The sequence below is a fragment of the Phoxinus phoxinus genome (assembly GCF_949152265.1).
Source record: "Phoxinus phoxinus genome assembly, chromosome: 19".
NCBI classification, from domain to species: Eukaryota; Metazoa; Chordata; class Actinopteri; order Cypriniformes; family Leuciscidae; genus Phoxinus; species Phoxinus phoxinus.
In genome coordinates this window covers 14,936,322-15,008,410 of record NC_136894.1, presented here as the reverse complement: position 1 = coordinate 15,008,410, position 72,089 = coordinate 14,936,322, and the positions used below count along the sequence as shown (strand labels likewise).

At 39.5% G+C, this 72,089-nt stretch overlaps 1 protein-coding gene across 1 annotated transcript; it reads right to left on the bottom strand.

Annotated features, from left to right (window-relative positions):
* Window positions 1–16,776: 16,776 nt before the first annotated feature.
* zfpm2b (zinc finger protein, FOG family member 2b) lies at window positions 16,777–69,300 on the bottom strand. The gene is made up of 8 exons (XM_079591029.1): window positions 68,980–69,300; window positions 54,701–54,856; window positions 52,221–52,322; window positions 42,477–42,601; window positions 37,548–37,644; window positions 21,416–21,622; window positions 20,535–20,759; window positions 16,777–20,231 (listed from the first exon to the last, which is right to left on the bottom strand). Exons 1-8 carry the CDS (start codon window positions 69,017–69,019, stop codon window positions 17,905–17,907), a joined length of 3,279 nt encoding a protein of 1,092 aa, XP_079447155.1. The 5' UTR covers window positions 69,020–69,300; the 3' UTR covers window positions 16,777–17,904.
* Between the last annotated feature and the right edge of the window lie 2,789 nt (window positions 69,301–72,089).

The window sequence follows — 72,089 nt, the reverse complement described above, 5'->3', positions numbered from 1 at the left end:
CAAGGACCAGATGCCACTGATGAGTCCTGCTGACATTCACATGAGTCTCTGTACATGATCATGGTAAAGTGAAAAATCAAACAACATGGAAATGACAGGTATGTACTATGTTTCAGGAATGGCACAAAGGAGTGTGACTGTTCAAGTCTCTGTCTTTAGATCAGTGTGTTCAATGTGCTTTTTTGTCCTTTGTTGTGTATCTTTGGATTAAGTTGTGTTCTAAATAAATCCAAACAATCAAAAAGCCATTCTTTTTTAAATTCACTCCTCATTCTTTGTGCAAGGTTCCTCATAATGATAGGGCCTGATAGCACCTGATAGGGCCATTAGGGGAGGGTCTTTGTCTTTCTCAGGTGTGAAATACATCAATATTCATGATGATTCAATATTCAGCGAAATATTGGGAGCGAAAGAAACCGAAAATTCTCGGGACAGCAAATTTTTTATCTTAACCGTTCTATTTCACCAGAAACGATCTGAAAACAGGGCTTTAAGTGTAAAATACCGAACTTGTCCTTTAAGGAAAAACAGTTCTGGGAACACTATTGAGACCAAGTGTCACAAACACACACAGGAAAAGGTAGATCCAATAGCAGTAATTTATTATGGGGAATCCGTACTCACATCAGTCCAGGCAAAGGTCAAAATCCAATAAGGCAATCCGACGGTACAAAGCAACAAACAGGAACTCGACAAACAACAAGTGTGGTGACATATAGCAAGGATTCCGTGACAAACACTAGAACAGACAAGGTACTTATACACAGACACTAACAAGGAACAGCTGGGAACAATGAAGACAGGGAACAGCTGTGTGAAATTAACATTGATGGGTAACAGACAAAGGATTATGGGAAATGTAGTATAATGTGGATGACACCGTGGGGAAGAGGACCTCTAGTGGACACCAGGAATACCCAAACCAGACACTGTGACATAACCCCCCCTCTACGGAGCGGCTACCAGACGCTCCAAGACCCAAAAAAACAAAACAAAACAAGAGTCCAGGCGGGAGGTGGAATGGTGGAGGATCAGGGGGAGGGATGGAGGGCCAGGACCATGAAGGGGAACATGAACAGGGGATGACAACTTAACTGGCGGCCGGAGCGAAGCAGACAGTCCATCAGGCGGCCAGGGCGGAGACGACAGTCCATCTGGCGGCCAGGGCAGAGACGACCCCTCGGGCGGCCACGGCGGAGACCTTCCCTCAGGTGGCCAGGGCGGATCCGGCTGTGCAGGCGGCCGGAACGGGGCAGGTCCTTCGGGCGGCCATGGCGGAGACGACCAGGGCGAAGACGACCACTCGGGCGACAACGGCACAGGAACAGAACCCGGCTCAGGAACAGCAACAGCCACCACCGGCTCAGGAACAGCAACAGACACCACCGGCTCAGGAACTGGAGCAGACACCACCAGCTCAGGAACTGGAGCAGACACCACCGGCTCAGGAACTGGAACAGACACCACCGGCTCAGGCTCAGGAACTGGAACAGACACCACCGGCTCAGGCTCAGGAACAGACACAGGCTCAGGAACTGGAGCAGACACCACCGGCTCAGGAACTGGAGCAGACACCACCGGCTCAGGAACTGGAGCAGACACCACCGGCTCAGGAACTGGAACAGACCCCACCGGCTCAGGAACTGGAACAGACACCACCGGCTCAGGCTCAGGCTCAGGAACAGACACAGGCTCAGGAACGGCAGACGTGACGTGAAGCTCAGGCTCGGCAGACGTGACGTGAAGCTCAGGCTCGGCAGACGTGTCGTGAAGCTCAGGCTTGGCAGACGTGTCGTGAAGCTCAGGCTCGGCAGACGTGTCATGAAGCTCAGGCTCGGCAGACGTGACGTAAAGCTCAGGCTCGGCAGACGTGACGTGAAACTCAGGCTCGGCAGACGTGACGTGAAGCTCAGGCTCGGCAGACGTGACGTGAAGCTCAGGCTCGGCAGACGTGACGTGAAGCTCAGGCTCGGCAGACGTGACGTGGACAGTCTCTGGAACGGCAGACGTGCTGTGCCTCCTCCACGCATGCAGTACCGCCACCGCATAAAAGAGGAAGACCGCTCTCTTGGCCGTGGCAGGACTGACGGGAACTGCCTCTGGCACAGGAACCGTCTCTGCATCGGCAGACGTGAAGTGGACAGTCTCTGGAACGGCAGACGTGACGTGGACAGTCTCTGGAACGGCAGACGTGATGTGCCTCCTCCACGCATGCAGTACCGCCAACGCATAAAAGAGGAAGTCCCCTCAAAAAATTATCTTCTCTCCCGCTCAGTGGCTGGGGAAGAGACATTGAGAGACATACCGCTGGATCTTGTGGTGACGGAGTCCTTCTGTCACGAACACACACAGGAAAAGGTAGATCTAATAGCAGTAATTTATTATGGGGAATCCGTACTCACATCAGTCCAGGCAAAGGTCAAAATCCAATAAGGCAATCCGACGGTACAAAGCAACAAACAGGAACTCGACAAACAACAAGTGTGGTGACATATAGCAAGGATTCCGTGACAAACACTAGAACAGACAAGGTACTTATACACAGACACTAACAAGGAACAGCTGGGAACAATGAAGACAGGGAACAGCTGTGTGAAATTAACATTGATGGGTAACAGACAAAGGATTATGGGAAATGTAGTATAATGTGGATGACACCGTGGGGAAGAGGACCTCTAGTGGACACCAGGAATACCCAAACCAGACACTGTGACACCAAGTTGCATAGAGCATTGTTTATTTATTGTATTACATCCCAGTCTACAACGGGTCTGTCACCTGCAGAAATGATGATGGGGAGGAAATTGCGATGCACCCTAGACAAAATGCATCCTGACTTCACCAGCAAAATTTAATATAAACAACAAGTTCTACCAGAAAGACTCGGGAGAATAGATACTCGACAATTATGCATTTATTAACAGCCCAGCAAGCACATATGCAATAAAGTTTTTTGTTCCGAGGGTACAGATTCAGCATTTCCTGCCTGAAGATGGCGGGGGTGCAGCCGACCCCCTGTGCGGTATTGGAGGGGACCATCCTGGTGGTGCTGGAGAGGTTGAAGGGGAAATCCTATGGTGATAGGGAGGATAGACGGAGGAACCCATCTTGTTGGTGGAGGGAAGAAATCATCTTGGTGGTGGTGGGGAGGATGGAGGTGAATGAAGCGTCAGCATCTGCGAACTCAGACAAAATATAGTAAGCGCCCAAGTAGTATGACGTCATGTTGATCAATTATCCAGTCGACAACTAAAAGAGATGCTGACTAAAGACTTTCAAGCTGCCATGGGTGTTCAACCTTATGATACTGATGTTGTGTCAATGGATGCTGATATTAAAGTGCCAGAATTACTCAGTACTTCGACAACACTTGAACAAATTCCAACTGTATAACTGGGAGCCTGATAGTTAGAAATCTGGATGTCAAAGAAAACAATTGCCAGATTCACCCAGTGCTCAAAGAATGCCTTAATCGGCTCAAACTGCATTTATAAAGTAGCCTGAGAGTGCACCCTCTGGATGTCTACAACGTTCAGTAAGAGAGAGGAAACCACCAGCATATCTCAAGACTGTCGGAGTTGGGCCGTACTCAGAATAAAATGAAGACCCGCTTCGATAAAAAGAGCGTTTATCGAAGTTTTCAAGAAGGTGATTTGGTGCTTGTCTTTCTTCCTCTTCCAGGGTCGCCATTACAGGCAAAGTTTTTTGGTTCCTACTATCAAGCATAAATTAAGTGACACTGATTATGACACCAATATGTAGCTCAGAGTATGCCAAAAACCACTGATTCCATCTCTGTTGCTATGGCAGCTGTATACTGTCCTGAGGAGGACGGGCTTAGAATGCGAGAAGTAAGTAAAAAGTTCCCTGCTCTTTTTTTCTGATATGCCTAGTCAAACCACAGTGTTAAAGCATGATATTGATGCTTGCACTACAGCATTTCAAAATTTATCTTGATGCTTGTAATGTCTCCATCCTGGTGACATACTACTGACCATAATCCCCTGGTCTTTCTGTTTTGAATGTCAAATTGAGTTAAATGGGGAAGAAATGTTGTATGTTAATGGTGGTATTGGGTTTGTCCAGTAGGGGGCGGTGGCACATTGTGTTTGTGGGCTGTGTTACAGGCAGATAAGAACTTGTGTGTGAGTGTGTATTAACTGGCTACCGAGATGAGTCCTAATAAATCATCCAGAAGTTATTTTTTTTGTATCTAAGATACAACAATTATTTTATTTTTTCCCTTTGCATTCCGCTGTAAAGTATGAAAAAGGACGACATATAGAGCACATTTGTGGTCTTTTCTCCCGATTTAATTTACTATATATCCAATTAATAATTCACTGGAATGCATGAAGAATCTCTCGTTTTTTTTTTCTCCTCAAATCCTCCCGTATCTTTCTAGGTTTGTTTTCACAGATACAAGTTTATTATAGAAATCACTTTGAAATAGTATCACGCAGTGCTGAAGTCAATGAAAATGTTTTAAGGCAACGTATGTTAATACAGATATACAGCTATTACTACAGTGATATTTAAGCCATCTGTTATTACTGTGGAAAGAATTGCGCTTTTGGGGTTATTCATGGTCTATCGAAAGTACTTTGTTGATGCTTTTTCACCTTTAAAGTCCTAATTTATTATACACAGTTTAAATAAAAACAAACTTATTATTGCGTTCATAAAGTGAGCCATCCAGTGATTCCTTCAGCTCAAGGTGGTCAAAACTGCATCTAAAATTATTGGAGTTCCACTTGAACCGCTTCAAAACATTTAGAAGGGTTCTAACATTTAGAACATACTCCCATCTTCCATCAGGGAGATGTTTGCAGAGTATCCCAACGCACACATCACGTTTTAGGGATAGTTTTTACCCTCAGGTAATAAGACTATTGAATGATAGTACAACAGGTTGAGGTTTGAGCTTAGTTACTATGCTTGGATGCTTTAATGTTATTTGTATTTTTTATTATTGACGTGCTGAGAGAGTGCCAAGACACACTGTATTTCAATGCTGTGGTACTCTGTACTAATATGCATATGATAATACACTGTAAAAAAAAGTTAACCTCTCCAAGTCAAAATATTCTAGTGACAAGGTCAAGGTCAAGGTAAACTTTATTATCCACAAGGGAAATTCATGTAGTCACCATTTCACGCTCCATTGTTAGCCTGCTGCATACCAATAAAAACATAAATACAAAAAGTAGGGATGGCCCGATACCGATACCAGTATCGGGTATCGGCCCGATACTGAGCTCATGTACTTGTACTCCTACTCATAAAAACGCCCCGATACCAACAACCGATACCAGGCAGCGTGTGTACAGTGTTTGTGTCCAGACAAAGAAGCACTGACAACAGAAAGTATAATGGGGATAAAAAAGAAGGCTGTCTATGAAGTAAATGTATCATATTAGTGAAATATTAAACAAAATATAGTAACGCCTATATAGCTGTGATGCGCGAGCTGATAAGAGAAAAACGCGCAGTGGATTGAGCGCGCCGCGGCACCGAAGCGCGAGCTGGTCGAGCGCATCAGACGTCAGTGGAAAGTTTGTAGTTCAGTCGGATGTCAATGGCAAAGAAAGTAAAACGAGGCATGTAGCTTATTATTAACAATAACTGACCAGAGAGAGAGAGAGAGAGAGAGAGAGAGAGAGAGAGCGCGCGCACTTCTGTTGAATGCTCTGGATTGCTGATCGTTCACTCGGCACGTATTGTTAACCTTTCCTGCTTCTGTCTCCTAACCGTGGTTGGGAGAGACAGGGGAGATCCGTCTTCTCCAGGGCCGGAAGTTTTCCTCCCGGGGTTAATTCCCTAAACTTCACGCTGTTTAGTCTGATGGTAGCATACAAAAACAAAGAGGCCGTCTTGCCGAAGAGTTTGGGTGTCTTTATTTTCCTGGCTGCACTGAAATACACTGCACATAGCTAACTACCTGCACTGGTCACCGTATCATTCCCACACCACTCTCATCCGCTGTTTCGCGGGCGTCATACAGGGGGGAGGGGCGCATCTCGGACACGCGCACTCACTCACTCTCATTCACACACACTGAGCTGTCCTAAACTAAACACACTGGAGGCACATCCCACAACACTACCCCCACCATGGACTGGCAATTAACACTAATTCCATTCCATCTAAATATACTTAGCACACACTCTCTATATCTGTAGGCCTAAAATGTGAAGAGATAACTGTGTCCCAAATAGTATGTAAATCCAAATAGGTAGGTTATACTAATTTAACAAGTGCCTAAACAGTGCTAAAAGTTCTAAAGCTCATTCAACAGTGAACACAGGAGTGAAAAATTAATAGAAAGGAAATAGTCTCAAATAAAACATAAGAGTACATCACCTTTTAAATCCTATTCTTCGGTGACCAGAGGTAATACTGTCTGACTATTCCGGTAATAATCAAAACATACATTGGATGCAATAAAGTGCAAGCATGTAAAAGCATTGAAAGCTCTTCGGGGTTTTTTTTGTTTTGTTTTTTTACGTGAAAAGGGTGCTTTTTGTAGAAAAAGCATAGAACAAACTAGACTAGAGTCCAAAAACGTAAACTGTAAAGTCTCTAGTGCAAACATAAACTGTCATAGGTGACTCACTCAGTGACCCAGTCCCCATAACGGCAAGGTCCTCGGCGCTGACGTTGGGGCCGAGGTTCGCGCGGAGCCTGGTGGTCTGGCTCTCTTACCGCACCCCCACCATGGTCAAGTATCACATGGGAAGGAGTGGATGGAAGAGACCCGATCATGTGAGAATTAGTAGCAGGTGGAGTGGACGGCCAGGAGTCACTGGGACTATCACTCGAGGCAATAGAGTAGAGGCTGTGCAAGCCGAGATCCTCCCGGTCTGCTGGGTGCCCGTCCACAGCGGGTGGCAGGATCTCAGAAGGCGTCCAGTTCTGGGATTGGTCCAGGACCCAGGTGTTATCCAGGGGCTCACGGCTGCGGTAGCATTTGAGTTGATCATGGTGGACGACTTTGACCTTAGCTCTGGGGCCCTTTTGGATCCGGTAGACTAGATCATCTAAATGTCCCATAACAAAGTAAGGTCCTTCGTAGGAGGGGAGGAACTTTTTTACTTTGTTTTTGACATGACGTGTTCCTTTGATGAGATACCACACCGCATCACCGACTTTGTACTGTGTGTGGCAAGCGTTTTTGTCGTATTGTCTTTTTGCACGTGTGACTGACTCACCGAGGGCTTCTCGGGTGATGTCGTGAGCCAGTTCCAACCGCTCACGCATTTGTTGCACATATTAGGGAGCTGAAGGTGCATGGTCAGAGTCTGGGGGCAAACCAGCCACAAGGTTCACTGGCTCACTTATTTCGCGGCCGAACATCATGAAGTTGGGGGTGAAACCAGTAGCGCTGTGCTTGGTTGCTCTGTAGGCCATAACTGCATATGGGATCATCAGGTCCCAATCCCAGTGACAGTGTTCTGCAGTGGAGGCCAGGATCCGTTGGAGTGTGGCGTTGAAACGTTCAACTTGGCCGTCGGACTGCGGTCTGAATGCTGTAGTGTGGGTTTTGTCGATGCCAAACAAACGGCACATTTCTTGGAATACCTCTGATTCAAAATTGCGTCCTTGATCGCTGTGCAGAGAGTGAGGCATTCCAAAGCGGCACACCCATTCAGTTGCAACAACGTTTGCCACTGTCACAGCCTTTTCGTCAGGTATTGCGAATACTTCAGTCCATTTTGTGAAATACTCCTGTATTACGAGTATATAACTGTTTTTTCGTTCTGTCTCATTGAGTGGGCCCATAATGTCCAGTGCAATGCGCTCCATGGGGGCTCCAACTCTGACAGTTCCCATGGGCGCTTGTGGAGTCTTGTGGGGTCTGGCTCTGCATGCGCAGTTTGTACAAGTCCGGCACCAGAGAGCCACATCTTCTCTCATGTGGTACCAGTAGTATCTGGTTTGAAGTCTGGCCACAGTCCTTTCAATACCAAAATGTCCACCTACTGGCCCTTCATGCATTTGGCGCATAACATTGGGTTGCATTTTGCGTGGGAGAACAATTTGAGGATAGAACTGTGTGTCGTCTAAACAGTAAAAACGGCGGACCAGTACTCCATCTCTGAAGTAAAGTCTTCTCCATTGACTCCAGTACGTTTTGGTGGCTGGGCTGCATGGGGAGACTGTGACCCACGGGGGCCGCTCGCTGCTGACCTCTAACCAAGCTCTGATTGGTGCAATGTCTGTATCAGCAGCTTGAGCCTGGCGCAACTCCTCCATACTCCAGCCAGCAAACAGTCTGGTCTCGTTTGTGTTTGTAACATTAATAATCGCTGTTTGTTTTAAAGTGTCTGTGTTGGTAACATTGACAGCGCTTACCCCCACCGGACTCAGCAATAGGGAGCTGGTGTCAGAGTCCAAATCACACTGAATTGCTTGGTGACTTGTGGTTCTCGGTGGCGAGGAAGGGTCCTGCAGATTACAAGGACAAGACTGGCGGCAGGGCCTGCGGGAGAGACTGTCAGCATTTGTGTGTAAGCGACCTGGGCGATGGATGATTTCGAACTCATACTCCGCTAGCTTCTCAAGCCACCGGGCTAACTGACCTTCCGGCTCTTTCATTCGCGTGAGCCAGCGCAGGCTGCTGTGATCGGTTCGTACCTTGAAAGGCCTCCCAAGTAGGTACTGCCGAAAATGAGATGTGAAATCGACAATGGCTAGCAGCTCCCGTCTCGTAGTGCAATAATTCTGTTCAGCTTTGGCTAGTTTGCGGCTGCCGTATGCCAACACACGTTCGGTGCCACCCTGCATTTGCGACAGGACAGCGCTGATACCTGTGTCGCTGGCATCGGTGTCCAGGATCATTTCACCATGGTCCAGTGGATAGCCTAAGACAGGGGCTGTGGTGAGGCAGTGCTTGAGCGTGTCGAAGGCGGCTTGGTGTTCAGCGTGCCACTGGAAGTGTGCATTCTTCTTCGTCAGGTTATGCAACGGTTCGGCAATGGGGGCAAAGTCTTTCACAAACCTGCGATAGTAGGAGGCGAGGCCAATGAAACGTCTGACCTCTTGGACTGATGTGGGAGTGGGCCAGGCTTGAACTTTGTTGACTTTATTGGGGTCAGTGGCCACACCGTGCTCAGACACAATATGACCTAGATAGGTAACTTGGCGGCGGAACAGGCAGCATTTGGCAGGTTTCAGTTTGAGATTTGCTTGTTTAAGTCTCTGGAACACTTGGCTCAGTCGCTGCAACATCTCAGGCACATCCTTGGCCAGCACGATGATGTCGTCCAGGTAGACGAGGCAGGTCTCCCACTGCATGCCGGCAAGGACGCGGTCCATAAGGCGTTGAAACGTAGCCGGCGCGTTACATAAGCCAAACGGCATAACATTCCATTCAAATAGTCCGTTACGGGTGCAAAAGGCGGCTGCACGGCGGGCTCTTGGTGTTAGCTCAACTTGCCAATAACCTAACGCAAGATCCAAAGTGCTGAACCATTTGGCGGTGGCAAGAGTGTCCAGCGTGTCTTGGATGCGGGGTAGCGGGTACGCGTCGGTGATGGTGTGGCTGTTGAGTGCCCTATAGTCTACACAAAGGCGATAAGTCCCATCCTTTTTACGCACCATAACAATCGGTGAGGCCCAACTACTGTGGCTGCGTGTGGCGATGCCGCTCTGGAGGCCGTCACTGATCTACCGTTCTGCGCTTTGCTGCTTTTCCCCAGCCATACGACGAGGAGGCTGCTTCACTGGAGGTCCCGGCCGGGTCATGATGTCATGCCGCACAAGACTGGTCCGGCCCAGATCACCAGGTCCCCTGGAAAAGACACTTTCATAGGCGCACAACAGGTTAAATAGTTCAAGTTGTTCACTGTCATTAAAGTCAGTGGAACTCTGGGCATAGAGCTCCTGGAGGTGCTCTGGAACTGCAGGGGGGCTGGCTGGAAAGTCTGCCGCTGTGGGGACACTGGATGAAGACAGAGCTTCAGCTGGCTGGAGGAGGCCTGCAATGGCACCTTCTTTAATAGTCACAGCCTTGTTGCCAGGGTTAAAGAGGCGTAATGGAACGATGTTGGTGGGCTGTGCGTTGACTAGGGCTCTGGCAATGAGTATTTTGTGTTTTTCAACGAAGCCTTTTGTGGGGCTAAGCACCATGTCTCCCTGAGCTTCTCTGCAAACGTGCACGTTGCCCTTGACTAGGTACTCTTGTCCCGCTTCAACCACAACAGTTCTGGCTACTCTTACAGCGTGTGACTTTGGAACAGCCTCTGGGTGAAAGTAGGGCACTTCCTCCCCAAACAGAATTATGCGGTGCTTACCGAAATCAAGGCGGGCCTCAGCTTGGGTGAGGAAAGGATGGCCAAGCAGCACCTCATTGCCCTCTATGTCCGCTACAAGGAAGTCCACTTCAACTTGATGGTTGTTGATACAGACCGGTACCTTGGCCTCACCAAGCACTGGCACGTCTCCCGGTCCCACCCCGAGCAAAGTCTCTACGATGGATGACTGAAGCGGTGGTCTCACGTCTTGGTGAATGGCGTTGTATTGGTGAAGGGGCAGCACGCTCCTCCGCGCTCCACTGTCCAGGACCGCACATACCTCCAGCTCAGATATGCGCATGCGAATGTTCATTTCACGATTCTGGCTTTTAAGGTGGAACACATTGGTCAGCGGGCTTTCTTTGGCGGCGCTTGAAAAGAAAGTCTTTGTATTTATTTGAAGGGACGAGCACTGGCTCTGTTTGTGACCCCAACCATTACAGTTATAGCAGCGAATATCACCCTTTTTAAAGTTCTTGTGCTGCTTAAATGTTTTTGCAGATGCGCGTGGAACAAAGTGATTGGGTGCTGGGCTAACTGTAGAGGTCGTGGTAGTCACAGTCTCATTTTTGTCTTTTTCTCTGACAACAGCAGCCTTCCAACAGTCTTTGAACTAGCTCTGCATCACCCAGGCCGTTTGTGAAAACTTCCAAAGCTATAGCGTCTTGCTCAGCCTCTGACCAATCACCATAAGCTATAGCTACTTTTCCATAAATGTCATCCCTGAACACATGAAGCGCCTCACCATGTTTACGCACTCTTTGCCTCAGCTCTACTGCTACAGCCGCTGCATGATCTGAAGAAGGGCCATAAGCAGTTTCGAGTTCCTCCAGCAGGCGGCGGTAGTCCCATTTGGATGAACGAGGGTTTCTGTGGACGATGGCGCCTGCAGCTCCGGTGAGGCAGAATTTCAGCTGAATGACCATTGTTTTGACTGACCAGTGATTTGCCTCCGCGCAGCTCTCAAACCTGTGCAGAAACTCCCTCCATGGTGTGCTGCCATCGTACTGGCCGGGACGTAGAGTGGGGACTCTCTCTTTGGAGTTATAGTCCTCATCACTGTCCGACAGAGGAGGCTGACGGGGCACAGAGCGGCTCTTACGTGTTGGAGATGAGGGACAGGGCTGGCGCAATGGGAAATGTCCATGTTTTCCAGTCATGTCTGGATTAATAAAAGAATAGGGCATGGGAAGCGTACTGGCTTCAGGTTTGGATATAGCAGGTGTGCTATGTACAAAACTTCCCATGTGAGCATCGGCAAAGGGATTTGTGACTTCATAGTGCCCCTTAAATGGCATGTCTGGAGCAGGATATGTGAAAATGTGCATGTCTGGCCTTCCCACGTAGCCGTGGCTTTGCCTGTTGCCTCTGCAAAAGGGATTTGTGGGCGAAAAGGGGGCGGGGCTTTCGAACGGTGCGAACAGCTCTTCTCCATTAACAAGTGTGTTAGTGCTACTTTCATCACACAGGAATGGGTTATAATGTTCGCGTTTTCTCTCAGCTTTTCGTTCATAAGCTTTCACAGTACCTTGACTGTTGTCCTCAACATTGGTTAGTGACATGAACGGGTTTGAGTAGTTCGTTTCTCGTCCGTAAACATCGGAGGGATAGCGAGCGGCCGCCATGTTGTATTACACAGTCACTCGGCTTTACTTTTTATTGTCCTTTTATTTTCGATGCTCACCAGTCTTTTAACAACATGAAATGTCCCTTCGTGGTCGCCAATGTTAACCTTTCCTGCTTCTGTCTCCTAACCGTGGTTGGGAGAGACAGGGGAGATCCGTCTTCTCCAGGGCCGGAAGTTTTCCTCCCGGGGTTAATTCCCTAAACTTCACGCTGTTTAGTCTGATGGTAGCATACAAAAACAAAGAGGCCGTCTTGCCGAAGAGTTTGGGTGTCTTTATTTTCCTGGCTGCACTGAAATACACTGCACATAGCTAACTACCTGCACTGGTCACCGTATCATTCCCACACCACTCTCATCCGCTGTTTCGCGGGCGTCATACAGGGGGGAGGGGCGCATCTCGGACACGCGCACTCACTCACTCTCATTCACACACACTGAGCTGTCCTAAACTAAACACACTGGAGGCACATCCCACAACACGTATATTTGGATTAAAACTAAATCGTATATGTAAGTAAAACATGAACTGTTACCTTATTTATGTTTAACGACATTATTACAGGACATTTGCAGGTCAAGAAGTTACATGAACTTCAAACATCCAAAGCGCGCGCCCCGAAAACCATCGCCTCAGACAGCGCGCGAACACTGAGTGGAATTATTTCACTATTGCGCTTGTACGGATGAATTCACACAAAACTATGTAAAAACGCCCGTCTTGGCGAGTATCCTAGTAAACAAAGTATATTATATGTCAAGTGAACGTAGACAGTATAATTCAAATGGGGTCCGTGCGTTCGGTCTTAAAGGGGCAGCAGTTGAATTAATCTGCTGCTGTGTTTTAATGTTAACCAGACAAAGGATTAACTCTAACTAAATAGGCTACCTTTTTTTGTAACTTCACAAAAAGATCCATCTATATTTAATTTATACAGTAATGAATATGCAGTGCATTAAATATATTTGATGAACAAATTAAGTTTACATTTAATAAACAAATATGATTTGACATTCTTTTGGTTTCTCTACCAATACATTTAAAAATGACAAATGCATGAATTAAATTAATTGAAAATAAAAATACAGGTATCGGTTACCGTATCGGTATCGGCGAGTACCAAAAATTAAAGTATCGGTATCGGACTCGGCCTGGAAAAAGTGGTATCGGGCCATCCCTAACAAAAAGCATTAAATACAAAAAGCATTTAAATATGTAGGCATTAAAACATAAAAGAACAAGGACAAAAACAAAAAAGAAAAACATTAATGGATACAAGAAACATGACAAGCATGTATAAATAAAACTAGCTGAGTGCTATCTGCTTGTTGTACAGTCTAATTGCTGTAGGCACAAAATAATTGCTGTACCTTGTAGCCCTAATTTTTCTTTGCAGTAGCCTGCCACTTGACCTGTTACTTCTTAAAAAAATCTGATGAAGAGGGTGGGTTGAATCATTTAGAATTTGTTCTGTCTTTTTAAGACTGAGGTCATTGTACAATTGAGCTACAGATACCTGATCAACTCCAATGATCTTACTGGCTGTTTTGACTATTCGTTGCAGTTTATTCTGATCCTTAATATACATGTTACCAAATGCACAAATAAGACCAAAAGATAAGACACTCTGCAAGAGAGCTTTGTAAAACATCTGAAGAATACAGCTGTCTATTCTAAAATGATTAAGTTTCCTCGGACAAAACATCCTCTTCTGCAACCTTTTGAACTTATTTTGTGCACATTCATTAAAATTCAGTTTATTATCGATTTCAACACCCAAATATGTATATGTTGTGACCCGCTCTACCACTACACCATTTATATTTGAGGGTGGAACTATAATTCCCTTTTTATCATTTCCTTTGTTTTCTTTGCATTAACCACAAGGAAATTATCTGTACACCAATTAATAAAACCCTGCACCTCCCTCTCAAAGCCCTCTAGGGATGCAGTATTGGACTGTACAAAACCAACTAATGAATTTGAATTTGTTGACTACGGTTCGTCAGAAAGTCGAAAATCCACAAAACTAGTCTTGGGTTAACTCCAAGATGAACCAATTTTTTTTACCATCAGGTGGGGTTGGATTGTGTTGAAGGCACTGCTGAAATCTATGAACACAATCTTGACAAGACTCTTTGCTTGTTCAAGGTGCTCATATATGTTATTTGTCAGAGTCAGCAGTGAATCTTCAATCCCTCTATCCACACGATATGCAAATTGGTTTGGGTCTAAGGATGGTGTGACCTCACATAAAAGCTTTTTCAAAATTATTTTTTCAAAACATTTCATTGCCGTAGATGTTAGGGCAACAGGGCGCAGGTCATTAAGTTCCCTAGGTTTATTATTTTTGGGTAAGGGCACGATCAAAGATTTTTTCCATAGACAAGGAACTACACCAGTGTCTATTGACAGCTGGAACAGCCTTTGAAAGGGCTGTGCCAGCTGATCTGCGCACACCCTTCAAGTCCTGCTGCTAATACCATCAGGCCCACTAGCTTTATGGGGATTCACATGTCTAAAGTAAAACTTAACATCGTCTATAGAAATATCTATATCCACACACTTCATACTACTTATTTCTTCATAGACTAGTTCCTGTTCAACTGAAAAATCCTGAATATCAAATCTACAATAAAAATCATTCAAATCATTTGCCATTTCAAGTTCATTTTCCACTGCCATAAGATGCCTCTTAGGCTTATATCCTGTGATTGCCTGGACCCCCTGCCAAGCTCTCCTAGAATTATTTCTAAAAAAGTTCTCTAATTTACGTTTATATGCTGCTTTACAGTCCATGGTCATACCTTTTATGTTTTTATGACTGATCACATCTAAATTTTTAAATTGGCCCAAGTGAAATTCTGTAAAATAAATTGAATTAATTGTTGCAATAGTCTGTTAACATTGGCTCAATGAGAAATAATATGTCAGACTAAGTGAAAAATTTAGATGTTATCAGATTTGGGGATGTAATTTTTTTTTACAGTGTAGTAATTAATGACAGAATTTTTTGGGTGAACTAACATTTTAATGAGTGTTGTTATCCAAATACAAATTTGAAAGGTGAGACTTTGTTTAATATCAAAAGTAACCTGGTATGTCCTGTCTGTCAGCGACAAGTGACCGTCCTCTGGCTTTCAGTGCCTCGCTGTGAGTGTGTATTGGGCAACAGTGGAGCTGTCCATAGGTTGATCTCGAAGATGATGAAAGAGAACAATAGGTTACTGTTCATAACCAACCTTGTCCCGCTTGCTGCTTGAGAAGCGAATTTGCTCACTGAGGAAAGGTAGCGTGTGCCTGTGCTTTATGCACTTTAAGGGGTGGTACCATTTCCTTTACGTTATAGTCAGATGTCGCAGTTCATTTTTTCCATAAAAAAAGAGATATAAGAGAGAGTTTGATGCGTTACTTTCCCTTTAGACTAGTGAACACGTGGCGACCTTGCAAAGGATACTGACTATCATTGCTTCCGCTACATATACCGTAAATTTGCTTCCATGATAATGGCACCTATGTGCATTTCCTACTTAGGAGCACCTTGTCCCGAGTGTTGCAGAGTTGGGGATGAGGACTCAGAACAGCACATCTGTTCAGCCCCCCATGAGACAAGCGATGTGCTCCATCACTCGCCCCTCAGGTGTTCTGCTCGTGTGGCCCTGAAAAGCGCCCATGCATCCAATCGAATCATAGAGCGAAACACAGATGATCTGTTTATGCATCTGGAAAGCTTGCGTTTTTGTCTGGTGTCCTTTTAGAAAATAAACTGCCTGGATTCTAGACTAATTCATGCGTTATTTTGTCTTGATTTGATTGTTCATGTCACATTATTATATATATTAAAAAAAAATCTTAATCCAGTATTGCACAAACCACCAACTCTAACAGAATAGCTCCACATAATTAAATCAGGGGTGTCCAATACTGCTCCTGGAGGTCCACCTTCCAGCAGACTTTAGCTTTAGACCTAATTCAGGGATGGGCAACTTCAGTCCTATAAGGCCACCGTTAGATCTAAACTCTGCAGGACAGTGGCCTTCCCTGACTAAAGTTGCCTATCCCTGCCCTAATTAAACTGTCCTGAATCAGCTAATCAAAGTCTTTAGAATCACTATGACATTCAAGCAGGTGTGTTGGAGCTAAACTCTGCAGGAAAGTGGCCCTCCAGGAGCAGGATTGGACACCTCAGACTGAACGTGAGTAACCTAATAAATACTAGATAGATATACATAAGACGGTAGACCATAAGCATTCAGTGTGATTCATGCAATTAAGAAGTATGTTTAAGCATGGTTTCTTTGAATGTATTTGCAGTGATTTTGGGTCTAGACGAACAACACTGATGTAGAATGGTTTAGTACAGATACACCGTTGAGTATTGTCTATAAGAGTTGTTAGAAACTCCTTTTATTTTTTAAACAATCATTGACCCCTACTATATTATTATAGTAGTATTATTATGTATATTATTTTTTCATGATCTGCATTTTTGTTTAAAATATCTGTATTTGTTAGGAAATTTAAAAATGCAACACAAGCTTCAAGGATTCAGTCAGAGTAAATGATAACATATCAAAATGTTTATCTGTTTGTCTTACAGGGAACAAAATTCAGTATGGTTTATTTAACACTTACATTTACTATCATATCAATTCAAGACAGATTCAATTTATTTTTTCTCTTTAAATAAAAGGTGATTATTTAATGTCTTGAATCGTAACTTACACTAGGTGGTGCTCCTACTCCTACTGTCCTGAATGATGCAACTAGAGATCTATGGGTATTCACTTTGTCCTGAAATAAACTGGTGAATTAATAATAAAAAAATAATAATAATAATGAATCGACACTGTTGTCCTGAGATACATTTTTTAATTTTTATGCCACATAAAATAACATTTCCCACATTTCTGGAATTTCATTCCATACAGGTACATGCATAGCAACACATTTTTGACACCTTTTTTTTCTCATGAGATTATTTTGTTTTTTTCTGTAGGAAAGATTACAATGAGTCATCCATACCAAGTGTAAACCCTTCTCCATGTAGACTTCAGTAAACACTTCACACAGACAATTTCCGGGGTCCAAGTATAAAAAGTTTCCCTTAATACTGCTTCAAATAACGTTTCATCTTTTAAAAAGTATTGCATTAGAAGCCAAATATTTAATAAAAATAAAAAATAAAAAAAAGGAATCAAACACACATACAGGTCACCTTTTTAAGAAGAGTTCTGCATTGACAAGAAAAACATTTTGAAGCATAAAGAAACATCAAGGACAAACTAGACTCTACATGTATTGACAATTATTAATTCAGAAAACTTGATTGCAAGTATTTTAGGATATGTTGACACAGTCAGTCAGAGGTTGCTCCACCATCTGTATATTTTTCTTTTTAATCAATTTCTACAATTTATGTGGGTTTCTGTAATTCTAAAACTTTCATAAACTTGTTTTTCCATTTCAGATCTGCATTTTTTAGAGCGGCAACTATTATTAAATAAATAAATACATAAAAAACACACACACGAAAACTATCAACACAGAATATTCCCAACAAATATTTTAAACGTTTCTAATAATTAACTGGTAGGATAAATCTCCTGATTTGATTGTCCTCCTGCTGCCATGTACACCAGCATGGAATTGTAAAAATGTATTATGTTTTTGACCACAATGGGAAAAAACAGTGCTTGTGAAAAATCGAATATGACTGGTTCAAGGCTTGAGTCCACTTTAAAGAGGAGGGAGCATATTGTCACTTTTAGTCGTCACAAATAATAGCCAAGCAAGTGTCAACTGCAAGCAAATGATGTCAAATTTAAAATAGCAGGGCCATTGTCACGTGGCTACAACTGGGAATATTGTCCTGGGCCCTGTGCCTGGGGGTTGGGGCCCATGTGAATTTAAGAGGCAACGCTGGTTAACAGCACTACCTTTTCTACTAATGCGAACCAGATTTAAGACAGGGGGCAGGTCCACTATTTAACATGCTCCGCTGTGTGTGACGAGCAGTAAAACTTCTTGTGTGTTATAAAGTTTGAGAGGTTGTTAAACTGGATGTCACATGGGCGGCAGTACTTTAAATTACTTGTGCTGGCAGTGGAGCCGTTTAACATTCTCTTGAAGCTCTTCCTCTCTTCCTCAGTCTTTGGAGATGGCGTCAGCGCTGTGCTTTCCTTATAGTTGATGGAACTGTCATAGCTGTCTGGTGTAGTGGAACCATGTTGCTTAGTTCCAGCATCTTCCATATTGTCCTCAAATTCTAGACCGTCCTTTAAGGATGAGGACTTGTTCTGGATCTCAGGGTCATCTGTGCTAAGATGGCTACCATCAGGCATCGGCTGGTCTTTCTCTCCTTCACTGCCCTCGTTTGGACTCTGCCTCCGATCGCTTTGTGAGACCAGCATCCCTGTAGCATAATCAGTGGGTTTGATTTCATAGTAAGGCCAAATTTGCTCATCAGGTCTCATTTTCTTTGCAGGATTTGGGTATTCCCCAGTGGGTTGAAACACGCCCCTCGGGTCATCTTTTATTGACATTAGTTGTTCCTCGCTGGAAGCTTGTATGTCAGAAGTTGCCGCTGCATTTGGATGCTCAATCTTTCCATGCAGAGCTGGGAGCTCAAAGAGGGTGTTCTCTAAGAGATTATTGGTATTTCTAGGACCTTCTTTTTTGATGCTTTTGTTTTCAGTGGAAGCATTTTGCAAAACAGTACCTGGGCAGAAGTTCTGTTTGTGCTTGAGATAGTCCTCAACTTTGTTAAAGCTTATCTTGCACACGACACACTCATGGTAATCCATAAGTCCTTTAGGGGAAACCGAAGTGTTGCCAAACTGTGGCACGCATTTTTTACTGAGATCTATTGGTGCATCACCTTCTTCCTTAGAGATTGTATTACATTTGGACACAAGAGCTGATTTTGTAACTGTCAATGAAGCCTCTGGATATTTGGGTACTAACCCCTGGATCATGTTGTATCTCTGATGGTCTCTAAAGCTATCCAATGTTTCCTTTGATAAGTATGGACCTCCAATAGTGGGCATTCCAAGAAATGATGCTAAACTCATAGGTGGCATTTGTTCTTGTTCAGGAGTGGCCAGCTCATATGCCTTTCTTCTTTTACGTGGACGTACTGACTTCTGATTGGCTGCTCCTTTATTGTTGGCACGTTTCACTTGAGGATCATGGCGAGTGGCACAGTAATACTGCTTGTGCACCATGTAGGTCTCATGTCGACTAAAGGTGATTTTGCAGGCCTCACATGTTGTGTGGTGGGGGTCAGTTTCAGTTGGTGGCAATTTCTGGCTTTGTAAATCCAGCTGTGTACCATTTGGTCTTTCCTGTGCTCCAGATGGAGTTGACGCTTTTTTAACTTGCACCGACAGCTCATCTGTCACTTTTCCACCTGCAATGGGATTGCAAGGGTTAGACTCATGCCCTTTCACTTCAGAGGGATGGCTGGCATTTAGCATAACAGCCAAACTGGCTCCAATTTTAGGGCTTACGGTGCCTGTTGGTTTATCCAGTAGTCCAGGGAAGTCATGTGGCTTGTGTGTGTGTTCCCAGCGAGTGTTACAGTAGTGCTTCTTGTGCACCAAATAATTATCAAGGTTGTTGAAGGTGATATTGCATTCAAAGCATGTTGCTCCTTTTGGCACAAGTGTGCTGTACATTACTGGAGGGTAAGAGTTTCCCCCATGACGTAACCTGCGATGGACCAACTCAGACATTTTGGCCAGTATCTCAGAGGCCTGCGGGCCCACCGTAATATCCTGTGAGAATGGGACGTGTGGTATGAAAGGGGGTATGGGAAAGGCAGGAGGCAGGTGGTGCTGAATGGGTGAGGAGGCTAAACGGGGACTAGAAGGTTCTGACTTTACTCTGGAGTATGAAACACTAGCCTTGTTTCCTGAGTTTCCCTCACCCTTAGTGGATGTCTGGCTACTTTCTGTGCTTTCCAGCTCTGAAATTTGACTTATATCACGCTGTACTGTTCTTTCCTGAAGGTCTTTTATGTTTGCGTTAGCTCTGACTTGTTGAGGGCTGCCTGAAATGCTACCAGGAGAGTTATCAGCTTTGTCTTCTTTGATGACTTTGTTGACAGCACAGCTATGTCCATGTAGCTCCTGGTGTTTGGCGAGTTCTCTGGGAGTTTGGAAAGTGAAGTGGCAGTGACCACATCTCAGGCCGGTTTGGGACAGATGGGAGAGGATGTGGTGCTGGAGTACCATAAGAGTTTCAGCGCTGTAGTCACAAATTGTGCATTTCAAGTTGCTTCCAGTTGATATCTCATCTGACTTGAGAGCTTGAAAAACAAAAACAAACAAAAAACAGGAATGGTGTTAATGACCAGGTCATACACAGTTTAGTCTAACCAAGGCAGTTTGTGCGCACAGGCTCCTACACATGCTTGATAACATTAGTTAGAGTTTGGAACATTTCCTGATCCACTATACCCATAATGTCCTGTCCTCTCTATACTAAACTATAAAACATTTTATTTTTTATTTTTTTTACATTGGCTCTTGAACAGCTACAACCTTTCTCTTTTTTGTTTGTTGCTGGACAAATGGTTATTTGAAATAGAATGTCTAACTGGTTTACTCACAGTTATGTGTGGATAAGTGCATTTCCAGGGCATGGGAGCCTGCAAAGCTCATATTGCATTGTGGGTATGTGCAATTGCGGAGCATTTGATGGCTGATATTGGTGTTTTTCTCTGCTACCATCTCAGGGTCCCTTTGTCGCCCACTGCAGTAATACATAAGGTGGGCCTGGAGGTTTCTTTCACTCCGAAACCAGATGCCACATGCCTTACAGAGGAAGATGTCTTCTACAAAAACAGAAATGGAGACAAGCATATCCATCTTGAATTATCTAAAGCTTGTGAAAACCCAACATTAAATATAGTGGGGTCAAGAAATTTGAGACCAACAGATAAATGCTTCAATTTCACATTTTTGTAATTTAATACAAAATAGTGATTTTAAAATAGTGCAAAATCTTAGATATGTTTATAAATCTTAAATATTTTTATCACATATCTTTGTTTGAAAAATGTTTTTGTTCATGTCCAGGTTTAAATGCTTCTTTGCAATATAAAGCAGAACATTTTCATAAAAAAGTAAAGGTAATAAAATTAGGCTCAAGAGCACAGCAGTCCCAGATGGAAGCTGGGATACAATATGTAACTGTAATTTTAATTGGGCAGTAATAAGATGAACCACATAACCCAACCCTATAGACCCCATCAAAGCAAATGTGCTGTTGTTCTCATCAAATTCGTGTTAACTGTGATTAGAGAACGGAAGAGGGTAAATATCTAATTCCTGCAAACCAAAGGTCAACCTCGACCCTTGGTAATTCTCTTATCCATAGCAAACATGCACATCAGAGCTGTGATGACTCTTTGACATGGATTTCCATTTTTAACCAAGCACATTAATCAGTCTATCCACAGTGGCAGAGGTCTGATAATGCAGGACTCACTGTTGATGATAGCGCCGGGCAGTATGGATGCCATGGCGGCTTGCTGAGGAAGGAGTTGGATGCTGTCCATCTGTCGGGCCGGGTACATCCCTTGACTATAGGGAGTTTGGGCTGGTGTTTGAAGATGCGAGTGCAAATCCACCACACAGGCTGCAAGTTCATCTCCTTCCATTATGTTTTTTGTTGTGGAACACCACACATGTCCCCCTGTGAGTAAAAGCAAAGATTAGGGTTTAATAGAGTATTTTAACCATTTAAAAGGCAGTTGTTTATGCTATCTGAGGTTCATTGAGATTGAAGTAGTGCAACATACATATATACGTATGCTTTCTATTATTTTTCTGACAGTGTGAATTCAATGCAAGACCCCACAAACTTTTTTTTTCAGAACCAGACTTAAGCTTCTCCTTTTATCTGTTTTATACTACATACATAAAATCAGCATAATGGTAAAAGTAAATATAATACTTTTTTATCCCACATACAGCATGCTGTCCTACACACAAATGCGTGCATTGCTTTGAAGCCACAACAAACAAGTGAGGGACAAGTATATTGCCGAAGACGCTGCACATTTTCCCTGCTGCTAAAGAGAATGGACATCTGGGATAAAAGTACAGCATTATCAAATTGAAGGGCTGCGGATGAAACATTCCACTGGAGTCCGCAGAACAAACTCATTAGCTAGTTAAAAAGGAGAGGAGTGCTTTGTGACTGAGATAACATTTATCTGTCTAAATGACGGACTTTCTGTCTGCGCGTCATCTTCCATTGAGGGGATTAAAGTTTTAAATATGACTATTTACAAAAGTCTGGAACGCAAGATAACAAGAAGAGACATGATATGCCAACACTAAATGCTAGAATTAGGATGTGGACTAATTGAGGAGTTGGACAATGAGAATGAAGTACACTCAATGCTACCTTTCAAAGATGTGTAAGCGCTCTCTGACAACACGTCGAAGGAGAAAAAAAATGACCCATGATGCGGTCGTGCCTCCTGCAGAGAAATGCTAATTGCATGTGCTTGGATAGGACTTGTGGTATCGTGGTTGTGTTTTCAATGCCCATTCAATTAAACAATGGTTTAATGCATTTGTTCGCAACTGGTTTTGCTTCAGGACCCACATTTTACAATGAAAAATTAAGTGAGTACTTGATTGACCCAACAGAGTACCAACACTTTTTATCATACAAAAGTAAAGAAAATTAATAATAATAATTAATATCGCAACCAATTGAAACAATAGTACATTTTCAGTTACACATTTTTTTGGTAACGTTTGGAGATGACAATGATTAAACCAAGTACCAGTTTTAATGTAGAAATACATGTTACTGTTATTTTGTAGACACTATAGTTAACAGGGTGCATTTTTGTAAACAAATCTAAATACTGCACAATGTATTGTAGCATTTGCAAACGAATTTCATTAAATAAATATAAAGCAAAGTAAAAAAGTGTTGTTTAACCTCTGCTCAGCCTATTTCTGTGTTTTTGTGCTATTTTGGTTCTGGCAGTGAAACAAAGCAATCCAACATTTATTTTGGCATGACACACTGTACTAAAGACAATGAGAGGTATACATGAAATGTGTGCCTTTCCTCCCCTGCCTCTTGAATCCAAGGAAATATTTGGATCTTTTTTTTTTCTGATTCAGTTTCTTGCTCATGAGAGTTTAAAACGTCTCAGGTTACGTATGTAACCCTGGTTCCCTGAGAGGGAACGAGACGCTGCGTCGAGACGCATTGGGAACACCCTACGTGATTGCGTCATGAAGCAAGTGTATAATCAGTCCAATGGAAAGACGAGACGTCATAAGCGGGTGATGACATCGACCAGGAAGCTATAAAGCACCCTTGAGATCAGACCGTGCCAGCTTCTGAAAAGCCTGAAGCAAGTTGATCACAGGCATGCAGGGAGTATGGCAAGGCGACGCAGTGTCTCGTTCCCTCTCAGGGAACCAGGGTTATATACGTAACCTGAGACGTTCCCTTTCAAAGGAACTCGAGCTGCGTCGAGACACATTGGGAACCATATACCCACGACGCCATATGACAAATGCCTGTTCTGTGTGAAGTCAATGCGCACACTAAGAAGAAAGCACCCTAGACCCTGTAGTGGAGCCAAGATCCAAGTCATAAAATCGAACAAATGTATGCGGAGAGGACCAGGCTCCCGCATTACAGATGTCGTGGAGAGAAACTTCTGAAATTAAAGCCTTAGAGGCAGCCATACTCCTAGTAGAGTGGGCCCGGACAGCCAAAGGTGAAGGCTGTTCTGCCGCTACATAAGCAAGTGAGATAGCCTCAACTACTCACTTGCTCAATATCTGTTTAGCTTTTCCTGATCAAGGTGGAGGACAGAAGGCCTGCAGCACAAATGACCCGCAAATTTAGTAGGGACCTAGGAATACAACCCGGCTGGGATGAAGAAAGACTATCACCATACCAGGTGCAAATCCAAGTACGTGCAGGCCTCAGCCTCATGTACCACGGAGAAGACGAAATAAGGATCTCTCCTCAGAGATAACCCCGCAAAGAAACATTCATTGCAGAAATCAAGTACTGTAAAACAGGGCAGATAACAAGATTCAGAAGGCGTTCTCCGCACCAGGCAGAGAACCGTTTCCATTTCAATGCATATTCAGTCTTCTCGTAGAGGGAGCTCTAGACTGGACTGTGGTCTCCACGACTTCAGTCGAGAGACCTGAATCTATGAGCTGGGCCCCCTCAGAGGCCGAGCCCACAGTATCCATAAATCCAGATTAGGGTAACTCCCGGGAGAAAAGATATCGGGAAATGCGTACAGGTGTAGCCTCGACCACACCTAATACATCGCATCCAGTCCAAGCGGAGCTGGATGCGTCAGGGATAACCACAAGGGCAGTTTTAACCAAAGTTCTCCCAAAGAAGCTCCACCACCTCGGGGTGAAGTTTCCATTCCCCGGGCCTCAGCCCCTGCCTCAACAGGATATCTGCTCTGATATACGAGACCATCAGTGTGTTGTCCAGAAGGACAGGCACATGGTGACCTCTCGGGTCTGACAGGAAGTATTGAGATTCTCGGAATACCGCCATCACTTCTAGCCAATTATGTGCAAAAAGGAAGATGGTCCTACCAAAGACCCTTCGCCGAGTGACCACTCATGATCACCCCCCACTTGTGAGGGAAGCATCCGTCGATAGCATTAAGTGTCGACAAGAAGCCCCCAACACTGGGCCTGGGCGAGGAACCAAGGTTCTTCCACATGACCGAGGCACGTAGGCATAGCCGCGTGACCTTGATGATGCGAAAACGGATTTCCCCTCGGAGAAAACTCCTTGGTCCTGAGCCACCATTGCAGGGGTCTCATGTACAGATTTACCAAAAGTAATTACGTTGGACGCAGCTGCCATGAGGCCCAACAATCTGAAACTGTTCCACAGTGAGTGAATGGCCTAGTTTTACCCCATTTACGGTGAATCGTTTATAATACACCTAGAAAAGTGGTCCTCTGAGCTGGGAGGAGCACACTCTTCTTGGCGTTGAGTCGCAACCCCAACATCTTTAAATGAGACAGAACGGCATCTCGATGCCGAACTGCCATCTGCTGAGATTGAGCTAGGATCAACCAATCGTCGATATAGTATAATACGCGAATGCCCTGGAGTCTCAGAGGAGCCAGAGCTGCATCCACGCATCTTGTAAAGATGCGGGGTGATAAACCTAAACCGAATAGAGGAACCCAATACTGGTATGCTTCGCCTCTGAAAGCAAACCTCAGGAACCTCCTGTGATGAGGATGGATAGATAAGTAAGCGTCCTTCAAGTATATTGTGACAGACCAGTCCTCGGGCTGAATCTGTGATACAATCATATTAGCGTAAGAATTCTTTGAACATGAGATTCTGAAACCTGCTGTTTAATTGACGCAGGTCTAGAATAGGACGCAACCCCTCATCCTCTTTCGGAACAATGAAGTAACGGCTCTAAAACCCTGACTGTCTGCTGTGAGGAGAAACCCCGTCTATAGCTCCTTTTTGCAGAAGTGTCAGTACTTCATGCTCCATAACCAGAGCCTACTCGGGGTCCACGCTGACACCTCGGTGCTCTGAACGGGAAACCGGCAGGGAACAGCTCCTCTTTATTCAACAGAGTTATGAGCTGACTTATTTATCTAATGAAAACTCATAAACATCTGCCTTATTCATTATAAATATGAATATATACATATATATCTTTTTACAAAACACTAACGATACCAATTCCTCGGAACTGGAGATCGCAGCATGAGTGCCTTATCCCGGGGAGGAGAAACCGCAGAGCGTGCTTCTCCCTGAGATAAGGCACTGGATCTAACAGGTGAAAGCTGAGATAGGGCGGTGCCCGTCTCAACCCCCGCTGTCAGATCCGTTTGTGAACCCCACGATGCGAGTCGCCGCCGCGACTCGGCAACAGCGGGACCCGCGCCTCGGGGGAAGGTGAACCGAACCGTCCTCCAAGAAGATTGCCTGGCAGAACGGAGCGTCCTCAAGGACAGCTTCTCGCAATGCTCACAGTCAGCCCGCTCGAGAGCTGAGCATATATATATATATAGCAACTTGACAGACAACCATAAATATGACAAGGAAAGTACACAGATTGCTTGCTGAAGGCGCAAAAGCTGGCGCGGTCTGATCTCAAGGGTGCTTTATAGCTCCTGGTCGATGACGTCACCCGCCTATGAAGTCTCGTCTTTCCATTGGACTGATTATACACTTGCTTCACGACGCAATCACGCAGGGCGTTCCCAATGCATCTCGATGCAGCTCGAGTTCCCTTGAAAGGGAACCAGTGATTTGTAGTGTTTGAGCTTCCAATATGACAGAAAAAAAGAGAAAGTAACAGGCTAAAGAGAAACTTCATAAAACATTTTTGAAGAATGAGCTTTAAAGTGCTGTATGGACTGAAGATTGTGGTCAGGCTTCATTTATAGTGTGAGTGCTTTCTGAGGAATCTGTGTGAATGTGAGGAATACGGCATAACTACCAAACCTTTACCACAAGGTGGCGACATCCTCACCTTGAGGTCTTTCAGGATATTTCATAAAGGTAGTTTGATTGCTTCTCTTTTAAATGCCATTAATTTTTCTCAGTGCTGTTAATTAATAATTAATAGTTTTGATTTGTAATTTTGTCATTTTGATTTAAAAACTGTTTTTGCATTTAAAACTCACACATTAAAAACAGTGGAGGTTTAAATTTTAACATTACACTCCAATAAAAATACTGGGTTGTTTTAACCAAAATTTGGGTCAAATATGGACAAACCCAATCATTGGGTGAATTATTTATTTTTTAAATGTAACCCAATGACTGGGTTTGTCCATATTTGACCCAAATTTGGGTTGCAAAAATCCAGCATTTTTTTATAGTAGTCATTTTTATGTTACCCCTCATTTCCTGACAGTTTACATCTGTTGTTGTATAAGGAATGCCTGAACATGTGTTGAGCTAAAAAGTAAAAACAAAAAAAGACAAGACATTTGTAGCATTATAAATGTAAGATCCTGTTTCAAATAAATGCTGTTTTTTTTAACTTTATATTATTTCCATTTTTTAACAAAAAATCGTGAACAAGTTTCCACAAAATATAGACCAGCACAACTGTTTTCAATAATAATAAGAAATATTTCTTGAGCACCAACATTTAAAAAAAATCTTACCGAGCCTGAACCTTAGAAGAACAAAAAGAAAAGAAAACAGGTTTCAACAGGCAATTTGTGTGACAGTTTCAGTAACTTAACAAATAACATGAATATGTAATGAAGCTGTACAGGTCTACCGCTGACACCCCAAAGGCTTTAGAATTCGGGGGTTAAAAGCATTTGTGTGCTAAAAAAATAAAATAAAAAAAACAATAAACTATGACTTTACCTCCGCCTTTCAACTACAACACCGTGACTTGTGGCAGAAAAAAAAGCTAAATTACTTGAACACAACCATCTTTATTTCACCCAAAAAATGTTTAATGAGAAAGTCCCCCAAAAATTCAATACACTAGACAAAAAGTCTCCCAAAAAAGCACATAAGAGACTGAGATCTTGCAAGCACAGCAGCAGTGTGCATGAGACAGCAGGGAGCTCACTTTCACTGCTCTACTCCATAAATCACATCTCTGCCTCGCTGCATCCCAGAGTGCATCAGTCATATGGCTCTGTTCCCCTGGGGGCCGCCCTCGTGGAGCTTCTGTGTTCCTGGCCCGGCTGAGTTTCAGCGCCCCGGGTATCACCTCTCCACCATCTGCCCCGCACACCTGCACCCTCATTGATCTAGTGGCCCACGCGCTACATCAAACACACACCAGAGGGGCATTGTGCAGCTTCATGTGAGGCACGGCCAGTCATCTGGCTGGGGTAGCAGGGTGTGAAGTTATGTGCCTCTTTTTGTATATTCATGAGGCAGTGCAGTCAGTGTTTATTTTCCCGCAGCACACCACACCCCCGGCTTTCTGGTTCAAATTGAAGAGCAGCGGTAGCTTGACAGGTCTGCCAAAAAAATTATCCCGCCTTTTCCCAATTTCTAAATATGAGCTTTGAGAAATGAATCGTCTTCCTGACAGCTAGCCCACTGGTCCGGCTAAAGCGGATGCTGGCAGAAAGTGAGATTTTACTGGCTGGGTGAACTAAGCTCCTTATGAGTGACAGGTCAAGACCTGCATCTGTCTTACTTTCTTTTTTGCTTTCTTTCCATCAGTCCAACGGATTCATTATGGCATCTAAATGACCTTGAAGAGGTCAACCTTTGATCTCCACAGCTGTTTACTGATAGAGGGAATTATATGGATGGGATTTCAGCACTTATCACTTAAGGCCCGATACACTCACAGCAAAGTTCTTTTTCGTTCTCTGGCTAAGGGTAAAAAGAAATTTGAAATGCGTTATATAGCGACAAGCATCCAGGGAGCGTTCAGGTGAATATGTAAATATGTGCTGATCGTTTTCCTCTCAATAACAAAATAAACACACAACAAAAATGAACGCGGTGAGACAACAGCAGTTAAGAAAGCATCCAATTATAACGATGTGGATAAGATGTGTTTGCACGAGCTCTGCAATTCAAATCAAGTTACATCACATATCCCTTTATAGATTTAAAGCAAGCAGCTTTACAGTATTAAATATAAAAAAAAAAAAAAAAAGTCAGTGTCACTTTTAATTAGAATTATAACATCAATTTCTACTATAAAAGCAGATTTCCAGTGTTCATGTTTTTTCTTGTTTCAGATCTTCGACGGACTGAACAGAAGAAATTAACTGGAAAAGATCTCCTTGTCAAAGAAGGTGGAGTCTCAGAGCACACCTAAATATTACATAATGGCCACAGACCAATGGTAGTTCAAAGGTGTTAACCAGCCGGAGCGATTTTTTTCCTTTGGAAAACTGTTTCAAACTCCAGTAATGAACGCTTAATGACATTTTTTTTGGCCTGATCTTGTTAGAAAATTATGTCACACCAGTTTTTTTTAAGTGTATCTGGGCTTTTACAACTTTTGTTTTAAGTGAACAAATTGTACCTTTAGTGGTGCAACAGCCTGTCACAGGGGCAGTACCTTTAAAGCAACATATTTGTAACTTATTTACCATAAAAGGTTAATAGTATCGTAGTACTACTATAGTAGTACCTTAAATGTATATATTAATAGGGTAAAATATGCAGCTTTTGGGGTAGGTAAACTTTTTTACCCATTTTGTACCCATTTGAATTGTTTACAGGTGAAAACCTGGCATAACACACCTCTTCTCAACACGGCATACAGTTTGATTCATGCACTGAAGTTCAATACTTAGGAGTTTGTTCAAATCCCACGGTAGTACACTTTTAAAGTTTTAAATAAAACAAAGATTATTGGAGTATGTTTTTACAAAAAAAAAAAAAAATTCAAGTGTTTTTTTTGCAGTTTATTTGTGATAGTTTATAGTTTCAAAGTAAATCCTTCACTATTTTTTTTTTCAGTGAGCAACAGTAATAGTGATGCGTGCCTTAGCAAACATCACTAATAAAAACAATAACTTTTTGTCAAGCTGAAGATTCAAACTCCATCTGAGAAACACACAAAGATGCACATAAATAAACGTGTCTAAATATGACACAATTTGTTTGTCGCTGCACCTCCACACCCTTATGGAAGCCCCCTGAGATTGCCATAATGAAAAGCAATGTCTCCCACTTAACACCGGGATCCAGGCGCGCTCTCTGATAGAGACCGGGGCTGTTTATTAAATGATGGAATTTGGCTGTTTCTTCCGCAGAATGTTATCAGCTGGAGAACAATCGTGCCCATGGTCGCACCCTCACTGGCTCGCCCGGCTGCTCATTAGCCACAGCATATTTAATCCAGAAGTTTCTTATCAAACGTGACACCTGCATCTCAGAATGGCACTTTCCCTGTTCATTGGCATGTATTTGGGTGAGTAGACTCCAAGGTGCTTTGTGGAGATTAAGAGAGAAAGAGAGAGAGAGAAAGTGAGCGAGAGAGTGAATGAGCGCTTATTTTATCATTTAGCGGGTCTGGACCGTATCCAAGCAGTTTTTGTCTTGTTGTTGTAATTAGAAAGCATTTTAAGCGATAACAGCTGCTGCTGAATATGAATATGGATAGAACCACATCAATTCTGCCTGAGATAGACCCCCCCCCCCCCTTCCCTATTATTCCTCCCCCATCATCCCTCCCCCCCACTTACTGTTTCATACTGTGGTTATCTTAATAAAGGAGGAAAGTGTAGCTAGCCGTTCAACTCGGTTATTTTAGCATTTTTGATTGAAGTCTTTCTTGACAGTCTCTGTGTTACATGTGAAGCATTCAAATCACAGAATCGCTGACAGGCAGCAACTCATTTCCATACACGAATATGTAATTAAGCTTTGTGACAGCTCCTTAATAGCTGTGCGCTACCCCGTCAGTGCTATACGTTGCCCAGTTGACGTGTTGTTGAATTGAGATGCACACACACCACATATATGCTTGACACTTCAAAGGTGAGCATTTAGCTTACAAAATAGAAAATAAACAATAAAACATGAATGTAAACGTAAACATACATGTAAACTTTAATGTATAACATTTTTCATGGTAAATGTTACCATGAAAAATCTTAAACATTACTAGGTAAACATAAACAACAAAGATAAACGTAAAAGAAAATACAAAGGTGTAAACATTATGTAAAGGTAAACATTAACAATAGTAAATGCAAACATTACATAAATAGGTAAACAAAGCCAAACATTAATATAATTAGTAAACAAAGGCGAATATAAAGGGAAATGTTAACAAAAAAGTAACGTAAATGTAAACAGATTTTGCCTATTTTTATTAAAGTAATCGTTAACAAAGTTGCTATATCTAAAGGAAAATGTAAAGGTAAACGTTAATAAATTCGTCAAATATAAATGTTAACATGTTAAATGTGAACAAAATAAAAATGTAAACAACAATAATCTGGTGATGCTAAAAAAGTTACAACAGATTTCTGGTTACCAAATCTGTGGAATTCTGTTAAATAAAAAGCTGCACTCTTATCCGTCACCTTCTCTCTCTTAGGGATTGTTACATACACAACAGGACACTGCCAGGGCCTCACTAGGGATTATGGTCGATGATATATTATGCAAATCACTTTGTTATATCTCTCAGTAGATCATCACTCCGCTCACACTGGGAAGATTTATGCCACTTAGTTGCGTATCCTCTGACGTTTATGACCCTATAGAGTCATACCAGTGAGAGACTTTGATCTGTGACTGAAAAACAACTGCAGCTTCTATAAAAATAAATAAAAAAATCTTAGAAGAAAATGTTTACTTTTATCTTGGGGTATTCAGTATTGTAGCTTGGGACCCTCTTCTTTTTTCCAGGTAATGGGATAGAGTAGGAGAGAGGGTGGGAGGGACGGAAGGAGGGAGAGATTGGGAGAAAGGGAGGAGAGATACCCCTCAAGCGAGCGCCTCAGTGGGAAGAGGATTATGTGCTTCTGCTTTTCTACCTTCTAGCAAAACTCCCGATTGGTTTCAGGAAAACTCAATTAAACTTTGTCTCTGTCGACTTCGTCTTTAGTGAGAATCAAACTGAAATTCCTCTGACATAATGCTGTAACCCTGAACAAGGAGACACAATAAGACACAAGATTGTCGTTTTAGACCCTGAAAAACAACAACATGATAGAAGGGAGTAGTTCACCTAAAAATCATGTTGTTCAAAACCTGTGGCTGTTATTTTTCTATGGAATACAAAAGGAAAAAACTTGAAGAATCTTCATGCAGCACTTTTCCACACAGCGTACATAATTCAGAGTGACCACATCTGTCAGGAAAAGCATGTGAATGTGTGTGAAGAACTTAATGATGACTTAAATGTCTGTCTGTTCTTCGTTTAAAGCCTCACTGGAAGACCTGGGGGGCAGTTGCATTAACTTAGCCACTATATTAAGACTGTGTCTTAAGAACTAGTTTGGTTATCTAGCAATAAGAAAAGCAAATTAGTTTTACCTTTTCAATTCAAATTAGACCGATCTACCTTCTTTATAAAGTTAGGACCAGTTTTGAAGAAAAACAAATGAGATGACTAACTTTTAAGACTAGTCTAAGCAGTTTATGCAGCCGGATATCTTGTGGATTTTTACAGAGCTAAAAAAACATAAATGTGAAGTTCATGATTTTGTTAAAACACTCATTCAAAAAAAAAAAAGAAAAAAAAGATTAATTGTATTATAAATGATTAAAATCTTATCTGCAAGGTTGACAGAATAATCCATTTTAGGTGGACTAATTTTCTAGGAACTTCAGATTTTCAAGATAAACTATATTTAAGCAACATTATAAATGTTCCACATGGCTTTATGGCTACTATCCACTAGTACTATCACAGGAAACTACAAGTGATAAGCCAACGACCACCGTTTCCCCTTGCTGTGATGTGCCAGGACTTTTTTCTTCTTTCTGTTGACCCCAGATTCACCTTAATAGAGCTGCTCCTTCCCATCACAGACAGCCATAAGCCTGTCAGATATCAGTCCATCAAGAAATGAGACAGAGGTAGAGAGAAAGAGAGAGAGAGCGAGACAGCAAGCATGAAATATGAAGGGAAGAGAGTGAAAGTCGGGGGGGGGGGGTTGGGATGATAAATCAAAAGATGAGGTCTACATCGCCTAATGACCAGAATAAACCTCTTTCCTGTTCAGTGACAGAGCTCAGAGTCTCTGCAGTCCTTAAGCCGTGTCCCTCCTGATCCAGACATCCACTACCATCAAACCAGGATTTATGACGCATCACAACCCCATGACAACATCCAGCAGCTTCATAATCTCATATTTTTTTCTGCCCGTGCCTGACATTTCCAGCCTCGACATTCACTCAAGATAAGCCAAAAGCCCTCTGACAGGATAGAGAGCACATATAAAACACACGCTTAAGAATTTAACTGCCCCCTTCGCAGGAACTCAGTTCATGAGACGTGACTGCAACTGGCACAACATTTCATATCAGACAACTCAACAACCCATATTCTGTTATAGAGAACACAGGTCTGTAACCACTACAGACCCTCAATAGGGACACAATGTCAACAATATGTGTGGCCAACCCAGTGCACAGGGGAACAACTGTACTCATCAGGCTCCGCCCAACTGGGGCTGACAATATTGAATAATCTTAATTGTGATGATCCGATATCGATTCATTAATCCAAAGATGAATCTTCCCGTCTATACTGTTTTCAGTAGATGTGTGAACAAAACTTCACCAAACATTATTTGTAGCGCACCTCCCATCATATCTTCCTCTTTACTACTAGCTACAGGACAAAATAAATATGAATGAGCATCAGAAGGTTGAAAGATACAGTACAACTTAAGGAAATGTATCATGCCTCATGTAATGGCTCAATCAGTGTTTTAACTGCAGAAAGACGTAACATTACATTTATCTCAGGAGAGCCATTCAATGTCCATAAACTTGTTAGTTAGCCAAAAAAAAAAACCTCTAGTGGGGAGCATTAGACCGGTTCCTTGTATAGTTTACAACATTATTTGAGAGAATGTTTTCCTTAAGAAAAATTGCAGTTCTTGAGATATATCCAAATTGAAAGCTTGTAAATCAGAAACAAATCGATTTGGAAAATCAGTATCACAATTTTTTTTTGTCTATATGCCCATTGAACTTAAAGGGTTCATGACATGAGAAACCAAATTTGCCTTGATCTTTTGGTATATAAGAGGTGTTTGTACCATTAAAACGTCCTGCAAGTTTCATAGCTTAAGACGTCCTCCCCATTATAAACGAATCATTTATTTAATCAAGCTCTAAATACAGCTCGTTCTGGATCCATGGTAAGAAGTGACGTCACGGTACGAAGTGACGTACCAGCGTTTGCATATAGACCGCCTCCAGCACAAGACAACTACGCTTAAAGCGCAAGGCAACTACGCTCATTTCGTATCATTGTCGCGCCCGCGCGCTGCGCGCCTCACAAGTGTTCAGTCGACGGACAGCGAGTGGGTCTGTGTACAGGGAAATTGCGATGCCACGCAGATGTGCTGTTCCTGGCTGTGGACAAACAACATCTTTGAATACGCTGCGAAAGATCCAGTCGTCAGGGGAAAATGGATGCACTTTATTTTTTGCGGACGTCTCAGTCACGGCAGTGTTAGTTTAAGCGTTTGTTCTATACATTTGAAGGATGACTGTTTTGAGAACAAATCCCAAAATGATGCTGCCTTTGCCAGAAAACTGTTGCTCAAAGATAAGTCCTTGCCGACTATTCTGGGCTCAACAACGACGACGCAAACTGTAAGTAATGTATTTAAAACTTTAAACTACTTTTTAAATACGCTGAATCCGCAATTGTTCTGGCTGGGGGCGTTAATAATTGATGCATAGGCACTGACATTAGCCAATCATAACAGTGGGCGTTAACACTGAACTCTTAAAGGGGAAACACCCCCAAAACAGACTGTTTGAATCAGAGGATGAGAAACAGGGTGGGAAAAGGTCATAAATCACTACATTTTAAAAGTTTTTGGTAAAAAAAACTATAGTAATACTATAATTGCACCTAGGGGAACATAATAATAAAATAAAATAAACATGTCATGACCCCTTTAAGTGGCCCCCGTACTGATGACAAACATGGTTCTTCGCCAAATAATGTGAAAACAGACCAGTAGGGCACTCGGGGTTCAGACTAAGTAAGTTAATCAAATGTGAAAACCGCTTTGAAACTAATATTTCATCCCCCAATCCAAAATATGTGAATATAGCCTTGTAATATGCATACAGTATAATTCTCACCCCCCAAAACCTCTGATGTGACCAGCGTTGGGAGAGCTAACTCTGGAATCTGGTATAGTACGCCAGGGAGTTCGAGAGATATCCAGCCGCCTGGCCTAATCGATCCCGGCCCCCTTTCAGTTCCTTAATAACTTCTCTGTTGAAAGCCCTTCAGTTCATCAGCGTTGTCTTTTAATTAAACGCAATCGCTGTGCCGCTCGCTGGTGGAAAGTCGACTCCTCCAGGGGGGCGGTGCTGTTTGAATACACTGATAATGAAATTTGACATTGCTGGAGATGTTCAACCATTATTCTATTTCTCTGTGTTCTCAGATAATTGCGATAAAGGCCTTTAAGTCTTTCATATCCTCAAGTCTTATTTCAAAATGGAGAAGGGATTGTTCTCTGTTGAACTTACACATGTACTGTAAGAAGATTAATCAATTAAGCCCCTGCAGATAATAAAAATAGTGAAGCACTTTAGCGGAAATATCACTTTTAGTCAAGGAGACAGAGCACCAGCAACAAAGAGTTATCTTTCTGCTCTTTAAACATTGAGTATTTGTTCGTGGAGTGGCAAGTTATTACAGCTCACTTTTTCTTCTCTTGGAAAAAATGGGGCCATGGTCTTATCTTGGAAAAGGGTCCATGTTTTTTTTAGATCCACTGTACATATAAAGTCAAGACATGGGGGTTTTAAGACCCCATGAAATCGACATTATGAGTTCTGTGGCTTTTAGCCCATGTGTGCTAGCTTTAAAGATCATCTACTACAGTATATTGCAGTGCACGGGTTTTAAACTTTTTAATGCCACAGACCCCTAAATTTGATGATCTCATTGTGAGGGACCCCTTCTAAAAATGCAAATACAGACAAACACACTAGTGTTTAAAAGTTTGGGGTCGGTAAAACTTTTTAATGTTCTTGAAAGAAGTCTTCAAAGCTGCGTTTATTTGATAAAAAATACAGTAAAAACAGTAATATTGTGAAATATTAACTCTTTCCCCGCCAGTAACGGAATTTACCGTCTTTCCGTGTTTTCACTGATATATAGTAGGGGGTGCTACGAGAAAACACAGGCAAAAAAGGAGCAGAAGCAAGCAATAAAAAATTGCTTATGCACGTTATAATCTTTGAAAAACAATTTTTTGTTCAAAGGTTTGCTTTTTTTATGAAACTTACCCATATTCAAGTGTTACTAAAAAAAGAATGCACTACGCTTTTTGTTTAAAAGGAGAGGCTCTGTTCTTTCTTTTGATATATTGCATGTTCAGATAGTCCTACAACAAAATATTCAGGGGCCATACAATTTTTGTGAAAATGATCAAAAACGCAGGTGGTGTTTGGCAACTTAAAACAAAAACACTGGCAGGGTAAAGGGCCGTACACACCGGGACGAATATCGGCGCACATTATTCGTCAGCGTTTTTCAACGCGTTTTTTGTGTTCACACCCAAGCGATTTTTGCTCACGATGAGCCGAGTGAACATGCAAATTCATTCCCTGACATTAGATGGCGCTTAATGTAAAACAGAAATACCCCGCGTAGTCGCTGGCACGTTTGTCATATTGTTATTTATGTTCCGACACCAACGAGACCAACAGCTCTACATTCATCTTGTCTTGCATCTTCCTCGTCTTATTTCTTCCCGGCAGTGTAGACGCTATACTTGGTGTATATCTTCTTCGCGTTACGCTCGGCAAGACCGTTTTGTGTTTGAGCGCCCCCAAGTTGTGTTTTACTGTAACTTCAGAAGCTCCAGACACGTGAGCAAAAGCGCCAATCTCATTGGTCGGATAGTTTTTGACGCGGCGCGTCAAACCAAAAAAACAAACCTGAGCCGTTTTTTAAAAAATTACGCTTTTACGCGTGGCGTTTTACGCGTCGGTGTGCACACTCACATTGGCGCCCTTTGTTTAGTCACGAGGCGTTAAACGTCGGCGAAAATTGCACGCGAAATTCGTCCCGGTGTGAACAGGTCTTAAGAGTTAAAAATAACAATTGTTCTTTAATATATTTTAAAATTAATACTTTTTATTTTATATAACATTTTAACTAATTTTTTATATTAATACATTTTGTGGAAACCATGATACATTATTTTATAGAAAGTTCAAAATAACGGCTTTTATAAATAGTACTAGCAAAAAATGTTGATGCAGCAGGACTTTTATATGTATAAACTTCAATAGAAACATAAAGCAGTCAATAGAATAAAATAATTACAGAATAAATAAGTAATCTCATAATTTCTAACCAGTTGTTATGAGGCAAAATTAAACTGTAATCATTTCAAATTCTATACATTTTAATTCTGTATTTAATTTTGACAATTATATTACCATTTAACATAACATATTTAACCCCAAATTTGTATTTATGTATAATATTTTTACACCATATTTCTCTGACTTTGAAAAACAGAAAACTAAAGCCAACAATTTTCAATCAAATGCTCTCTAGAATTGGAATGTGCTCTAATACTACCTGCAACTGTCTTGCAATAGCAAGTCACACATTATTGGTTGGGTCTCATTCCACTCCCTTGTTCCTTATGATGTGAACCAGTATAATTATCATAAACAAGAATTAATTAAAGCACTAGCAAGGGCCTTGATCCAACACTGATAACTCTATATTACCCACAACACAATTACAAAGTCACGCATTGAAGATAGTTTGTATTTATCAAAACGTTTCTGCTGATGGATATCCTTCTACTATCAAATGTTGTCCTGCCATTTCATGGGGTCTTTAACACCCCATGCAAGTACACACACTCTCAGGCACAGAAGCCTGAAAGAATTACAAATACATTTACAAGCCCAAATAATAAATTCTCACCTTTACTGTAAACAGCACAGTTGCTCTTTCCATCCTCTGCACTGACCCACATCATGTCCATCAGCCAGCGAGGACCTCCACTCAACACCAGCGAAACCTGCAACACAAAACACACACATTAGCTGTTTCTAAAACCCGCCAACTCAAACAAACCATCTGATTGACATATAGATCAACCAACCACAACTTTAGCATTTTTGTGTTACAAATGCATCAGACGGTCAGTGACATACTGTGGATACGCCATCCAACGGTGAGACTGTCCTAGTGAGCTTGTTTAAACAACTTCACCCATGAATTCATCATTCCCAAAAGCCCTTCCAAAGATTTATCTCCATGTATGTGTGTGAGAAGAGAGGCGAGCAGGAAGCCACACCCTGTCCCGCTCGCCCTCTGAATGCCGGTATTGTTAGAGACCCTCTGAATGTTCCACCTGATCAGATCTCATCCTTTGGGAGGTTTGGAATCCAGAATGGAGCGGCATGGACTTGGAGACAGAAGAATCGGAATGCTGAGCACTGATCTTTAGACACATTGTACCCCTCTATCACCAGCATCACAGCTTCCTGAAACCGGCACACTGGGAATTTAAAGAACCGGCATGGGTTTCAAAGGGATGGACATAGGATTCGATTTTATAATTGGAAGCAGAAGGACTGCATTGAATTGATATTTCTGTTGAAATACAAATAAAATTGTGCTTATAATTGTGGGATTTCTGTGATGTTGCTAAGTACAAAAATGCAAAAACACCCCACATCCCAAACACCCTATTTGGGCTCAGTTGCAGGACACGGGCACAATTTTGTCTGGCTCCAGAAGACAAGGAATGCAACAAGTTCTTTAGTCAAGTTTTTGCAATAAATACCTGTGACTGTACTTTTATCTGTCTGTTACACGTTTAATGTCATTCAGAACTGGTTAGGTTTAGAGTTGGGGTGGGGTTAGGTCCTTAAAACAAATCCATGAAAGTATAAATATATATTTATTCATTTACAAATACCTGTAAAAATTAAATGCTTCTTAATCGGTCACATAAGGCAAGTAATTGAAAGCTATTGGTTTCCTAGTTCGTAGATATAGTGATGACCTTTAACGTATAGTGACACCAAATTCGCTTGATCATGCTTCAGTTTTTGACACCTTGGTAGTGAGAATGCGTTGTCATAGTCTTTTTAAAAGTATGCTGAGGACTACTACTTTTTCACAAGAGTATATTTCCTCTTTGTGTCTGCCTCTCTATTTCTAATAGGCAATAAGACAAAGCCCTGCCGGCCCTGTCTGGGATTGACCAGTCGGCAGGAAGATGATACGATTCAGCAAAAATGCAGATTTGGCCCGAGAGAGAGGGAGCGTGTGCTCCCGGAGAGATAAGCACAGTGATAACAGTCTGAGAGTCTGGAAAGCATTTGGTTTCCTTTCCTCCCCCATAGGGATATAAAGGGATGATGCTGTTTTAGAGCTGGATGTCTTCTGATCCCTACAGGTAATAGAGATCATATCCACTTCACCTCAAAGGGCTGCGATGACTTAATCTGAAATTAGTACAAATTGGTGACATGGGGCTTTGCTTGGGGTCCCTGCATATAAGTAGAGACATTTATGCCAAACTAAATCAAAATACAGGGGCCCCATAAATCAACTTAAAGGAATAGTTCATCTGAAAAATGAAAATTCTCTTATCATTTACTCACCCTTAAGTTGTTCCAAACCCGTATCAATTTCTTTATACTGCTGAACACAAAAGAATGTCGGTAACCAAACATTTGATGGGCTACATTGACTATTTGTTTTCCATGATGACCAAATTTAAATTTTTAGGTGAACTATTTAAGGCTGGAATACACTACACAACTAGAATCTTTTGAATAATTTGTAAATGGTTAAAAATATATATATATATATATATATATATTAAACACTAAATGACTGAGGATCACTCACTACCAGGCTTTCATATCGTTCCGAACACAAAGGTCACACATAAGCTGCATCCCAATTCAGAGACTGCATCCTGGGAAGGCTGCCTTTGAAGGCCGAAAGCGGCACAACGAAGGCTGTCCCAAATCGATGGCTGCTTCGAATGCAGCTGACAAATGCATCCTCCTTTCCTTGGGCAGTGAAGGATAGAACGAGTGGATACTTTGCAGTTCCTTCTCCATTATTGTTTACATGGTCGTCTGTTACAAAGCCATTGAGAACGTCAGTTCTGATCTGTTATTGTCGTGATCCGATAGCGTGATGTGGGCAGCCACACTTTCGTTTTTTAAAAGTCTGGTCTGTTAACACTGAAATGCAACCCTGGAGTTTTTAAACTAAAATGGGATCTGCAGCATTTCCAAAAGTCTACGTTTTCAAGGGTCGAAAACTCCGGAGTAAAGTAGACGCCATGTGTAACCGTAGCAAAAAAATGAAAACACACTCGTGTAAACAGGGCCATAGTCTGAAGAAAAAAAATCTTAGTCTGTGTCCATTATACACTGTGCAATTTTCTGTGAAATCTGTGAACTCTACTACTAACTCTACTACGGCAACTAGTGTTGACTCGTCCATACTGTAAATCGGGAAAAAATCTGGGCAAGTCATGTAGTGTATTTCAGCCTTTAGAGGAATTTGATGAGAAATATTCATATTGTTATTGATTCGTCTTTTTTGATGGCAGATTTTGGTGTCTTGACAAATCCATAAGTACATACATTTTCATTGGTCTTATTGTGAACAATAATTAATCAGTGCACACAATTTTGAAAAAAGCTTTTCAATCATTTTTCATGATTCACTTTCTTTAAAGTGCCCCTGTAGTCAATATTTGTATTGTATCCCTTTAAAACTCATCTTTGATCACCAAAATTACATATTTAAAAGTTTTTTTTCCTTGAAAAAAAAAATGCATGCCTTAAAATAGCTTGAATGTAACTACACCCTTGCCTCATTTAGTGTACGCGGTTAAACGAATATGCAAATTAGCCCCGTCTCGACTCTCTCACGCCAGCTCAGAGATCCACTTGTTGCCGATCACATGTTGACTTGATTGGTTACAAGGTAGTTTGTGAAGTCAGAAACACCAGTGATTTCAAACCACGATTTTTTGAGACTGTCTTTGGTTCACTGCGGTTTTAAGGAGAAAATACTCAACAATGGTGTTGACTGATGAATTTGTACATGTTTTATCTTAGAGCAAATAAAAAAACACCACATAGACATATAAAACACAGGGGGACTCTCCCGAACATTTTTTTTTCTACTGTTGCTTCCAATGCTACCAAAGGTTCACAACCTTTTTGACTTGAAGGCACCGGTTGTCCAACAAAATATTCAAATGATTTCAGTTTAAATTATGATTTGCATGTGTCTTTTTAGCATATGAATTTAGATTAGAGAGTTGTAATATATTATTAATAATGTATTCATTTAAATACTTAAGTCAGGGGTGTCCAATCCTGCTCCTGGGGGCCACTTTTCAGCAAGGTTTAGCTCTAACCCCAATTAAACACACATGAACCAGCTAATCAAGGTCTCACTAGGCGTACTAGAAACTTCCAGGCAGGTGTGTTGAGGCAAGTTAGAGCTAAACTCTTCAGGACAATGGCCCTCCAGCACTGAGTTTGGACACCCCTGACCTAAGTCATTGCAGCAGAGTTTGCTGAGGCCCCCAAGTGGGCCCCGGTCCCATGGCTGAGAACCACTTGAAAGGGCATTTTACATACACTTGCTAGTCTCTAGATGTCCCAGGTGCTGCTTTCAATGCGAGTTGAGTTATGCACAGAACTTTAATACCTATGGATAGATGTCCGTTGTGATCTCAAACCTAAATTATGAGTGATTGAAACTGTTGCCTTGTGACACGAAACACCAGTAAAAGCATGTGAGAACCAAACAAAGATTTTTCATACTTTACCTTCCACGTGTGACCTGCGTACTCACTTACAGTATGTATAGTGTCTCTTTTTAAAGACTCATCCCCAGAATGGAGCCGCAGAAAGAGAGAGAGGTTTGTGCAGATCTGACTGTGTGGGAATACTTCATGAAAAAGACAGAGTCTACACAGCACTCCACTCTCCTTGAGTCATTTCTTTCTCTTTCTGCCTGTCTCTCTCTCCGCTGAATCCTCTTTCCCCTTATCAGGCCAGCACAGGCCTCCATCGGCCTCTCCCCACTCTGACAGGAGCAACAACAATGGGCCTGCGATACCAGTCCGCTTCACAGGGTAAACCTGCCACGGGCACAGATTACCCGTGACACACACACTCGCTCTCTCTCTGGTACACTCCAAAACACAACACCACCTTCTCCAAGGCCTCAAAATACAAAATGGACACAAAAACCTTTTAAATGATTTGACTTCTCTCCCTTGCTTTCTTTTCAATCTGGCCATCTGATCTCTATGTCTGTAATAATAACCCACAATTTACTAAGACTGTATACCAAGTAAAAAGTATGTGGACAAGCCAAAGTGATGCACCAGAACAAACACCACAACAATGTCATACGTAAAACTATGGGTGCACAATTTTAGGGTGTTAATTAAAGAATCATGATGGAAGCAAAGTAGTGTAGTTCATAATAACAAATTTATTGAGAAGGTTGATTGTATAATGTAGTTTGCACATGATTTATCTTTTGAAGATAAATAATTCTAATCAAAGTGAAGTTAAACACTACTTTAGCCCTTTTGCTAAAAGTCTAAACAGACAACTGCATCTCTGTACACTTAATGTGTTTTATGTCATTGTCATTTTGTTGAAAGTATGAAAAGGCATAAAAAATCTTCTTAGCTGGTAAGTGAAAAAGAAAATAATAAACTCAATTGTGCTTCGATTTGTCAACTACACATTGCTCTGGATTCTGAACTAATTAGAAAGACCTGTCCCAAGAAAATCAGGTTATCCTGTCCACATTTAGCAAATAAGCAAAGCAAACAACCCCCACCTTGTCACTTCCTCCTGTGGCCACCTCAATCTTCCCAGGGAAAGGACCCCACGTGGTGCCTAGTAGAAGTGCCTGACAAGAAAAAATCCTTCTCTCTCCTCCTTCACCAACCATTTTCAACTGACCTGTAGAAGACAAAAATAAATAAATATATAATAGTTCAGCCTGATTCTAACTTTTTTTATTTTTATGTTACACTAAAAACATCTCTTTCAAGTACACTACTGTTGTTTAAAAGTGTGGGGTTAGTAAGATTTTTTATATATTTGAACAAAGTCTCTTATGCTCACCAGGTCTGCCTTTATTTGACAAAAATACAGTAAAAACACCATTTAAAAATAACTGTTTTCTATTTGAATATGTATTTAATTCCTGCGATGGAAAAAAATGAATTTTCAGCTTCATCATTCATCATTCAGTCCTTCAGAAATTATTCGAATATGCTGATTTGCTTCTAAAGATTTTTTTCTTATTATCAATGTTGAAAACAGATGTGCTGCAATGTATTGTCTTGTATATTATGTGCATTTTAACTACAGGGACAACCCATCAGGGGTAACCTGGGAGTCTTGCTCAAGGGCACAATGCTGAAAGTTCATCAGGTTCAATAAATGTTTTACAGTTACCAGCCCGGATATTTAGCCAAAACACCACACCCCTCCATGAGCAGACTAAGCCACAGTGTGGGCACATAGAAGCTCAATTAGAAATCATACACCCATCCATTGGACCCTCTCCTGGGTGACCCTGCCTGTCTCTTTGATTAGGCTTTCGCTCACTGCTTTGACAGGGTTTCAGATAAGGTGGATTAAGCCTCTTTCTGCTGAAAGTTTTGATGTGAACAGTGCAGAAGCGTGGTAAATTATCCAGTTTCAGGAGGAGATGCGGAATGCCGGCAGATGGATTGATAAATAAAGAGAATCTTGAGGCAGTGCTTTCAGGAGATCAGGGTTAAGCCTTTACACCCATCCCCTCTCTGGATTAATAGATGTATTTAACTATACAGACTGTATTTAACTAATATATCTAGCATTTTTGAGTCAGGGCACCAGTGGGTGTATATATATATGTGTGTTTATGTTCAGTTATTTCACTTTAATGGCAATGAAAATTACCTATTGAATGTCATTACAGTGAAATTACTGAACCTAAATATTCGAGCTTGATAAAAATGCTCATTTTAGAAGAAAATTTCAGATGGAACTTGGCTTTTGCATCTGAAGTCTATACTTCAGTCTATATACTATATACATATACATTGCACGACAATACTTTACATATGATGACATATTTGTACCTCAGAGCAATTTAAGGGCAAAAAATGTCAAATACGTCTTGTAACTGACTGCAACTAAATGTATGCATAAGTTGGATTTTTTTTATGAAATCAAAATCAAATAATTTGATAAAAAAATTAAAAAATAAATAATAATAATAATGTAAATTATAAAGAATAAAAATAATTAAATAATAAATGAGCTGCAGTGAAAAGGAAGATTTTTAGCAAATAACGACAAAACAACAACTTTTTAGAGTCTGCTTTTAAAGTCATTTTTTTATGAAAGAAAGAAAGTCATATGGGTTTAGTGCAAATGAGGGTGAGCAAATTATAAATCTGAGACTGTAAATTTCAAGATAACATGAAACCACATTATAATAATTATTATTAATAATTACATTACAGAACTAAGTAGATTTGTGAAGGTAGTGGTAGATTAAAAAAGATATTTTGGTAGCCAAATAGTTTCTGTCCTCCTCATTGACTTCTATTGTACAAACACACACGCAGGCACACATTTTTGACATAAACAATAAGGAAAGTTGTCCTAGCAAGTTATTTTGAAAAAAAGATTACAAAATATTATTTTGAATCTCTGCAATAATGTGCACAGATCATTCACAATGTTCAGCAACGTGATTAAAAATAAATAAAAAAGGGTCCATTTTGATTTCATGTTAACTTTAAAACTAAGAACAGACTTCAAATGTAATCCAATGGTTGAGAAAATCCAAGTTAAAGGCTACTACGTCAAATTGTGGAAAATATATTTTTTCTTTCAAAATATTTATTGTACCGTTCCACTTCAATACATCAATTGAACATCACAATGAACTTCATTTCATCTAAAAAATGTAGTCACACTTCAAAGCACTTCAGGAACATTGGAGTACTAAAATAAACAAAAGTCATTATCAAAAAAAAAAAAATGACTGAGGGAATATATGCGCTGTTCTTCTACATCAGGGCCAAAGTGAACTAATCAAAAGCTCTGTCTGCCACAGAGAAACCAGCAAACCACCCTTTTCTGCACCTCTCTCCTTCCATACTGTCCCTCTCTTCCATCTCTCTCTCTCTCTCTCTCTCTCTCTCTCTCAGTGGTCTAATCTGTGAGGGACTTAAAGGGACCTTATCTCCGGGCTCTCCTGCTTCATTTCATGCTTGATTTACTTTAATTTGTCTGATAGGGCAGCAGGATTTGGAGACGGCCCATCTTTGGCTTGGGTGACGAGTGAAAAAAAAAAAGCCACTCTGATATTTCTCTGGCACATTGTCGCGGGTTTTTGACTTCTTTCCTCTCTCTCTCTCTCTGCCACGAGTTCCTGGAGAGAGAGACTGGAAAAGGGCAAGAGAGAATGCGTGAGAGAATGAGAAAGATCTCAGTGTGGTGTAGCAGGCTGTTTGAGTGTGCTTCGAGTCAAGCAGCCAGAGAAGAAAAGGATTGTGGGAGTGTGGCATGATTGTGTGATGTAGTCCTTCGCAGGCTGAGATTGACGGAGGCAAAGTGCACTACGCGAATGAGTAGGGTTCAAACAGATCGTCTGCCCTGGACATACAAAAGACACATGTTATACTCAGTTTATTTAAGAAAATGACGGATAAAACACAATGGGTCTTATTTATGAAACACAGAATTTTGTTGTACATTTTTGGTGTGTAAATTGTCACGATGAACTGAATGAGACAATATACAAAAGAATAGTTTTACAAATGATTTAACACTTTATAATAAGGTTCATTAGTTAACATTAGTTAGTATGTTAGTGTGCATGAACTGAACTGCACGTACAGTACAGCATTTATTAATCTTTGTTCATTTTAATTTCAACATTTACTAATGCTTTATTAAAATATTGTTAGCATTAGTTAATGCACTGTAACATGAACAAACAATGAACAGCTGTATTTTTATTAACTAACATTAACAAAGATTCACAGTAACAAATGGATCGCTTGTTAGATCATGTTAGTTAATAAAAGTGTTACCAATTTACTAAGAAATTGTGTTTCATGAACATGGCCCAATAAGTCTAAAACGTAAGTAAGAAGCTATAAAAAATGATCAAAATATAGCACACTTTTTATTTTGGAAATTAATAAACCATTGTGTAAAAAATGTATCCATAATCTCCATAATTTTGTATATGGCTTATTTATGATCAATCAATTGAATGTGTAATCCATAAGATTAGACTAAGTAAATGGATACATGTCAATGTAAATTTAACAATAAATATGGGTATTAGGGTGGAAATGATTGTAAAAGTGTTGCAAATGTATATAGAACAGCATGTGGTTTTGGGAGCTCGCTTATATGTGCATTAATATCGGTCTGATGTCAGCAAAACATCCATTCCTTCATCATTAAAGCCCATTCAAAGGTGTCTGTCTGACTATCTTCCCCGTCGAGGCCCTTAAAAGGGAAGCAAAGAGTTTCGACTTCCTCTTGCGCGTGTTTCGGGCTAAAGCGATTTACTCTCCGGGCTCTTTTTCTTTTAGCTGAAATAAAACTGACGAATAAATTCATCTCCCAGCGGTGAAGGGCAGAGGGCTTCACATTGACAGTCTCTGTATTTGAAACTCGAAAAATCCACCTCCTCCCCTCCCAAAAAACCAGCTCCAAACCAGAGAGCATTGAAATTCCCCTCGCAGCGCTGCACGGGATTTGCTAAACGGCGGGGTGTGTGTGTGCGTGGCTGATAAACGGAGTGATGATCCAGCAACACGTCTTTATCCTCGCGCTCCGCTTTAATTAACGCCGGCTTGTTTGTTGAAAAGATGATTAATATGCCAGTGAAAATGGCCTAATTGAATACCGCAACAACCCACACAATCAGGGAGGAACACGCTGTTTTGTTTTGTGTAGATTAGCCCTTTTATCAATGTCATTATTTATATTATTATTATTATTACGTGGTATTTTAATTCAACTGACAGCCCCATCCCCCACACCCCTCCTCCAGGCATAAGGAGGGACAGGCGTATCGTACAGACAATGAATGAGCCACATTGTGTCCGTTTGAGGAGGGGTCAAGAGGAGCCAGAAACTTTTGTCCGCCAGTCAAAGATCTCCCGGCTCGGGATGATTTTTGAAGTGAATGCTGTCCTAATGCTGTCCTACAGAAAGGTCACATGTATGTTTTATGTGAGTTATTTCTATTTCAGACTAACTCAGAAAATAATTTTCAACTCATCCCTCGGTTGGACAAAATAAGCAATTTTTGTTTATTGGGAAGGATGGTTTAAGTCGCAATGTAACAGAAGTAATGGCAGATATTTTCTTTCATATTGTGATGTATACACCCAAGTGAAACATTAATGAAAAAGAAAAACATTCATGGGATTGTTTAATAGATGGAGGCAGATCTGAATGCGAGCTTGCAATCCATTGTAAGAAAAAGATGGGGTAAAAGGTTGAGAATGACATTTGGCAACTTTAGTCTTTGTTATAGCCTACATGTTACATGTAATTACTATATTAATGACAGTAAATTATTCATAATTACAGGCAACTTACTCCAAACCACAGCCTGTCACTGTAAAATAAGTACATGTTGTTAATTAATACTACTCAGTACTTAATTGTATAATTAATTAATGTGTAACAAAGACACAATGTAAAAAAGTGCAACCTGACATTTTTCATTAATCCTTAAATGCATACCTCAGGTCTTTAGTGACCTCCTCCTCATTCATTTTTTTTTTTTAATCAGACATCAAACTTCTTAGTATTCCTCAATCAATTCATTATAAACCATATAGCAAGAAAAAAATAATAAAATTATAAAATAATGTCTGTTTTCCCATTATTTTTTTTGTAAAAATTGTATCGGGTCACTAACAAGCAGGTGTATAACAGAGTAAGTTTCTCAGTGGCTCAGTGCTTTATGTAGGTTGTCTACAAACTGGAAGGTTGGTGGTTCAACCTGACCAAGTGTCGAGTTGTCCATGAGCAAAGCAAGCTGCTCCCGGCGAGCTGGATGGCGCCTTGCATGGCTGACACCGCCGTCGGTGAATGAATGGGTAAATGTGAGGCAATATGAAAAGCGCTTTGGTGGCCATGGGTCTGTGAAAGCGCTATATAAATGCAGTCCATTTACCATAAGTAAATATTTTAAGTGCAATTCACCTTCATTCAACAAGGTGGCAATGTCTTATACACAATGAAGTGACGTTTCACTCATAGTTACCGCAGGCAGAAAACAAAATAATATAATCAGCAAAACTTGAAATGGCTCAGCAATTTATTGCAGAGCAAGTACTGAACGCAATCAAACATTAGTGTCACTGTCACTTGATGGTGGATCAGGTGAAGAAGCTGTCAGCGATAAAAATATTGATCTTGAAGATGTTGCAAATTACAGTTTTGGACAATATATTTGAGATGGTGCATAAGATCCAGATGCTGAATGTACTGGGAAATGAGCTCTGACGGGGACAGTTATGATAGTATAAAATACTGTATCTGCTCACACTGAACCCTTCCAAGCTCCAAAAGGTAACAAAATATACTTTATTTGATTCTTCTGTAATTGTTACTCTAATATCTGGAGAGTTTTATACTATCTTGACATGTAGAGATCCATCTAGGTTAGATATAGTTCCGGGTCGCTAAAGACCTGCATGTAATAATGATTGGCGAAACATTCATGCATTTAAGAGTTAAAAATATGAGCTAAACAAAACGAATAAAATTAAACATATGAATGAATCATTCACAATAAGATCAGCAAGATTAATTTATAAAATAAATGAATTTCCATTCCATGCCAACTTTATAAGCTGAAAAATTTGCTTTGTTGTTTCATTATTAGTTGTATAAATCCTTGAGTGATATGATTGATAAACATGTTTACTGGTTTTGAAGGTAATTCGTAGTCTCCTGTTAACATGTTTAATGTTTAAGTCTTATGGCTGTACTTCAAAAAATATGTACAGTATTTGACAATTATTTTGCGCTCGCAAAACCTAACGCAAAGTTTCTCGGGAAACACAAAACATTTGCGAGAGAACGCAAAATCATTAACATATTTCTTACTCCATCTCACTTTTTTCCTTTTCATTCACCATGTCCCTTAAGGCCTCCTTAATTGTAAGTGCATAACTGTAAAAGCGATTTATGCTTGTTTTGAGGGGTGACTCAAAACGATTTTCCGTGCTGGTGATCAACAGTTTACCACAGATGCTGTCCATGAGTTTAGGCTTGTACTGAACTCAGAAAATTCCTTTAAAAGAGTTGAGAATATCTCCACAAACAATCTGAAAACAAGGAGGCCATGTAAGATGATGAATACCCTCAATTTGATTCAGTTCATATCCCAAGGCGCTCTTCTAAATGTCAGAAGTTTGGAATCCGTCTCTCTCTCTCTCTCTCTCTCTCTCTCTCTCTCTCTCTCTCTCTCTCTCTCTCTCTCTCTCTCTCTCTCTCTCTCTCTCTCTCTCTCTCTCTCTCTCTCTCTCTCTCTCTCTCTCTCTCTCTCTCTCTCTCTCTCTCTCTCTCTCTCTCTCTCTCTCTCTCTCTCTCTCTCTCTCTCAGTTGGCTGTCGGGCGCAGTGGTCAGCTGCTCTCAGCTCTAGTTTACATGTTCTCCGCCGCGTTCCCGCTCCCAGTGTGAAAAGGCTTTAGGGGGCTCAATCAGTGGGACTTTGATGTCGACTGCGGCTGTAATGATTTCATATTGTTCCAGGGATTTCTCTAATCCACTACACTTTCATTAAAATCCCTCACTCCATCCTGTCTTCTTCTGAGGCGTCGGACAGAATCGGCCTCCTTTCGTTCATCTCTCACTCTTTTTTCGACATTCCTTCTTTCGCTGCAATATTCATTGGGAAGTTATAACTGTAGATGCTAATTCAATTTGAGATGTTGGAAGTCATTCCGTGTAAATTATGAGGTTCAGAAACAAGAACTAGTGACAGATATAGCAGGTTGGAAGGGTCACAGAACAAAACAAAAAAAGTTCGGTCTGACACACTAAAACTCCATCACTCCCATCAAAAAAACAAATGGTAGTTGCAATTCAACTTCAGACATGCAGGTCTAGTCGTGTTTGTGGACATACAAATTGCTGTATAACTATCCACATCCTCAAAATTAATCTAACACATTCCTATTCGTGAAACGCTCTGTTTTCTCCAGTCTGCAAGTACCCTTTGTCTTGTTATGTCATGACACTTTTGCTTGCAGTACAGATTGAGTGCGTTGTGCATTGAAAAAGCATTACAGTAATGGTTTTCTATTAAGATGCATTGGGGTAAATGAATATGCAAACAAGACTATTGTGCTTCTGTAGCAAGGAAGATTCCCTCTATGAAAAAAAAAACTAGTGAAACGCAAAATATAGTGTACGTGCCGCCTCTGAACAAATACTGCATTGCTACTTTTGGTTTTACATTTTTATGGTGATATCACTTGACAACATTATAATCATTATATTTCTCATGAAACATACAGAACCGTTCAAAAGCTTGGGGTCAATACGATTTTTTAATGAAATGAATACTTTTATTCAGCAAGGACAAAAGTCAATTATAAAGGCATTATAAAGACATTTAAAATTACATAAGATTTTAATTGTAATAAATTATGATCTTTTAAACTTTCTATTCAAAGAAAAAAAAATGTATAACGGTTTCCACAAAAAAAAACTAAATAATAATAATATATATATATATATATATATATATATATTAAGCAGCAAAAACTGTTTTCAGTATTATTGAGAATAATAATGAATATTTTTCTTGAGCAGCAAATCAGCATATTATCATAGGATCATGTGACTGAAGACTGGAGTAATAACTGGAGTAGCTTTGCCATCAGAGAAATAAATTACATTTTAAAATATGTTCAAATAAAAAAACTTTACATTTACATTATATAAATAATAATATTTCACAATGTTTCAGTTTTTACAGTAGCTACAATTGTTTTAAGGCTTATGAGGTGAGGCTAAAATAGGTGCCAGATCCAAATCCAAAGGTGCCAGTATAACACAAATTAAGCATCAATTCTAGATATTATGTGTCTATTGGCTTTACTGAGGCTCAGACTGTTCAGAGAAGACAAAAGCACTCTTTGCTGATCAGATAAGAAAACCCAGTGCCTCATTATTGTTAGAATGAGCATGTAACCTAACTAATTATATTTATTCAGAGGATGGAGGGAGAGAAAGAGAAATCCAGCGATAGAGACCGCAACAAAGAGCGTGAATATCAGAATGCAGTGATATCTCTCCATCAAGACCTGATTACAAAGACCCGTGATCATATATAAAGATAAAAGAGAAGTCAGCTCAGCTTGGCTCTGGCACTAGTGACTGTATTGTGTAAATCTAGTGTGAACACGCAAGATAAAGCACCTCCCAAAATGGCATTATTACATTATCAGATTTCATGCTTTTAAAGAGAACAAGGCTTATTACAGTACATCATTTGGCTGCACCTTTCAGACTCACTGTATTTTGTCTTACACTGTTGTCTCTGTGCAATAAATTGTGGCATATAAAAGGTATATTTTTTTGGTGGAATACAACAATCCAACATGCATGCATACTACTATTTGCAATATTTCACTATGCATTCTCTTCCACAAAAAAAAATAGAAGATTGTTTACTAGTGTTTATCGCAAAGTATAAGCAGTGTGCAAGTTATCCATTCTGAATGTATACCTAGTGAGCTGCCTACCTAGATGCCATTTATGACCACAGATGCTTCTGATTTTTGCTACTTTCTGAGCTCACTCAGAATGGGAACATTTTAAATAGGAATATGACTTATAATCTGTTTAAACCTACTACCTATTTGATCATATTCTGTTTTGTTCATATTATACACTTTTAAAAAGTGTACTTTGTAACAATGTCATATTAACTTTAACGTATATTTTAAATAATTGTTTTTAATAATATTTTGCTATGCTTTAAAGAAGTACACTTATTTTGATGTGTTGACTAACATTAAGCACATGTAAAGTGATTCAATGATACTGATTAAAATTTTAACCGTAGTGTGTTATTTAATATTACATTTAAAGTTGATATGTTTTAAATGTACTAAATTGCAACTTCATTATTACAAATGTGTAATTACAAATATATTTGAATACATAACATGCATATTGAGATGACATTTTAACTTACCATAAATGCTTGTCAGTACACTGAAGTAAGTAAACAGAAGTAATTATAAAATGACATAAAGATAAACTGAGAAGCTCATTCAACTTAATATAAATTTAAACTATAATATATTTTCATTTAATTGTATATTAAGTGTCTGAAAACCTCACATTTAGTGTGCACTTAAGTAGCCTATATTCTTTGAAAGTATATTATTTCCATTATAAAAGGACTATTTTTTACTATCCTAAAGTATACTGTACATCTTTTTCACAAGAGTATGTTGCATTTTATAAATGAAAGGTGTGTTAAGAGGGTTGAGACGTGATTGGACAGGTGTCTTACTTGGACCGTCCCATTCCTCTGCTGTCAGTGGGCTGGACTGGACTCTCTCTTCTTGTCCATCACTGTCCTGTTGTTCTACCTTTAAACTTCCGCCCATTTCACCTGTAAAAAAAAGACATCAAAGCTTAGCTGTATGTGAACAAACGGCTAAATCGTGGCACAATCACTAAACCGGTCAGTGATGGCCGATCTGGCTCTCGCGCCAGCAGCAGCTGTTCATTTTCTTTCATTTAAAACCCGTATTCCTTGTAATTCCAATGTGCAGTTTCTCATTTTGGATTCTTTCAAGTGTCTGCTGTGGGATTTTATGCTCGTTTCTTTGGAGAGAATGGAAAAGAGACAGAGAGCAAGTCCCTGGACCCACCTTGATCACAGACTCGCTGCCTGTGTTAAGCCCTGTGACGAAACTTATTGGAAATGTTTAATTACAGTGTTGGGAAAGAAATTAAGCTACAAGATGATTCCTTAATTAAGCTGTGATTAAGGATTTTCTGCCTTTGGCTCTGACACCACGGGCAAAGTACTATTTAACACTGTCACAGGCAAGAGAAGTTAACTCCAAGAACAGGCCTATTTACCTCAGATCCTCACGCAACTTCTCTTACACACACACACACACACAAAAAAAAATCAGTCCATGTCCTCTGCGGACAGGAAATTCCTTTCTAGCGACAGGAATGGATAAAAACTTATAATCTTAAAACTCAAGCTGAATAAATACAGGGAAAGAGCCAAATAGTAAACCTTCTTGAGGGGACAAGACAGCCAAAATACCACTTAAAAGCTGGTGTGAGTTCAGATAAGGGGGTTGTAATGTATTTAGACAAATTAAAAGTAAAAAAAAGAGCAATATATTAACAAAACATAAGGTAAAATAAGAGCCAATAGGATTTTTGGAAATAGAAGAGTAGGTGCTGACATCTCAACACACTTGATTTTTTTACAGATCTATTTGTTCTGGAGTAATTAATTCATTTGTAAATTGTAAATATTAAATCATTACTTATCAAGGTGTCATGATCTATTCTGTTATTTTTGACATTTTCATCACACTATTATATAACTTACCACATGTAATGAACCTCAACCGGAAAAATTACGTTTTTATTTATTTATTCGTCCTCGCGTAATTAATAAGCATTCCTGCTGTCCAGAGAGTGGCTCGAAATGGCCCCGCACTGAGGAAATCATACACGCTAAATCATAACTCATTTTCATCAGGTATAGGTGTCATGATCTATACTTTAACTTTTGACATTTCCATTATACGGTTCACATATTGAAAAAGCAATTATGTGATCAAGTTTGGAAGGGGGGAGGGGGGTTGAGAAAAACAATAAATATTCAAAAATGTTTCTTTGCCATTGCTCTTCAAAACTTAATAGGTCAAAACATATGAGAAAATGAAAAAGAATTGCCCCTCTTCCTTTTCAACAAGAACAAAAGGAAACCGCCACACATCGTTCCGCCAATTTTGAACAAAAAAACAGCGAAAGTGATTGTTCTTTTGAAGATTGCACGCTCGAAGGCAAAGCAGGTAGTTTACGCAGTTCACTTTGCCGTCGCAAACTTTTGGACGTCGGGGATAGCGAGACAGGCATTTCAAAGAGAAGATTCATCGTTTACAAATAGAAAAGCAGAACGTTAGGACGCCGAGTGAATTTCAAATGTCTCGGGGGTCTCTGAATTATCCCGTTGTGACGGTGAGGTGTGGCCGGCAGAAACGCCTGTAATTGAATTTCAGTTCAAAGAGATGATGCTATTAGCTCGAGTTTGATGGTGGAAGCCTGCAGCAAACACCAGCAACTCTGTTGTTATTTACTATGACCAATAACCCTGTTAGTAACATATACAGTAGGTCTTCCCTCAAAATGCCATATTTCTTCAATCTTCTCTTTCATATTCAAATTCAATTTCAGCACAAAACCAAACATTGCTTTGAGCTAAAGGGGTGGTGGGAAGGTGGGAAAAGATTGTGTGTTCTAAAAAAGGTCTGATACTTCTAACATTTACAGAGGATTGTGGAATACAATATAAAATTATATATCCCTCTATTGGATTACAGTAGAGATGTGTTCGTTTACATATAAAAACAAGTATATATATATATATATGATTTAAAATGATCCACACAATTTCATGGAACTATAAGTGTATTGTAGCAGACTTCCAGTCAGATACATGCCACCTATCACCACAAAACATAAACATGCTAATGTGTATTTGTATTTTAGGGAACACTTTATTTTACAGTCCTTGTGTTACATGTAGCTACTATAACTATAAATATATATATAATAACTATAAATGATGCTTACTCACATCACGAAACTAACCCTAAACCAAACCCTCATCCTAACACTTGCCCTATAATAAGTAAGTACATGTAGTTAATTGTAGAAGTGTAACGTATATATTTTAACAGTCTCCTGAGCTATTAAAAGCAAAAGCAATCTCTTTGAAATGGGAAATGAGCTCACCATTCTTCAAGTGATCTCCGTCTTTAGAGATGATGTTCTCTGGGTCAGAGAAGCAAAGTGGGTCGTCCTCCACAGACCTGTCTTCTTCTTTCGATGTCTCCTTCTTCTCACACACGGTCTCCTCAGACTCTGTCTCAAGCCCATTTTCAAACATTCCTGTCAAATAATGGACAAACAAATGTGCAACTTTAACACTTCAGAAGATGCTAAAGTGAATTCACCTTTGTACTAAATTGCGTGTTAATTGCATGAAATCAAAATGTAGTTTAAATTGATATTAAATGCAATTAGCTGAACTTTAGAGTGCTTTTTTGACCTACTTAAGTAGGACTTAAGTACATCTTTAATTGTAATTTCATAATTACCTCTGTTGTCATTGAAATGTGGGTAAAGTGTAACCCTGAATGTACTGACAAGCATTTATGGTAAACTAAAATAGACTTTGATGTAATTTCTATTGAAATACCTATGTCGTGTATTTAATTAATACAGTAATTACACATTTGTAAAGCGATGTTGCTATTTTAATTTATCTAAAATATATTAACTTTAAATGTGATATCAAATAACACATTACAGTTAAAATTATAAATATAATAATTATAAGTACTTTACATGTGCTTTAGTATGTTCAACACATTAAAATAAGTGTTCTTCTTTAATTTTTATTGAAACAATGATTTCAAATGCACATTTTTAAAAGTGTACTTGAGTGTATTAAGACACAAAGGCTGCATCTATATACTATATACTACTATATAGCAGGCAAAAAAACAGTATGTGACAAAAGAAGTATGTGCGAATTCACAGTATAAAGAGTAGGTAAAAAGTACCCGGATGACCTATACTTCAAGTGAGATTCCAAAGTGTGCATTCAATGGACACTTTACTATCCCATAAGGCCACGGGAGAGTTTTTTTGAATGACAGTGAATGACCGTGCTAGGTCACATGATAATGACAACATGGCCAATGTCGTACGTCCAGATTACAACTATACTACACACATTTATACCATGTGGAACTTTTTTAGCGATCAAAGTAATTACTTATTCAGAATGAGTACCTAGAGAGAATGCGATTCGTATTCATAGTCATGAAAGTGTACTCTCTTTAAGTACTCTTAAGTGGCCTTTTATTTAATTAATATTATATTATCTGCAAGTAGATATGGGCCAAATCAAAGTAAATCAGTAAGTAAGCAAGAGTACACCTTTATTCAACAAGCAACCTGACATCATGTCCATCAAACACTGCAGGATGCAAACGCTACTAACAAGTCATAAACCAAGAGCACCTTGCAAAATATGACATCTTTTGTAATGTTTTTTGCACCTTTCATAAGTATAAATTAAGGCAACTGCAAAGTGTTCAAGCAACGCCAACACAGGAACATATCCAAAGCCTAAGGTTACGTCTGCTTCGAGATAACTTGTTCACGCACGCCGCAGCATTGAAGGTAGACATAGCACACTTTCTTATTAATTTGCCTTATCAGTGGGTACAATGTTGATTTTTCATTTGCTTGCCATGCCTTTGGGTGGTACACCCGTGCAATCACAAAGTTCATTTTTCTCTGTTTGATTAATTTCTTTCCTCTGTCAAAAAAAAGAAGACATTGGCAACATTCTATCAAGAGTCCTTTTCCCTTCCAGCTGTACCTACTTTGATATTTGCATATTCATTTTTTTTTTTCAATCGGAGGGCATGAGGAGTAACACCCACCTGAACGAAATTAAACAGACGTGTTTTCACCTTTGATATTAAAATATTCTGGCTTCTAAGTTTCCATGTTTACAGGGATGGAAACTGTAAGGATGGATGTACATTCAGTGAGAGAGTCTATGTGCATTTGTCTCGAGCAGTGAACTAAACCTGTTATATTTGTTATTTGTCTGTATATATTATTAGTAAAGTGTGTGTGTGTGTGTGTGTGTGTGTGTGTGTGTGTGTGTGTGTGTGTGTGTGTGTGTGTGTGTGTGTGTGTGTGTGTGTGTGTGTGTGTGTGTGTGTGTGTGTGTGTGTGTGTGTGTGTGTGTGTGTGTGTGTGTGTGTGTGTGAGAGAGAGAGAGAGCTGTGATGTTGTGATCTGGGTGAGTAAACCCTTTCTTTTCATTAGCTTTATGAATGGCCCTTTTGTAGGAGGGCAGCAGTGACTTTGTGCATGAAAGGAATCAAGACACAGATGTAATGAGAGGAGACGTGCTGAACAAGGTCACCGTTTTACCATATTTGATCTTGTAGCAAAAACAATAATGTTCAGCCTTCCCCAAAAGATGTTATTGCTCAGAGGTTACTCCTCCACAGCTCAGAAGACTTCATGAAGCTCCCACTTAGGCATAAACTTTAGTATAAAAAGATTTCTTTGAAAATTCCTTTGGAGTATAAATAAAAGTGCACAGCAGACAATTTAATCTTTAACGGAGTTCTAGGAGAAACTATAGATATTGAACACTGTTTTATAGTTATACAGCTTATAGATTTTCAAGGTAAATAACTGCTAAATGACCAGTAAATTATAATAATATCTTTCAGTATTTAACTATAATATGCATTTTAATTGTGAATAAATCTGTGAAACTAATAACATTTATATAGATATATAGATATTATTAGAAACTAAATATATTGCATCCGTGAATTTTCCTTCCTTTAAGTACCTAGATCTTTAGATTATTCAGATTTGAGATTTCTAATTTGAGATTTTTTTTTGTTTTTTGTTTTTTGTTTTGAGAATGTGTGTTTACTGACAAATTTTACTTCTGCTATAATTCAAACAGAATTTTCAATAAATAATCATGCTGAGCTTGGAAAAAGATCGCTTGGTGACGTCAGAAAAAAAGGAAGGGCAATTTGGAGGAAGATTAAGCTATGATTTGATTAAATGAAGATTGTTTTTGGCATAACGTGCACTGACAACAAAAATAAGAAATATGAAGTAAGTAAATAAGGTAACTTTTTTTTTTATGTTGACTTTAAATTTAACAAAAATTTCACTAATTAAGCACTTACTGTTTGCAATGTCCTAACCTTCTTCCACCAGAACACACTGCACTTAAAATCCAGCTAGCCACTGAAACACTTCCTCTAAAACACACACACAAAGCTGAAAACACACTAAGTGAAATATGCAAGTATGCGGGCATGATCTGAGTGACTGCTAATTTCATGCTTGGATTTGCTGCTCGCCTGCGATGTTGGAGGCGTGTGTTTGCATGGTGATAGCGGCCCGGCTCTGTATCAGCTGGCTTCAGTGTAGAGCCATGCTGCCCCGTCGCACACCGCAGCCAAAAGCAGGACGCTCTCCAGCGCTCTAATTACACCTGAGCTAATTCAATCTGACAGCAGCGAGCCGCATGGAAATCAGCCTTCTTTTCCTTGTCATTTCAGCCTGTTCATTCTATTCTGGTATTTTACAGTATAGTTTTTACATCTGGCCAAATATTGATGAGTTAAAATGGTGCACGAGACGTCATTCGTCAAAATATGCAGAATACAACACAGAATACTGTATCCCACAATGCAATGCACTTAACTTGACCTTCCATTTCCAATTTGATGAAGTAATCAAACAATGACAGTAGTATCAACTTTTGTAAATTTTAACATTTGTTTTTTGACTTTTATTTTATTGGATAGTCAAAAGGTAAATTATTTAAAAAATGCTAAATAATTGTTTTATTTTTAAGACGGTAACTGAATGGCCTTCACTGAATTAAACTGAATGAGGTCATGTTACAGTAAAATACAACACTATAGTGTTTTAAAGTACTCAGTAGTACACAACCTATTAGTATGCCAGTGTTGCATTACGATCACACCACTGCATACACTGTGTATTGCAAACATCCAAAAACTGACCTGGCCCTAATTTAATATCTGCATTTTTAAATACAGTTTACTTTAAGGACAACACACAAACTAAGATGCATCATATGCATGCTTGATTGCATTTCCAAACAGAATCACATTTTCCATGCTTTCCTCTGTGTGAATGTCAGATTTGAATTCCTCCTCCTAAACATCGGCACAACATCAAACAAACAGCTTTGGCAGTCTGCCACTGTATTGCATGCCCGATCACCTCATGGCATAACATCTCATTCTCAGTCATTCTGCTGGGTGAAGGAGTAGATGGGCCAGAGAGATGTAGAGAATGGAAAGAAAAGGAGAAAGAGACAAAGAAAGAGAGGGTTCAGAAAAGTTGTGATCCAAGAAAGTAATTTAAAGTGTCTCAGGGCCTAGGAGAACATCTACTTGAACCTCCAGAAGACCTTAGTCAGAGCAGACGCCTCATTTAATTCGATGCAAATAATAAAATCAGGCCGAGAAAGATAGGAGTACAGTATTTTCACTATGGTGTACTGTTGCGTATCTAGCCATGTGTTCAAGTTGTACCCTCGTGAAAAAGAAGTTTGATTGTGTTGTACTAAATCTTAAAAGTATTTTTTTTTTTTACGTTACCTGTAAAAGATATTAATTAAAATAAAGACCACTTGAGTCTACTTAAAGAGTCCACTTTCAAGACTATGATTCTTAACACATTTTTTAAAAAGTTCACTTTATAATAATGTCAAATTAAAGGTTTTACTTTAAAATAAATGTCAAATAAATCATTTTGTCCTGTATTAAAGAAGTACACTTATTTTGATGTGTTGCCAAACATACTAAAGCGCACGCAAAGTTCTTGGTTATAGTTTAACGATTGTTTGTTATTCAATATTGCATACATTTAAAATGCAATAAATTGCAACTTCATTGTAAATGTGTAATTACTTAGACATATAAATACACACATAGAACTTTCAATAGAAATGACAATAAAATTGTACTTAAAGGGACACTAAGTATCTTTTTAGGTATTTTATTATCTAAAATCAATATTTTTATTCATAAATATGTCCTCAATGGTGTACAAATACCTCGCCAATTATTTGACTTATCCTTATAAATGAAGAATTTATTATCTTTATATACATGGGACGGGTAGGTCCACGGAGGCTTCCATGTAGTTCCGCCATCTTGCAAAACTATAATAGCAGAGAGGGACAAAAAGTACTAAGCCAACGCGTTTCCACAACGCGTTTTCGTTCAGAGCCAGCCGAAACCAGCAGAAACGCAGGTGCACTGTGCAGAGCAGTGAGAGGCGCTTGAAACTGCACCGGCAAGTTTAAAAGTCTGGATTGCATTGTTATTATGGACCATACATATGCCAAGCCACAGGAGAAGAAAACATCGTCGCCAAAATCATCCTCCCCTCAAAGTGATCATATAGTGCTACTACATCGTGGCGAGACGGATCACAAAACTTATCACGGATCCGTGGTTTGATTAAAGTCTATTTTATTTTAAAATGATTACTCACTCACTCTTGAGCGTCTGGCGCCAGTGATTTCAATGTAAAGACGCGTTTATGCGCGTCTAGAGGTCCTGCGGCGCGGTGTTTAGCGCGGCGCGGTAGACGCGAGCCTCATTCTACTCCAGTTTGCGCGAATGAGGCGATTTGCTATCACAGATAATGTCTTTTCTATCATTTCACTGTAGCTCAGCATCACGATGTAAAGTTAACGTTATTGCATGATCACAATTCATATGTGTGGGGAAAGAAGCTATTAGAGTAAAAATATTGCGTTAGGCTACTTCAGTTAATAAGAAAAAAGATTTTACAATTCCTGCAGTGATGAAGTTCATGTTCTCATGATTTATTTTTATGAATAACAATGTTTCAAAACATCCCATGTTTTTTTTTTTCACAAATCGCACCCTGGGCATAACTACAATATTTCATGTTTTTCACAGTCAGTAGTTCATACTGTAACATTCGTTTGTTTGTTGTCATGTTGCAGTTTGTTTGAAATAACACACCTGTTCACCTGAAGGAAAACTCGACGAAGTGCTATTAGAAGATATCCTGTCAAAGCTTTTTGGTACATATCGCCTACCGTAGATGCAATGCGCATTTGAAAAAGCGAGGCGCTGGAGAGCAAAATTAGTTTGGATGCAAAATACGAATTCACCACTAGATGGGAGTAATTCCTACTTAGTGTCCCTTTAAGTCCTTAGTGTGTTAAAAGGTTTTCTAAAGTTCAGCAAACGGCATTTAATATAAATTTAAACTATAATACATTTTCATTTAATTGTAAAAAAACAAACAAAATTAACCATAATTAATTACATGCAACTGAGCCTAAATCAAACTTCTACTTTAACCTTACATTAATTATGTTGTCAATTAATATTACTCAATATTTAAATGTACTGTATAATTACACTGTAACAAGGACACCTTATGAAGATTAACCTAATATTCTCTATACAGCTCACAAAGCATCTCATTGATATACATCTATGTTTGCACTGTGATGAAGAATGAAAAAATAAACCCATGACTAATCAGAGATACAATAAGAACTTTTTCTTTTAGCATACAGAAGCCCTATCAGCGATCACCATGTTCCCATAATCCCCCAACATACACATGCTCAGTCCTTCCCATGAACAGCCTTTGTGCTGCTGTATCTTTAAATGAGATTAGATGAACGATTAGTACACAGCCTAGAAACATGAATAAGATTCAGATCCCATCATATAATACTCTCTCTTATCCTTGAGCTAGTATTTAAGGGAGAAGTGTAGGAACAATGACTCGTACAAGAGCTGACATCTGGATGGAAAACTGTGTTAACTGTGATTGGAGAGGAAACAAAATGACCTTGTCTGAAAAAAAAACTATTTTCTGACTTCAAAGATCTGAATTATCTGCTCACAATCACTGAAACCCAACAAAACCAATTCACCATAAGATAATCAATTATTAAATAAGAGCTAAAGTCTCCATTATCCAGGCGTTTACTTTACTGAATGGTACATTTACATTAACGTATTTTATAAGACAGAGATTGAGGATGTTATGTTTCATTTAAGTATCAACTATATGATTTTCCTATTGTTTAGAAGAAATACAAATAAACAAATTAGAAAAAAAGATTATGGAGCTTTAAAATAAATGTAGAGAATAGTAGTATTTTTTTTTAGATCATGGGATATCTGGCTTTTAAATGGAGACTTCTATGGTGACAAAACTCTTCTGAAATTCTAGAGATCCATGTGAGAGTTTGGGTTGTTTTCCCAGGAGAAAAATCTGAGAAGCGGCAGACTTACACAGAAGTCTATGTTTGCAAATTGTTCATTTACTGTAAAAAGTAAAAACAACAGAGATATTAAAGAGATCTCTTTTGTAATGTATCTGTCATGATCCTCATTCTGTTAATTCTTCATGGCAAATAAACCACTCCAAACAACTGACATGTCATTTTCTGAAAAATCCTTGATATAAGCAGAAAGCACAACTAATAATTAAGCTTTAACAGAATTCCAGTATCCTGGAAGCGTGCTGTGCAATCACTAAGGTAATTAAAGAACTTACAGGCTGTCACTTGATATCAACAGCTTTGCAGACTGAACCCCAAAAGCACTTTGAATTATGAACTTTTTAAGCGCAGTTCGCAAAAGATGCTTGCACAAACTTCAGCTATCACCTATTAGTCCCCCGGATTTGTGCCATTAGCGATTTTCCACTCCGCATTTAAAAGCATGCCATCACATTTGCTGTGGAGGTGCTGAAGTTAAAATTAGACCGCAGAGCTCTCTAATCCCAACAAACACCATATATTGTGGCACCAACAGCCACTGTACAATCAAACATATTTGGCTTTTTTAAATAACTCATTTGTTAAGCATTTCATTAGACTTTTTATGCCAAATACCAGATCATTTTTGACCGTTTCATGTTTTTAACATCATTAAAATGAATGCCTCCAATAAACAAACAGCTATGAACTCTGCTGCACTTACTGTACATATTTATCTCTCCATAACTTAACCATCTGACCTAAACAAAAATTCTAGCACTTTCCTGCAGGTAACAGACTTAACATATACAGCACACTTAACATGCACAGAAGGAAGATACTTCCAGGAGGTAATTTGCTCAGTTGTTTGGTATCTTGAGACATGTATCAATCTACAGAAGAAAGTAAATTCCAAGATCGCTCATTCGAGTAAATTTATGATACATGCATGGTTTCACAGACATGGCTTAGATAAGCCAGTATTAGGTCTTAGTTCAATTAGGACATTTAAGTAGCTTTTATAAACGTGCCTTAGAAAGAAAGAAAAAATGTTACTGGTGTGCATCTTGAGACAAAACAATGGCACTGACATGTTTTAAGATATGTCAGTGCAAGTTGCTTTCAGTTAAAACAACTAAAACATGCATTTTAGTCGGGAATAGGCATAAGCACTGTCTGTGAAACAGGAGGATAATCTCTTTAGTTTGTCAACAAACCAATTCATTTTTCATGGAGGCATTAACAGGATGAAAATATTAAAAATGTCTCTCTCCTAATAATATCAATGAAAGTCCTTTGATTTATGAAATAAAATAGTATGAGGAGAAGATAGAGCACTTTCAATAAATGGAAGAGTAGTAACACTTAATATGGTGAGTATTGAAGTACCGCCTTTTCAAAAAGCTAAAGAAGCTAAAGCCAAAGAAGTTAAATTATGGTTATGTTGTATTTGATGAATGATACCCTTGTTGTCAGAATGTATTGCTGATTTGACATATAGGGCCCTATTTTAACGATCTGAAACGCAAGTATCAAACGCGAAACGCAAGCAACTTTGTGGGCGGATCCCGGGCGCTGTTGCTATTGCCGACGCAAATCTAAAATGAGTTTGTCTGAAGTAGCTTCATTATTCATAGGTGTGGTTTGGGCGTAACGTGAAATAAACCAATCAGAGCGTCCTCTCACATTCCCTTTAAGCATGCGCCCTTAATATAGCATATGACTAACGCACAACGCGCCACTGTCTTTACTAGGTTTTCCTGGTCAGTGGCGGAATTGTTTTCTAAAACTGGAAAATAGGACCAGGGGAGTTTTGCGCCGGAACACGCCTCCTCTTTTCGCTGAACCGCCCCCGGGAGAGCAAGTTAATTCCCTAATTTACAGACGTGCGTCTGTGGAGGGAAAAGTCCGCTGCGCGGGTGCAAAATAAGAATGATACATGCGTCGGTGTACAAAGTCAATTGCGCTGGGTACAAGATAGGGCCCATATTGTTCAAATGTAGTCTTAAACAACAGTTTTGCCAATTTCTGTCTTTCCCCATTTAAGTAGACAACTTGCCTACAGATGACATGAAAATAAGTTACCAAGATGGCCGCCATGTAAAATGACATGACTTAAAGGGACATTTGTGTAACTTGAAGGACAAGCTCTTTAACAAATCTTAACTACAAACACTCTAATTGAGCCGTCTTTTTGTTCCCATTCAAAACCAACCACCAGTTTGTGCATCTGACAACAGTTATTGATTTAACATCATTGAACTCTAAAGGCTCAATGAAGGTGAGGAGAATAAAAGTGGCGTGTTCCCTTAGAGCCGCTGGACCTCACTGATAGGACATCTAGCACGGCAGGGGCATCAATGATAAAGGCTCGTCAAATAAACATCTCGCTTATCTTGTTTTTGGCATTGATTCTGTCGGCCTCTTTTAGAGCTACTGTCCCAGAGGCTGCCTACAGATGCTGTTTAAGGACAGTCTTTTTGTACATTTGTATTTTTGTCCGGTTTTTTTGTGTATTGGTTGATTGATACAGACGTTTCAATAACTGAAGCCAATATCTACTGAACATTTAAATAAATACATTTACAATATTACACATTTTTTACAAATATTTTCAAAGAAAACTTTATATTTATCAAAGAATCCTGAAAAGTGACACAATTTCCACAAAAATATGAATCAGCACAACCGTTTTCATCATTTATAATAATAAGAAATGTTTCTTGAGTAGCAAATCAGCATATTACAATTATTTTAATTAATTATATTATAATATTTCTGAAGGATCATGTGACAATGAAGACATTACACTTTAAAATGTATTCAAACAGAAAAAAAGTTATTTTGAATGTTAATAATTTTCCTCAATATTACTGTTTTTAAAATGTATTTTTGATCAATTATGCAGCTTTGTGAGCGTAAACAAGACTTTTAAAACATTTTAAGAATCGTATCGATCCAAAACTTTTGAATAGTAGCGTGTGTGTGTGTGTGTGTGTATATATATATATATATATATATATATATATATATATATATATATATGTATGTATATATAATGACAAATTAGCATCCACCGTGTTTCTGCTTTTTTATTATTATTTTGGCAATAATATTGTATTGCATTTGCACCATTATTTTAAAAGTCCATCAAGGCTGTGGATTACAATTTTACCCCTTACCTTTACTGTAATGCACAGCCTCTTGTGGCTTTTTTTGCTTTAGACTACAATCCAGGTATTACTAATCACTGAGTTGTGGAAGTGTTCTGTGCAACTAACAAAGACAAATGGTGGCTACATTCCTAAACTGTCCGGATGTCTCCAAGTGTTCCTAGAGAAGGGTGAGCCAGGCGCATGGCGTTCCTGTCCTGTCCTCTCCATCTCCCTTCCTCTTTTTGCAGCCTAGTGAGCCACAGCACTTCATAGCTCATTAGTGCTGAACAGATGCTGGGGGAAAAGTTGGCACGCAATAAGCCCTCTCTTCATATTGCACTGATCTGTGAGAGATAGCTCACGAATGAGGGATGCCTCACACTGACAGTTGGCAGATGAAGTTAATCAAAACGGATTAAAAAAAGAATAAAGGAGAGGCAACAAATCTGACATCCTTGATAGGGTATAATAATGAAATAAATTATCATATTCTGACAGCACAAAGTTAGCGCCGACAACTACGAATGACAGCCACCAAATAAATAATTTAAGCATTATGAACAATGAGAGCAAGAGAAATACTGACAGTTCACTGCCACAAGAGCTGAGTATGTGGCAAAACTTCATTAGCAGTCACACCATATTGAAATGTATAGTTATCACATTCAGTAGTTAGAAGTATAGACAGTGGCCCCATTTGGACAATTAAAGGGTTCACCCAAAAATGAACATTCTGTCATTAATTAGTTACTCACCCTCATGTTGTTCCAAACCCGTAAGACTTTTGTTCATCTTCGAAACATGAGAGCTTTCTGTCCCTCAATTGACAGCAACGCAACTGAAACTTTGGCGCTTCATAAAGAGATTGTAAAACTAATTAATATGAATTGAGCGGGAAATTCCAAATTTTCTGAAGAAACACGATCGCTTTATATGTGAACAGATTGAATTTAGGCTTTTATTAAACTTTGATCAGCAAACATAAACAGAAGTTCAACCGAACCTGCTTGACCCGCGCGAACAAACCTCATTGCGGAAGCTCAAATGTGCTGCGTAACACGAGAATTAACCTCATTGATTCTCGCACGTCAAGCGATCATGCTTGAGTTTCCGTTTACCAGAACTGATGTGTGAGTTGATGAATGTTTATGTGAATAAAAGACTCATTTTAATCTGTTCAACATAAAAAGCGATCGTGTCTCTTTAGAAAATTTTGGACTAAACCGCTCAATTCATTTAAATTAGTTTTACGATCTCTTTTTGAACCTTATGAACCGTCCAACTTTCAGTTCCGTATCTGTCTATGGAGGGACAGAAATCTCTCAGATTTCATCAATAATGGAATTTCCCCTCAAGTCGGAGTTGCAACTAGGAAACTTGAGGGGAAGTGCAACAACCTCGACTTTAGAATCCAATATGGCTGCTCAGTGCATCAAACATAGTGAAACAGTAATACTGTATTGTTTATTAGCACTTCTGTTTGTCTGTGTCTCAATATACTCAGTGGTGCACGCAATATCCAACCTCTTTTTGTGGACATGATACTCGGCATTATCTGAGCTTTTTTATGTGTTTGTATTCCGAAAGAACAAGCTCAACAAAGGTTTGCCAGGACCAGTTTACTGGAACGCGGTCAACTCGGGTGTGACGTCATTTCCAGAAACGACGAGGAAAATGGAACACATTAAAAACATGTCAATATCATTGAAATAAATATTGAAATATCAATATCTGCACACAAATGCTGATTGACTCATTTCTGCAAAGACTTTTTTTTTACTGTCAATGTGATTTTAGTAGACGTATCAGTTCACCCCATGTTCAAACAGGTATCCTAACAAAGCAATCAAATATGTCAAATTAACTATGACCAAAAATATTTAGTAGTCCAATACAGAGGCTGCTGCATTTTCTGAAGTGGTTTAGTTTGTATTAATGATGGCCTGACCGTACATTATTTGGATATCAGTTGAAAATTATTATAATATCAGGGACGAAAGAGACAAAGAGTGATTTTTTTTTTCTTGCATAGAGACAAGGCACTTTGTCGATTTGTAAAATCTATAGTTTGGCATTAAAAAATACAAAGATATTCAAAGATAAAATGCAGAATCAGTATTTATAAGTATGGAATTCATAGACAATAAGAATGCCCTCAACATAACAATGAAAATGAAGTTTAAGTTTGAAAGAAAAATAGATGTTATGCTAGTATGGAAACCACACCTAGACTCGTCCCATTCTGGCGTTTTAATCCGCTGTCATTTATTTGGCGAACTCGCCTTGCGCCGACCAACAATTTGGACAAATTTACACTGCGTTTGGCCATGGAGGTGATAAGAGGTTGAGATGAACAGCTGGTAACAGCCTGTGCCTGAGATGCTGATCTGATAGCAGTGACGGCTACTCTCCCACCAAGACACCTTGGCCATCCAATCTCACTTTACCATCAAACTCTTATTACAATAAAACCCTAAACACCAGCAGAGGGGGAGGGCTGCATGGGAAGAGAGAGAAAAAAAGATGACCCAAAATGCCCCTTTTTATCTCTCCATAAGGAGAAAGACAGATCCTTCAATAGGGCTAAAATAGTTGGAGAAAAGAAAATACATAATTTATCACCATATTATCGGAATATCCAGGCGGGCTAATAAAGAGAGTGCGGACTGACTATTCCTTGTCTTATCATGCGAAGTGGAGGATGGGGGAGGGATTATCAGGCTGGAACAGACTGCTGGCCTGGAATTCTAATGGTAATAATGGGGTCTCTGATGGTATATCTTCCCCAGCTTATCTAGCCCATTATCTGCCCTTATCGCCACAGTCATCGGGGCAAATTAATGGAGCTCTTTCAGTGCTCTGGCTTTATCTGCCTCACAGAGGGCACACCAGAGAATGGAATAGGCAAAATATGAAAATCCAGGGTGAATCGCCAGGGTTCAGATAACAGGGCAAAGTGCGTTCAATTGGGAACAAAATGTAACAAAAAAAAGAGAGGAACGTCTCTACCCATAACAACCTCTTTGTCCTTTGCTATGAGCAGGTGGCTGGTAAAGCTCTTTACAGGTGCTGCTGCTGCGCTCTCTAGCCTACAGTCGTTTCAAGAACTCTCTGCTGTGTGCTAGTGTTTCAAATCACTCCAGAAATATGTGGGACACGTCTGCAGATTGAGATATCACAACAACTGCCTTCTGTATAATGCAGACCTTGAAAAGCAGAAAACAGACATGATGAGAGCTGATATGCCTGGACTGCTAAGCAAACAGTTTCAGCACTATAAAAACTCCAGTGAGGTGTGCCATGACTGAAAATAAATTACGTATTTTGGAGAGCTGTCCTTGTGTTATTTCAAGTCTGCTTCAATAAAAATTGAATTTCCTCCAAGCGTCAACTAAAGGTCTTCTATAGTTCCGAGATGCATTAACAGATATTTGCTATTTTGCAATGTCTGCCTTATTCAATGAAGTGTCATAGTTTGCAATTTTTCAAATTTGCAGGTTACATTATTTTCACTCCAAATACATTTTATTCATTACATTAATTTCTCAAACAATAGAAAAATGTTGTAAGTTATGATTAAAAAAAAAAGCCTAAATAGTGTAGCCTATACTTCTCAGTTTATTAAAAGTACTGTATTAAAAGTAATAATAATGCACATGGTTTGTACTTCACAAACATGCAGCCATTCAAACAAATCAAGAGTTGTACGCTACATCTCAAACTTTCCAAAGATCTCAAAATTAAAATGTTCTATAATATAAAAGAGGAATAGGCTAACAGTTTTTTCATACAATGAAACAAAACAAGCCTTTGATTTTCTGATCCACATCTGACTGCTCCGATCAATCAATCACTTGATCAATAATGCATATCAAATCTGTTAAAAGGAAACGTTTGTTTCAACTTTATCTACATTAAAACTACTATAAACAACTGTCATCTGTTTTGAAAGAGAGAGAAAAAAGCACGAGTAAAATCCGCGTTGGCAAACTCACGTTTGAATTGCTTTGGGTTGCTCTGTTTCCTCCGGGACATTCCTGCTCCGCGCGCTGGACTCGAGATTAAAAAATGATACTGCGATTCATCCAAACACAGATAAACGCGCTGTGTGTAAGACTCGGGTGTGTTTCGGTGTCTGTCTGATTCCAGTCAGGGTTAGTTGGTGTCGTCGTGTAGAGGGTTAAGTTGTGTTGTGATCCGAGCGCACACTGACAGCGCAGATGAGCGCGTGTTGTGCTTTTGTTGCAGGAGGTTTGAGCGCAGCGGTGCGCCGTAGAGCTGCAGCAGCACTTACACACTCCACACACACTACAGCCAAGTCACATTCACTGCACTGTAGTATTTTAATAGCTTTTCGTTTTTTTTTTTTTCTTTCTCAGGATGTTTTTGTATCAGGTCTAATTAAATACGGTGAAAATATAACTTTCTGGATTAATGTGAGTTTTTTTTTTTTTTTTTTTAAAGTGTTACATGTTTTGGTTTTAATAATCATATTAGCTGGAAATCTTTAGAACAACACAATGTAAAAGGTTACATTTAAACTGTATCAAAACCGTGGTTGTGTTCAGAATTGCGTACATACTATGCATACTAGCCTACTTCTGCAGAAGTATGCATTGCGTGGTTTGCAAATGTTGTTAATCTATGGGATGCTATGACTGGACATCTACTACATTTTGGTCAAATGTGCAGTATGCAACAGAGACCTTGTCCCAAATGGCACCATTAGTGTTTGAAGTCCTCCTCTGAGTCCACTCCTGATGTAGGCCTATGCCATAAAGACTGTTGGTCCTGCAAGACATAAATACACATCAAGTGCACCATTTCAGACAGGGCCAGAGCTGACTTTGTGCAACATTATATCCCACAATGCAACTCACCTTTACTTTCCCACTGTGAGAAAGAACTGGAAATAATAACAACCATATTTTTGTCAATGTTAACTGACTGATTGATCAGACTACAAAGAGATAAGACTATTTTGCATAAAATTTGAAACTATAATTTTTATTTCCGAGATGATGGCTGGATGCCAATTGCTGAATTCCAACATGCATGCACACTACTATTAGAAATGTTTCACTATGCATTCTCTTCCATAAAAAAAGAAGGCTGTTTACTGCACACTTTAGTTCTGAATGTATGCCTATAGTGTGCTGACTAGACAGCAATGACCATAGATGCTTCTGATTTTGGTACTTTCTGAGCTGACTCAGAACGGGCAAATATTTTTGAAAAGTCAATGAATATTACTTATAATATATAAACCTAATTATTAACATATTTTATCATATCACCCTTGTGAAAAAGAAGTGCACTTAATTGCATTGAATGTACACATGTGCACTTCAAATCTTAAATGTATATATTTCATAACTGTCCACTTTAATTACTGTTTCTTAACACACTTAAACTTTTAAAAAGAGCACTTTGTACTTGTGTCAAATTAAAAGTTTTACTTTAAAATACATTTTAAATAATTATACTTTACAAATCGTTTGTCCTGCTTTAAATATGTACACTTATTTTGATGTCTAACATACTAAAGCACATGTGATTATAATTTTAACTGAAGTGTGTTATTCATTATTACATTTAAAGTTAATATTTTTAAAATGTACTAAATAGCAATTTTATTATTTCAAATATATATATATATATTTTTCACATTTATTTGCATAGAGCTTTTCACAATACATATTCTTTCAAAGCAGCTTTACAGAAAATCCACGAGTCTACATTACAATTTAGAGGTGACTGTGTCCAAGTTACAGTATGTATTTCAGAAATGTACAAATACAAATCATGCAGTTAATTAATTTACGGCAGAAACAATGAACTAATTGAAGTATTTAAATTACAAGTTGGGAACAATGATTAGTACAATGTATGGAAAATGTAGCATGTTGATTCAGGCCCTGTCCACACGGAGACGCGTTTAGCTGTATACGGACAAATTTTGTGTCGTATTGGCGTTTCGTCCAGACGGATCCGGCGTTTTGAGAGACTGAAACCGCTATTTTTTGAAACCGGGTCCCAAAGTGGATAAATCTGAAAACGACACGCTTGCGTTTTCGTGTGTACAGCCAATCCGTATATTTTGTGAAACGATGATGTCATCACCCCACGTGTCGGCTAGTCACGTAACAGCAACAACACCTGCCGACTACATGCTTGTATAATATAATATAATGCTGCAGAAGCTAATGAGCCTCTTTTATTAGGCTACTTTATTTATTATTTACTTAAATGTATTTTCATTGTATTTCTTTATATTTTTCTTATGCTATGGTGCTGGTCTGTATTGTCTGATTAAGACATTTTGTATTTTGTATGGATGGGCATTTCAAACAAATATAATATTCGACGATCACTGGGAATTATTTGATTATTAGGCTGTTCAAAAAACGCACATGCTCGCCGGCACAACGGCGCTCGCTCAAATTCCACTCCGACATTACATTTCTCAGTAAGCCTGTTGTAGCCATTAAAGAAAATGTATTTAGTTTCATATTTATGTTTAAATAATATGTTATTTTTTTTATTTCATCTATGTTGATTTATGAAAGTGAACAGCATGAGTAATCATAAGATGCGCAATATATCGGGAGACATCATTTTGACCACATTAAGTTTTGTTTTATATAAAGCTGGTTTGTATAAAGCCTTTCTTTAAAGTGAATTTCGTTTTGTATAAATTGTATCTTAATTTTAATCAAAGTTTCATCAACCAATTGCCTGGATTTAATAAATAAGAAGCAATTATAGCTGACAATATAATCATGACATGGACGCGCCGGCGCAATATAACTTGCATTGCTCGTGAACTGGAACTCGTCTCATATAAATGAACCGAAACTCAGAAATATATAGAATGCTTGAAATGTCTACTTTTAAACTATTAAAATGTCTCCTTGCTATATTTGACTCATTCATTAGCCTACTTTTGCCGGTTCTTTGTGGCAAGCTTTATGAGTCCGATAACTAATTGAATATCGTGATTCGTGACTCATCCCTATTTTGTACCAGGCCATTTATGGTTGTTTATATTGTTTAATAAAGTTCTTGGTAAAAAAGAAAAGAAGAAGCTACTGTGCCTAATATT

Bases quoted from the DNA above. Each gene is read 5' to 3' on its own strand.
- zfpm2b (XM_079591029.1), bottom strand. From the start codon at position 69,019: ATGTCCCGGAGGAAACAGAGCAACCCAAAGCAATTCAAAC. The intron at 37,645-42,476 runs GTGGGGGTTGTT...TTTGTGTTGCAG, and splicing joins CCACAGGAGGAAGTGACAAG to GTTTCGCTGGTGTTGAGTGG. The intron at 20,232-20,534 runs GTGAGTAAACCA...TTGTTTTTCAAG, and splicing joins GCACTTATCCACACATAACT to CTCTCAAGTCAGATGAGATA.